At 41.9% G+C, this 72,089-nt stretch overlaps 1 pseudogene; it reads right to left on the minus strand.

Annotated features, from left to right (window-relative positions):
• Positions 1-3,091: 3,091 nt before the first annotated feature.
• Positions 3,092-28,216, minus strand: LOC146894722 (protein FAM229B pseudogene; annotated as a pseudogene).
• Between the last annotated feature and the right edge of the window lie 43,873 nt (positions 28,217-72,089).

Here is a 72,089-nt window from a genome sequence, read left to right on the forward strand (position 1 = left end):
GCCTAACACTATTTGTAAGAATATAATCAGGAAAATGACCAGACTATAGACATTTCCAGCACAATTGTGGAGAGTCCTGTGAGCACTGAGTGTCTCCTGAACTCCAGGCGATGTTGGGGAAGTGTTTGCTTTAGTAACACAGAGCCAGGTCACAAGAGGACTCCTAGACAGAACAAGCTCATTGGTCCCTCCCACTTCTTTTGACATTTGCAATAACAAGCAAGGCCCTTCAGCATAATTTAATGAGCATTCCGATCGCATTCCTTTCAATCCTTCATGTTTTCTTTCTATCAAATAAAGAGAATGATAAATGAAAACTATCTCCTTTCCAAAAGGGGCAGCAAGATGTTTCTTTCTGAAATATCATGACTGGTGGAAAAGGATATCAAATTAACTATCATGAGACCAAACTGTCATATTATAATAAATTTACACACACACACGCGCGCACACACACACACACACACACACACACACACACACACACACACACAATCTATTTAGATTTCCCAAGTGTAACCGACATAGAGAATCAGCCAGAAAAACCTGAGGCACCGTGGGCATAGGTATTAACTTGAGAACATACTCATATGGTGGCTGAAAATTTCAGAACTGTAACCAATACTCTACTAAGTAGAATTTTACACACAGCATTTTATTTTACCCTAAGCAATGTTGCAAGGTAGTTTTTATTCAGAGGAAATCTGAAACCAAAGGCATTCAAAGATACATAGATGTCAAGTAGGAACAAAACCCAGATTTGTCTGACATTCAAGCCCATACTTAGGCATGGCACTAAGAAGAGGCAGCATTTGCATGTGTGTTGAATGCATTTTTTTTTTGTCCTGCTCTTCCCTTGCTCTGTGTTACCACTGGACCAGAAGCTTGGTGAAACCAGGCGGTACGTCTTTAAATTTTTAGCACATAGCGATGCTCAACAAGTACACTGTCTCCCTTGAAGACTTAATTGAAACTGTTTTGGAAATAATGAACTCACCATGTAGAAGGCTTTTGCAGCACTTCAGCCAATTAAGTTCATGTGTAGTTTCCTGTTATACACGCATAAGAGTGATATCTGAAAACCTATTAAATTAACTTTTTTAACAAGAAAATAGATAAGACACTGCTTTTGTGATTTAGTTGTTTCTTATTTCTTAGTAGTAAAATGGTATCTCTTCTAACTGATTTCTATTGAGCAACTCCGAAAGCCATGCAAACCCAGGTTTCCTCCTGTTCATCCCCTATAAGTGGCCTCTTGTTTCACTGAGGGTGAACTGCGTTTGTCCAGGGGATTACCATGTGATTTGTTGTGTCTGATGTTGGTTTCCTTCTCATTCACCTCAGTTTCTTCCTAATTCTCCTGGCTGATTGGTTTGGTCCTTCAACATGTCAGATATGATTTTGTTTCAGTCCTCTTTCTTTTTTTCCAATTTCCCTTGACCTATAATTAATTGCCTTTTTCATAACTGTTCTTGGGACTGATGCCATTCTTATGTCTGCTCAACTGTCAGTTTCTTCAGAGTCTGTTTCCGTCAGACACTCACCCCTACACTCCACCGCTCTCACCTCCTCATGTTTCTCTCTTCAATTCCTTGCAGGACTCATTATTTTGTGACCTTCTCTGTGGCCCTGGCTGGTGTATTGTCTGCCTCTGCTGCCTCTTCCCACCGAAGTAGAAACACACAGAGCAGACCCACAGTCTTTTTTCTCACTGCTATGACGAGCATTAAGAATCATGTGTGTCACAAGTGTCACAAGCCATCGTTGAATGAATCTTTGGAGTGATAGGCAGGTGGATGAATAGCTTTCTCTATGATGTAAGTTATGTGGGATTGGGCAATACAAAGATGGGCTACTATTTGCCCTTTCATTGTTGGAGAGAAGTATCATTTATAGGCCACAGTGCTAGCATACAACATAAACACTTTTTTTTTGCACCAGAGAAAATTCCCAGGGTTAATATTAAGAAGTCAAAACTCATGGGGTTCCCTGGAGACTCAGAACAGGAAAGGACTTAGGGGTTACTGGGAATGGCACACCAGCTACAAAGTGGGACAAGCATGGCACAGGAAGGTGAGGCTCTCTCAGCATCAGAAAACTGGGAGGGAACATTAGGGTAATGCCTGCCTCTCCACCTCACGGGCTTTATCCCAAGCCTCTTCTCTTCCTTGGTCCCAGGTCCTTCTCACTCATAGGTGCAGACTGAGAGTTCAAGTATTTTCGGGTGCTCCTGACAGTTGTGGGCTGACAGAGAGCGTTTTGCTGATGTCTCCTAGGTTAAATCACTTCTCTATTACCAGCTCTGACTCCAAGCCAAGGTGTCTGCTGACCTTATTTTCCTCTCATCAGGGATTCACACGAGCTGAACCACTAGAAGGGAATGGAAGAAAGCTACCAGGTGGAAAAGGGAGACAGGACTTCCTCTTGGCATCCTTCTCCCTATTGTTTCAAATTTAGCTCAGCAGTGATTTTCACCCTGCTAAAGACAGTATGTAATCAGTTTGGTTAAAACTAGCTTCATGGTGTCTAAGGGACAACTGTGACAGCAGAGTTGTCCTGTGCCTGAGAGCCTGCTCTCCAAGCTGTCTCTTGTGAATCCCCAAAGATAAGGTTATACACTGAACCATCAAGCAGTGGGTGCCATGTTTTAAAAGGGTTCTTCTCTGTTCCTGACGACCCTGTCTTTAAGCACCTAATGATCCCAGCCATTTCTCTTTGTCCTCTCAACTGGGGGAAACCACTTCTCCTTGTGATGGCAACCTCTGAACATCAGCAACCTGCAGTCCAGATGCTCCTTTCTTAAGAACAGAAATGCAATTATTCTTTAATTTTTAATGCAATTATTGATTCGTTGGAAATGCCACATCATGCACCCCAATCCTGCTGCCCTCCCAGACCCTCCATATCTGCCCCTCACCTCTGCAGCATGCCCATTTTCTCCTGCCTAGCTATTGGCCATTTGGCTCTTTATAAATCAATCACAAGGTGCCTTAGGCGGAGATATATTTTTACAGCATACAAAAAGTTTATCCCACAACACTGGCTCAGACCCTAGACCCAGTCAACCATTGATACAGAAGACTTAACGATGCTATTTGGGATGTCTTTCCTTGCTGCTTTATGCAGGTGGCTTCTGCATCGTTGCATAGACCATAATGGGAACTTGAGTTATTATCAGCTAATACTTCCAGGGCATCTTCGGAGTTGCCTGCTAGGTGCCATCTCGTCCCCATTCTAGGCAGCACTGGAACTCAGCCCAATTCTAGCCTAGTTGAAGAATCTCCTCCTTGCACTGGAAACCTCCTTGACTGAATCCCAAACTGAAAAGGCAGAATCCACCGAATCAGAACAGGCTGTCTGATTGCTGTGAAGATAAATAAATCAATTGCTTCTACTAATTTCCACAGAAGGCTGGTCTTGCCAATGGAATGCCAATCAAATGCTCCTGTGACACCCAAAAATTATGTCACCAGGAGATTCTCTCCCATAGCTTACTGCCTGCTCTGTCTTCTTTCTCTTACAAGTCCACTATTAGACTTCATTCATTAGCACAATATTTTTTTTCTAGAGAGTCTATCACTGTCCATTCTTCTAATGTGTGAAAATACACATAATGAAAAGATGACTAGGGGAATTGTTCAGTGGTATTAGGTGTGTTCCTGATGTGCAGCCACCACCCATGAAAGAGGACTTTCCCATGTCACTACGCCTCAGCTCTCATGAGAACATTTCACTTTTGTCTTTATGTCTTCACTTCCCCAAGTCCATACTTAGAACTTCTACCTAGCAGTGACTATTGGGTTGAGCATTGTGATGTAGGATATTAAGATTTCTTTCCTTTTAAAAATGCTGACAACTAGTCCATTGAACAACTACATTAAATTTTAATTATTACTATGTGGACAGATACACGATTTCCTTACAGATTTGAAACATAATGGATGATACATTATAAACATGGGTATATGGGTGTGTTCTTAAGATCTATTTTCTATTTATTTAAGTAGGAATACCGAAGTGCCTTGCAGATCTAAATGGCAATTTTGTTTATAATTTTGTGAGAAACTACCACATTGCTTTTCATGATAAATGTGTCCAAGTGCTATTTACAGATCACACAGGATGGCAATTTCTCCAGATCTTCACCACTCTTTGTTATGTCTGTTTTGTGCTGATTTTACAGTAGACATCCTAAAGGGCATGAGATGGTATTACATGGTTATTGTTAGTGATGCTGAAGTATATTTTTATGTGCTTATCAACAATTTTTGCATTGTCTTTGGAAATAGCCTATGTGGATCCCTTTCCCAGTATTTAATCCAGTTGTTAAACTATGAGTGACTTCAGAGGTTCTCTGTGCATTCTGGATTATTTATACTTTATCCAAATATATTACTTAATTGTCTTCTGCCATCTCTTTGCTGCCCTTTTAACCCAGCTGATATCAGATTCTAACGAATACAAGTTCTAATTATCATGAAGTGTTAATGTTTATTTTGTAGCTGGGGCCATTGGTGTCACATCCAAGGAGTCTTTTCCAAATCTGATGTAGAATGTTGCCCTGGTTTTTATTCTGAGTTTTGTTGTGTCAGATATGGGATCTGTTTTGCTGACCGTGAACAAAGGGCCATCCCCAGGCACACAGATCTCCTTCCCAGCACTATTGTTGGAAAGAGAGTTCTTTTCTTGTTGAATAGTCTTGGCAACCTTTTTAAAAATATCTTTTGATCAAAGAGAAGAGAACTTATTTCTGGGAATTATTCCATTGTCTGTATGTCTGTTTTCATGCCAGCCTAACACAGTTTGCATTATTGCTATTTTTCTTAAGTGTTGAGATCAGAAAGCATGCGTCTTCTGGCTTTGTGTTGCTTTCTCAAGACTGTCTTGGCACAGGCTTCCTCTTCTGCTGCTTCACTGTGTCTCTGGGCTTTGACGTATTGTCTTCTCATGGTCATTCATCTCTAACTGTTTTCTGATTTGCTTTGTGATTTATTCTTTGAGACATGGCTCTTTAGGAGCATGTAATTTAACATCCAAAACTTTTAAATTTATAGTTTTACTTTTATTATCTATTTCTATAGTCATTGTGTTGTGTTTGGGAGAGGCACTTTAATTTGTGACCTAACAGCTGTTGTACCCTAAAAAATGTCCTGTTCATTTGAGAAAATAAATATACTGTTAAAGTTTATATAATATTTTTGGGTATCATGTAGCATGAATAATAAAATCCAGGGACAGATAATGGGATTCAAGCTGAAAGATCAGAAAAGTAAAGCAACCAACCACTTGACAGCTCTTATCTCTACAAAATCTTCAGACGGAGAAGAGAGCAAGTTCCTGTCTCATGGAGTCTTCTGTTCCTCTCTAGTGCTGGTATTAAAGGCATGCACCACCACCACCTGGCCTCTACAGGTAACTAGTGTGACTGCTGGGATAAAGATGTGTGCCACCACTGCCAGGCCTGTATGACTGACTAGTGTGGTTAGGTTTGAACTCTGATTTTCAGGTAAGCTTTATTTATTAAAACAAATAAAATATCCCTATAGCAGAATTCAGAGAATATCTGTCAGGTCTTGTTGACACACTTTTTTTTTTTAGTTTTTTAAATAAAATACGATTGAATAATTTTCCTTTATTTTCTTTACTTCTTCAACACTTCCCTTGCCTCCCCTAGCTCTCATGCAAGTAACATAGGAACAGATTCAGCAGGTTGTGTCTGTACATACAGAACAATCAAAGAAGGGACATCATTATGTTGTTTATTTCATTTATTCCTGTATGGACAGACATGTGGATACATGTTTGAACTGTAGTAAGAGGCTGCTAGTGTGTTCCTGGCTGCCCTGACTCCCAAAATAACCACACAGAAACTGTATCAATTAAATCACTGCTTGGCCCATTAGTTCTAACTTCTTATTGGCTAACTCTAACATATTAACTTAACCCATTTCTATTAAACTGTGTCTTGCCACATGGTTATGACTTACTGGATAAAGTTCCATCTGGTGTCTGTCTCTGACGTGGATACATGGCTTCTCCTGACTCTGCCTCCTTTCTCCCAGAATTCAGTTTAGCTTTCCCCGCCTAGTTCTACTCTGCCCTATCAACAGGCCAAGACAGTTTCTTTATTAACCAATGGTATTCACAGCATACAGAGGGGAATCCCACATCACCTCTCCTTTTCTGTTTAAATAAAAATGAAGGTTTTTACTGTCTTTGAAATTTCCTGTTTCATGGAAAAGTCTGCTAGATACTATGGGCCTGCAGGCTTAAAATGGATGCTCCAAAGGTAGAAAAGAACTTTAGGTGACTGTCCAGGCAGCGAGATGTCTCTGTCAATTCTAGAATTTTGGAAATTGCTTACAATACACTTCCTGTTTACTTAGGTAACATCATATCCTTCTGGAGTCTTTGATGGACTTAAAGAATTGATAGTTATAGTTTTCCTTAGTTATTATAAAAAATAAAGTAGATAGTATATTGTAACTATAATTCTTGCTTGATACCTTTTTTGTTATATGTAATTTTACTATGTTAAAACTGAAGTCTTCCCTTTTGTTTAAACAGAAACAGAAAAGGGGAAATAGTGTGGGAGGTCCTTCTGTCTATGTGTTGCTTTTATTGGTTAATGAATAAAGAAACTGTCTTGGCCTGTGATTGGGCAAAAGAATAGAGGTAGTCAGGAAAAACTAAACTGAATGCTGGGAGAAGAAAGATGGAGTCCAAGATAGCCATAGAGTCATCAGAGACAGATGCCAAACCTTGCTGGTAAGCCACAATCACAGGACAATACATAGATTAATGGAAATGGGTTAAATTAAGATGTAAAACTTAGCCAATAAAAATTTAGAGCTAATAGACCAAGCAGTGATTTAATTAATACAGTTTTTGTGTGGTTATTTCAGGAGTCTGGGTGGCCAGGAAACAAACAAGTGACCTCCTACAACACTGAACCATCATGAATGATTTGTTATAAACACATTATGAATACTTAAGTGTCTTCTCAAGACCTTATTTCTACTCATTTGGGTATAAATCCAGTGCCTTGAAGCCGTGAATGATTTCCTCCAAGAATATGATGGTAACACCTTGTTACTTGAGACACTACACATTTATTTCAGACATAGAATTGAAGGAATTGAATTGGAACTCATTTAGAAGCATCCTTTTTGAGGACTATCTCACTTATATACAAGCTGACTAGGGAGAAAAGCAATTAATACTCATACTTACCTGTAATGCCTATAGCATATAACAATTATCAGTTTACCAGAATATCCCTAAAGGTGTTAGAGTGCCACTTACAGCTTGGTAGCTAACACCTGTCTAATTGGACTTGGGATCCACACAACAGGAAGGAATTCATATCTGGTAGTACTAGCTAACTACCACAACCAGTGGTTGATGAAGTCATGAACCCTAGAAAAGAAACTACAACTGTCACTGACTTAAGCCAGTATAATGTCTCTTTATCCTAACTACTTATATTTATACCCACAGATAAATGGAACTCTCACATTTTATCAAAGAAGCGTCTTTTTCCAGTAGGCAGAAACTATTAGAGACATCTGTAATTAGCTAAAACACAGATAAGAAAAGTGTGTGGTTCCCAACCTTGAATGGAGCATTACAACACAAGTCCTATTCCTAAGGGAGCACTGTGAAAGAAGGGGCAGGAAGACCATAGGACAGAGGGTCAGGACATCTGTGGAAAAACAGCTTCTTCTGTCTAAGATCAGGCAGTGACTCAGGAAATCTAAAGCCCACATTGTCCTCTTGAAAATAACCTTGTCTCTTTAGCTGTCTTCATTTTTCTTTGATTTCTTCCTGTTTATTTTAGTTTTCTCTATCTTCTCTTCAAGTTTAAAGATTCTTCTGTTTTTAAATCATTCTATAACTTAAAAAAATTTCAATTATTGCATCTTTTGACTCTGAGGTGGCTGTTTTCATCTCAAGTTTATTATTTTATCGATGGCTCCGGTTTGGTCCTGAATGACTTTTCTGTTTTCTGCACTGCTTCCGTTAGTTCTTTGCATAGTTGAAACAGCTGTTCTACAATCTTCCCCTCGTAGATTGTTCATAAAGCCTGTGTCAGGAACTGTTTCTCCTTGTTGACTTTTTATGTTGAGTGCTGCACACTTTGAGAGTCCATGTCTTTGCGTACCTTATCTGCTTTTAAACTGGGTTCCCAAAATCTAATAATTCTATGACTCCAGAAATCATGTTCTTCCCCTTTCTATTTGCTTTATTTTAACTTTTGCTTTGGGTTTTGTTAATTACACTTTCAACTATTTTTGAGGGCTGTCTTAAAGATTAGCCTTAAGTGCAAACTAAAGTCTTCTGAAATCTTTTCTGGGAATGAATGATCACTTTCTACTTTTTTTCCTTATAAACTTGTGATTTTTATAATATCTAAATATTTGATGTCTGGTTTCCAAGAAAGGAAAAAACTGGAGAGATTACAAAAAATAGGGCATTGGATCTTCCAGTCCCCTATAAATTGCTTTAATCTGGAGAGAAGGGGCCTGGACTGACTGAGGGGGCACAGCAATGGTCTCTCATATACTTCTCTGCACATCTAGGGAAAGCATCAGTCAGTAGATCTCTCATACTTAGAGTACTTACGTTCCAACCTGATGCTACAGGCATTATGTAAACTACTGCAGGGTTGTGTATTGAGCCGCCTGTCATGGCGTCCGGGACGAGGGAGCATATAACTGCTAGTGTGCAAAGAACTGAAGTTGATCAAAATTCAGCACACTACAGATCAAGCCACTCTCTAAAGTTGCAAGATTTCAGAGACTCCCAAGTCTCGAGGGAAAAATGTCAGACAGAAGCCAGCAGGACAGTTTCCGATGTGGACGAAGAGAGGCCTACAGACTCCTGTTTCAGTCTTTCCCAAATCGCTCTCATCAGCTGTACACTCTTCCTGATTCTTTCTTCCTCCCTGGTAGGAACAATGTCTTAATGCTTTTGTTTATTTGCAAATTGAACAAAATTACAAATTCCAGTGTAAAAACATGTAAAAACAGTGTAACCTTCTGTAACCACAATTACATTTCAAGGTCATTCTGCCCATCTTCGGTAGACAACTGCTCTTCATGCGTTTTTTTTTTTCTTTCTCATAAAAACAAGTTTCCCTGGATTCTGAGCATTGCAAACACAGTTGTCACCATCTATCATCCACAGACTTCCATTTTTGTGGAATTTTTAAATTTGATTTCTCTTGGGAAATTTTGCTAGTTTTCATTGGCTTTATAAATTTAATTCTCGTGATGCCCTTGTGTTTATTTTCCCTGTGGAGCAGACACAGCTAAGTATGTTTCAATATTTGCCCAAATATGCTGTCCCAAACAAAGGGAAAATACAATATTCATGCTGTATCCGTGAGGGCAGGAGCCGTGTTGCTGGTGGATGGTGAGGAATCTCTGCAGGGGAGCTTTTATAGGCACTGAGAGCTTCTTTGCTCGCCGTCTTTCCCTTGTGTATACTGCAGCCAGGAGTTATTTGTGGCTGGCTGTTTAGTCCTCCTCTAAGAGGCGGCAGGAATAGCCGAGAGTAGGCTCTCGGGTGCTCCTCCTATGTGCTCAGAATGTTCATTTCCAGACCGCTCACAGCTTCGAACTTGACCTAATGTTTGCTCGCTGGGCTTCTTCAGTCTAAGCTCCTGTTACTCTGCTGATCCCAGAGCCTATGATGAAACTTCTAGACTAAATCTCCTACCTAAGGCTGGCAGATCTCCTCCCTAGGGCTATAAATGCTCTTTATTTCCCTTAACTTTAAAGTCCCACACTTTTCCTCCTAGTCACATTGCAACTGTTCAATAAATGTAGTTCAGTTATCTTGCAGAATGTTTCCCATAGTTCTGTATTAGTCCGGTTATTTTCTTACAGAGTTATTTCTGCACTTACATGTCCTTTCAATTGGAAACTCACTTTAGAAGGTTGACTGACTATGTTAGACAATTCTAGGAAGGACTGGTTCATGGCTAATGCTAAACATATAATAGAGAATTGCATCAGGAGTCCTGTACTCTCAGGATGATAAATGGTTCTATCTAACTTTAAGCATTTTAAGAGAAGGGCAAGTACACCTCTCTATTACAATGGTGGCTCTTCCTCTTTCAATCAGTAAAGGCAATCATGCCACATGTTAGCAAGAAACACTTCCTATGACCCAGACTCTTCTTATATTTTTGCATTCATTCAGAAAACCTGTTTCATTGATTTTATACTGCGTGGTGAAAAGCAGAGACTGACGGCACCATCCCATCTCCGTTTCTTCTTGATAACCTTGTGGATGGAGGAATGTCTGTGTCTTTCCTTTCTACTTCTATCGGTTCTCATGAGGCGGCTCTGGGAAGGTGACATCACTACGAACAGGATGCCCTTGTTTCCAGGCCCTGCTGATGTCACAGGGAGAAAATAAGCATCATAACTAGCTACTGTTTCCATCACAAGTTTTTATATAAATATTTACTAGTATAGCTTTTATACTTAAATTCTGTTCTCTAAAAGCACCAATGTGTGTTTTTCTTTGAGCCCATGATGTTTTGGAGGTTTCTGTCCATGGTCAGTTGGTCCTGTTGCTTTGACTTGTAATAGGACAACACATCCTGACAGGGGCATGGGACAGTCACGTCACTCACTGCACGCTGGAAGAAAAATGGGCTTATTATTTGTAGGTCAGAATATGAGAAAACACATTATCAAATTATCTCTAAAAATAGCCATTTTCTGTTTCAAGTTCATCATTTCTGTGTTTTATTTGGCAAATAACACAGATATTTAATTTTTTCTTAAAATCATCAGTTTATTTATTCTTATTCTTTCCTGTACAAAATTTAATGTAACAAACACCTTTCTGTAACTTTTCCCTTTAAAGCATATCCTAAAAACTTTTGTGCTGGTTCTCGGAAATCACCTCCTATTTTATAGATGCATCCTAGACCTCTTTATGGTTATGCTTCAGCCTCTCTCTGATGAAAATTTACTTTTCATGTAACACTACAGCTCATAACCAATATAATTTTCCAAAATTTTAAGTTGATCTTCATAGTAGATTCCTTGAAGTGGGATAGGTGAGTTCTAAGGTCAAATTAAATATTCCTCAAATCTCTCTACCACGTGGACTTTCTGACGCTGGTTGGTTTCAAACATCCTGAAGTTCTTTCTTTTCTATGAATTTTATTTTCATATTATCATCAGAATAATTCCCCTCTTGGGCATAGCCCTCGGGGTTGACTTGATCACTTTTAACACAAGGAGCTAATGTTTGAGGCAGATAATCTGACACAGTCCCTGTTTCTAGGATCCCACGGTATAATAAGGAGAGTTGCTCACAGCTGGTGACAAGTGATGCATTAATGATGCTTGAATGAGACATCATAGGGTTCTGTAGAAGATTCAGTCTGGGAGCATTGGGTAATCTTGGAAGAAGAATGATCTCAGAGATGCTTTGCATAGGTTGCAGGGGTGAGACCAGACTGATGAACAAATTTATACAGCAGGATATCACAGGAGAACCTGGTGCATGGAGAGATGAGAGATGTCCGTGAAGTAGATGCCCTTGGAGTGACATATGGCAAGATGTGAGGATAGCAAGGGCATCACAGAAGCTCACGAGAGACATGGCACCTGAAAGGGAGAATATTGAATTTCATTTGACACAGCAAGAAAAAATAGAATGCAATTTATATCAAAGTATTACCTTTGGGCCTTATGCAAGGTACCATAATAGGTAGCAACTGAAGGTAAGAAGACAAAGTTAGAAGCTTATGAATGCAGTTGGGACAATTAGGCCCTGTTTGGATGCGCCAAGAACCAAAGACTCACAACAGAAAGATATGAAACTCTCAGTCCTCTCTGTATGTACTTCTCCTTCTCGATTCTCTACTCTTAGATATGGTGTGAGCCACGAATTGGAGTTTCCTTCACATCTCTGTATTGATCCTCACATCGAATGCATTCTTGCATCCTATGGATTTAACCGTCAAGATGGATCTCAAAATAGCCCCTTTCTATTGTCCTTGTAACCAGGCCCTACTTAGTCTTGCTCTCTGGAAACTTCCTACCCCTCCCTCCTATGCGCAGAAACTGGGCGAGCATCTTCTTCCCAAGCATTGCCACAGTGTTCATTCTCTGAACTGCACCTCATCCCACTGCATTTTAGGGTGAAGTCGGAACCCCTTACATATCTGTAGGCACAAGGGACCTGGTTCCGCTCCACCGTTCTGTTTCAATTTCAGCACCTTTTCCTCCTTATCACCTTCGCTGGGTTTCTCGCTGTTTCTGGAGCAGGCGATCCTCTTGTCTACCCTCCAGGCTCATGCCGCAACTCTTCCCTCTGTGCGGATCATCTTTCCTCCACATCTGATAGCCGTCCCTTCCTCATCTCTCAAACCTGCAGTAAGTATTATTTCATGAGGATCCTCTCAATCCCCAGTCTCTTTGACTCTCATTTTTGTTTTCTTGGGGCAGCGTGGACTTTTCCTACCTGCCTAACAGAGACCTTTACTGCCCCTCCTCCGCCCATATCTACGGAATGAAGCAAGTCACCCCTCTGCTGTTTTCTCAACAACATACTCTGCAGGACCAAGTTCCCATGTGCAAACAGGAGCTTGTTTAGCTTGGAGAATAGGGAAAGGACTTCGTTTCTCGGCGATCTATGGTCACGTGATTCCTGTTGAGCAATGTTCTGTCGCGGGTGGCTCTTCACCAAGGGCAGGTTCAAGAATGGGCTGCGGCTATGTCCTTCGTCACCTGAGATTCAGCTACCAGTGTCCTGCTATCAAGTCCTTGGAGACTGCTGTTTATACCGCAGAGTTGCCACACTGTAATCACATACTTCAAGAACAATACTTTTAGAGAACAATACTTTTAGAGAAAAAGACAGCCCACCCACATAGAGTGCTTTGACTATAGAATAGACTTGAAAAACTTATTAAGAAAAAATATAACTGTAAAAAAATTCCTTAAGGCTTTCACATTATTCATCTTAATATTTTAGAGTCTCGGGTAAGTGAATTTATTACTGACATTAACTGCATGTATTTCTCTTTGTTTCAGTTGATTATTTTAATATTTAAGGCATTTACTTAACATGCTGTGTGTTTCTTTCATCTGGTATTTCTGTAGATCTTTTAAAACATAGGACAGGACTCAGTCTCATTGTGAAGCTCAAACTTTAGGATGATGGGAGACCCCTCATATAGAACATGGCGATACTTTCTATGAGGCAGTGAGGGGGGAATTCCCTGTATATCACCTCCCTTAGCAAGTCTGCGGTCTGATGAATGATAAAGTGACACAGGGAAACTCCTTTATTACATCACCAACACAGCAGTATCCAGGCACAGTCTGTCACCGCTTGTGAGTAAGAGTACATTGATCGTTTGGATAGCGTCTTCTCCATGGCAAGTATGAGATTCATGAAGACAGACAACAGTTAATGTTGGTGCCCTTTAGTATCAATCCTGAAGTCGCTCTGGCATACACCGGAGAGCCTTGGAATGTGTCCCTCATGATAAGGAAGTATTCTGTGACACTAGGTACATAGCACAAGTCTTGTTAGGTCAACTACATCCTGCATACAACACAGAATGCTGGCTGAGTTCCACCAGATGACACGCCTCCTCCTTAGCTGCTTCTTGCTTCATCGCTGGTATCCAAGCCTCACAGTTCTCTAGGCTGCAGCCATCAGCACTGTGAAAGGTACTGTCAATGTCTGAGCCCCATGAATCCTGTGTGGCTCCAGCTAACGGTTCTGGAGGGTGCTGCTTGCTTTGCTTATTTCTGTGCCGTTGAAACGAAAATAACCACCAGAAACAACTGGAGAGAAGGAAGCGTAGCTTTGGCTAAGAGCGTCAGAGGACTGCAGTTTGCAGCGGTGGGGAACGTGTGGCCAAGGCCACATCAAGGAAATGTGAGGCAGTTACTGTTCACACAGTGGAGGATCAGAAGCAGAGAGAGCAACTAGCCACAGAAGGATGGAATTTTCAAAAGTCTACCCTTGGGCGACCCACTTTTGCCATCGAGGATCCACTTCTTAAAGGTTCCGCAGCCTCCCAAGACAGCACACCAGTTAGGGAACAAATGCTTTTCCATGGGTGACATTTCATATTCAAGCCAGAGCACCTCTGGTGTCATGGGTCTTATCCCATCACAGACTTGGAGGGACATTTGATGGAGATTTGGAATCTGCATTTCCTGGAGAGTTGTTTCCTACTGAGACCCAATCCAGGATACAACCCTGTGTTCACTTCTTGTTGCTGTAGGAACAAACTGCCACAGGTGTGGCCATCCTGAAATAACTCAATGGATTATCCCTTCCTTGTGTGGGTCAGTGGGCTGGGCATAGTGTTCTCTGCTCTGAGTACACAAGGCTGGTTATGCATGCTGTGTCTTTTCCAGAGTCTGGAATAAGCCTACCCCAATGATAAACCAGATTCTTAGACATATTCTCTTCCTAGCCGCTGTAGAACTCAGTCCCCACTCTCTCGCTGCTGTCACTAGGAACAGGGTCAGTAGCTCACGGCTGTTCTCTTGCACATACTCTCCACGTGGTCCTGCCAGTCTTAACTTCATCAAGATTTTGTTTTTAAGGTGTCATGTGATCAGACTGAACCCTCCTAAAAGTTAACAAATTCTGCATTTGAATGATGTCTGCAATGACAATCACACTCTTTAAAAAAAAAAAAACCTTTGTCATAAATAACTTCATATTAACATCACCCAGATCACCCAGGAATAAGGTGTGAAAACCTGTGCAGGCCTTTCTACCACAGGCTCTAGGTTCCTGTTGTCCTCATTGATTGAAGGAATCCCTTTATAAAGATAAAGTCTTTGGGCTTGGGCAAAAATTTTACATTTAGCATGCTTCATGACTCTTACAACAATTCCAGAAAATAGATTTGCTTATCTCCTTACTACCCAGAAGGAAGTGGGACCAATACCCAAAAAGGATAGGTTAGTAATAAAGACAATACATCATGCTGTGGAATCCTCTGTTCAGGTCGCCTCGGTCTGTAGGAGGCTCATCTAAGCCTGTGTGCAAAGTGTTGCTGGTGGAAAGCACAGCCAGAGGAAGGTGACTGTACCAGACAGAGAAGCCAAGTGACATAGGAGAGTGAGATCTGAAGAGGCAATCTGAAGGCAAGTGGAGGGGGTACGGCTAAGGGCTGCTAGAGACATCGCAGCACTGTGCCAGGGAACAGAGAAGGTGTGCTGGAGGAAGCCCTTAGCACAGGGTCTTATAGAGAAGAGAGTGAGATGAAATCCATGCCTAAATTTCTCTGTCTCTCTCTCTCTGTCTCTCTCTGTCTCTCTCTCTCTCTGTATGCATGTATCTGTCTCCGTCTCCATCTCCGTCTCTCTGTGTGTGTGTGTGTGTGTGTGCCTGTCTCTCTGTATGTGTGTGTGTCTGTCTCTCTGTCCCTGTCTCTCTCTGTGTATGTATATGTGCGTGTTTCTCTCTCTCTCTTTCTCTCTCTCTGGTGCAGGTGACTTACTGGGCTAGCCAACTGATACAGAACCACTCAAATGATAGCCCTCTCCACTTCCCTTCCTGTCGAATGTGTAGGTAGTTCCCAGACACAGACAGCAGCCATGCAAATACTTAGCCCTGGCCGGCCCTTTGTAAGATGTGCTCCAGTGTAAACATTAATGAGAATACAAATATCTGTGGCCTGACTCCGTTCTGGAACTGTCCTCACACCAAATATTCCAAATTTATCATTTCATGATATCTACAGTGACTATTTTGTTCATGGTATATCTAGAAAAGAAATATACATCATATTCATTTGCCCACTAGTTACATCTCATCAATGTAGTGTATGTTTGTTTTGTGATGTTTCCTTAGCTCTTTGAGGATAATAAAAGCCATGAATGAAAAACTGTGGGCATGGAGGTATTCTATTAAAATTCTAGCACTCAGGAGGCTGAGATGGGCAGTCACAAGTTTGAGGCTAACTCTAGACACATAGTGAGACCTTGTTTAAATAACTAAGACCAAAAAAACAGTATATTTTTTAAAAATAAAAAAAATATTATTGTATGTTAGTTCTAGAGTCATTGGAGCATACTGGATACCAATTCCTACCTCATGCTGACACTTGTAAGACAACAGCTGAAGCTTAGAATGGTGAGGGTGTCCCACCACCATCACTGAGTGACAAATATCAGCTATTGCCACCTAGCATGGTGAGGCTGTCCCACCACCCCAAGCGCACAGTGTTTCTAAGGCAGACTCAGTGAACACTCCATCACTGAGTGACTGATAGCAACTCTTGTTACCTTTTCTAAAACTTTTTAATGCCCCACTGTGGGCTGAGTGCAGCACCCTGAGACCTACTGGTTTAGCAGATGTGAACCGCTGCGCTACCAACCCAAACTATATCGACTCATTTCATCTTTGCGGCCCTGCAATTTGTGAAAAAATTGCTATTACTTCTCTCCAACTTGGAGATGAAGACACCGAGCTGAACACAAGGACTATGTCAGAGGTACAGAGTTAGTGGAGTTAGGCTGTGAACTCGACTTCCTGCCTCTGAAGTCTGCATCCTGCCCCAGTAAGCAGTTTGGAAGAAGGGAGTCTTGGAACTGCTTCTAAGATCTGCCTGGCCTCAGGTTAGCCAGCTGACCTCTATGGGTTCTATTGTCCTTTTCTGAGATAGGAGGATAATAAGATACATTATGCCCAGACCTGGGACTATATAACTATGCATAAAGTTCTCGCTTGAAACTAGTGCAATTTTGCAGAGGGATTTGCTTTCCCTGTGTGCCCCTTTATCACATGGTACCCAGGAGAATGCTGTGAGTCACAAACCAGCTTGAAGAAGCGGAGTGCAGAGATAATTCAGAGGACATTGTAGCGCGGCTGTGAATAATGGCTGGAACCACCCACCCTTGGTGGCTGAGTCTCCCTGGGATGCAGGCCTTTGATGCCTGATTGCTCTCCCCGGCCTTCAGAAAACCTGAAGCTGTGGGTCTAGGAGAAAGGGTTTCCCTGGAAAAACATGATATGATTCTGAGGAAGTGATAAGAACATAACAAGCATTGTAATACAAAACTATATTTTTCTTACTAATCCTAAAATTCAGATGGAAGCACAAAAGACCCCAAGTAGCGGAAGCAATCTGGAACAAAAAGGATCAAAGCAGAGGAACCACAATAGCTGATTTAAAGGAATCCCATGGAGCCAGGGTAGCCACAGAGCGGGCTCGGGCAGAAACCAACAGAACAGATCAAAGATCTCAGAAATGGAAGCGCACCTCGGCCAGCTAATTTTGGGAAAGGCACCAGAAACACGCTGAACAAAGGACAGCCTCCTGAATAGAACGTGCTCCAAGAGCTAGACAGCCACATGCAGGAGATTAAAAATCAGTCCCCTATTTATGACCTGACTCTCTACAAAACCTACTCAAATCTGTCAGAGATCTTAATGAGAACTAAGACTGTGAGACCATGGGAAGGAAACATGGAAACAATGTTTCAAAACATTGACTCTGCATAGCGTCAGGAAACAAGACACTTGGTCAAGGCAACAAATCTATAGGTTTCCTAATTCTTGCTCTTCAGGCCAATTAAGGCACTAGATCATCCACCTGTAACACACATTCTCAAGTTATGTTATGAAAAAGAGAGGCAATGCAGAGGGCTGTCCTGTGACATCCCTATTTTGTCAAGTAAGGAAGAGTCTAGAAAAAAAAACTTTAAAATTCTTTATCACCATATAGCAATTGTCCACATAAATGAGTTTACTGTGATATTTCATTACTGTGTTTGCAGGGTGCAACCGTGAAATCGCTCTCCTCCCTCTGCCTCTCCTATTGTCTGTCTCCTGCCTAACCTACTATTCATAACTTGCATGTATATCATTCGGTGTCTGTCTTATTTCACGTAACGTAGCATGTTGTCATGCTGTTGGGGTAGCTAGAAAAGGCAATAAACAGTGAAAGCAGAAAAAGAGCCATATCACAGGACCTGCCTTCAGCCGTGGAAAGCAACCACAGAGCGTAAAGATGGCTATAAGACAGAAAAACGGGGACCACACAGTCAGCCGAGGACCGAAGCCAACCATAGGGTGAAATCCACCATGAGATGGAGAAACAGGGACCACACATTCATTAGCAGGAGTATATTCAGGATATATGGGGATCTAAGAAAAGGGTAACAGCAAAAACTAAGTAATGCAACTTTAAAATTGCCAAAAGCTGTGAATAGATCTCAAAAGAAATAAACATGGCCAACAAATATAAAAAATATTTCACATGTGCTATTAGGAAAATGTAAATTAAAACTACAATGAAATGTACACTTATCCTAGTAAGCAAGGCCATTATGGAAACAAACACACAATTGGCATCCCATAAAACTCGCAAAAATGAACAATGCTACTAAGGATGTGGAGGCAGAGCTCCAACACGCTGCTGGCAAAAATGTAAGTTAGAACAGGCACTATGGAAACTCCTCCAACAAACTAAAAACACACCCACCATAGTATATAACTACCTGTCTGTAGTGTATACAAAGTAGCGATAATCAGTAGACTAAGGAGATACTAGAGTGTCCTTGTTTATTAGAGCATTAATTGCAGTAGCCAAGATGTGTAATCAGCCTAGGTGCCATCAACAGAATAGAGAATGTGTACAAATGCCCAGGGGGAGACTATTCCTCATCCAGAAAGAGCAAAGGCCTACCATTGGGAGAAAATGGAATGGTATAGTAACATGTTATGTTACATGAAATAAGGCAGACACAGAATGACATACATGCAAGCTATGAATAGTAGGTCAGGCAGGAGACAGACAAGACGAGAGGCAAAGGGAGGAGGGATTTTATTATTGCACACATGTAATGAAATACCAAGAAGAACCCATTTACATGGACAATTGCTATATGATATTCTAGAAAATTAAAACTTTGTTTTTCTTGTGACAATAAGAGAAAGTAAATTTTAAAAAAATCTAGAGTCTTCCTTACCTGACAAAATAGGAATGTCACAGTGTAGCCCTCTGCATTACCTCTCTTTTTCATAATAAGTTAAGAAGATAAAAAAGAATCTTCCAATTATACCACAGAGGCCTATGGGAAAACCCTTCCGACACATTCTTTCTGTTCCAAAGTCGCAAACACTTTCATTAGTAACATCCAGGTGAGTAAAATCCATTTCTGCCACGGCTGCCCATCTCTTCAGGCAGCCAGAGTCAGAGCATGTGCAATAAACTCTGCCCTCGGAGACCCCCGCCTCCCCCCTCCCACACACACAGTCCTGGGCTCTGCTCCTGCACGGAGCACATTGTGCTGCTTCAGCTCCTTTGCTGGTCTTGGGCTTTTTCTCTCTGCTGGAAGATGGACAGGGAAGTGAAGTGAATTAAGGCAGGCGTCAAACCCTGCAATCCTGCCACTCAGCTGTGAGTGCTCCCCAGTGCTCCCCTTCCCAGAACTCTAACAAGGGGAGGACCTTGTCATTGGAAGGATGAGTTAGGTGGCAGATGTAATGTCGATGTCTCTGTTGACATGCTTCTGATTTTTTTCAATGTCAGAGCAGTGTTCCTACTCTCTCCTCCCCTCGAAATTCTTAGCTCAGGTATTCCTGTATCCACTATCAGTGAACAAAAACCAGTTACCTGTTGGTCTTGGAGGGAACAGGCAAGCTTTATAAGGCAAATCAAAAAAAGCATCATGGGCAAAGCAAGTGCAGGCATTCTCTGCTTTCTTCAGAAGGTTCATCTTTCCTGCCATGAACACTGATTTCACATTTGTGCATCTACTGGTGTAACCCAACAGTGATATGGAAATTGGCTTTAGAAAGTTTATCTTGGCATGCTTGTGCATGAGTCATACAAAATACATGCTGTTTTAGTGCTGTGGAAATCTAAGCAACACAAGGACGCTTAGAGGATTAACATCAGCCAAATCAATGACTAAACCCAAATCATCCCTCTGAACAATGGGCTACAGAGTGGATTGTCCCCAGCCATCCTTTGCAAAAGTGTTCTCCTACAATATTGTTTCAGTTGCTTCCCTTTTCTGGGAAATGCAGCTTGAAGCCTAAATAAAGTCCAAATCGTTTAATACCTGGAAACAACTAGAAGGAGCGCTAGGCCTTGATAGTCAACACTAACAGAAGGAAAGATGGTTGGAGTGTTGTAAAACTGCCATTCTGTTTTGCAATAAGTTTGATTAGGAAAAATGGATTGTCCAGGTTCAGGTATTTAAAGAGTCTGAACCTTGCAGCTAGGATATTTGACCCAGGAGTGGCAGCCCTGGCTTCCAGGGTAGCGGGACAGTGTTATGGAAAACTGCAACAAGGTTCTTGTAAGCACTACACAGCTTCTTATAATAATGTTTCATTGAGTTTTTACATGGTCACAGGAGGAAGCCACGAGAATCACTCTTTTTACAGATCAAACTTTTCAATCATAAGAACCTTCAGCTTTGCTGATGGTCACAGAGCTGGGAAATCGCACAAGGCTGGATAGTTCTCAACTCTAATTTCACAATCATCTTCCAGATACTTAGAGACCAAACAACAAACAAAACATTCTGTGTTTATTTTTAGAAAACAATTGGATTGGTTGAAACCCAATCTGAGAATTGTGTTACCAGTGGGTGACTATTGGGTGCCTTGAGTACCAGCCTCAGTACCCCTCAGGGCTCAGAATTGGATGTCTATAGCAGACAAGGATCTGAGGGTAAATATTTAACTCAAATGAGTTACCTCAGCATGTTCTTTACTTTTTGTGAAAGGGAGAAAGTGAAGTGAAAGGTACAAAGAAGAAGGAGAAGAAGAAAAGGAAGAGGAAAGAAAGTAAGGGAAAGAAGTAGAAGAAGTAGTAAGGAGAAGAGTAAGAGTAAGGACTGAACTCCACGAGGTTTCTAGGTTTTACAGACTTAGTTGGAAAATTCCATAGGCAAGGACAAGGATAATATACATATCAAAATCACAAAGATGGCACATCAAGCCTGACAAAGCAGTACTCCGGAACAGGTGGCCCAGAAAAGAGCCAGCATTCAAGGGGAAGTACCTGACCAAACCATTAGATGAAGTTCATAAACATCCCTGAATCCTGGATTCACCCATTCTCCTCATCTAATCTCTTCTGTGATAACCAGCTTTGGAGACACCCAGATTTGTTTGTTAGCAAAGGTGGGGCGTGCTGCCTTCCTGCTCAGTGCCTGTCTTCTATAGAAATTTCTATGTGGTCTGTTAGCAGGTAATTTTGTGTACCTGCTGGTGCAGAGGTTGCACTGCTGAGGTGTTCTGGGAATGAACCCCATTTCTAAGGGAACGGTTATGGCTTCACAAGGTTTCCACAAATATGGCAGCGACTTTTCCAAAAGACAAGAGTTCCCAAAGCCCTGCAAAACGTGTGCTCCTTGTGGACGTGTAGATATACACTTCCCGTGGATCTGCCTGTTGGTCTGTCAGCTGTGGATTCACTGGGCTCCAACAGGTGACAAACAGCTATCATTTGCTTGAGGAGCAAGGCCTAGGAAAACTATAGATTTGTTGCCCCAACTAAGCTTCCTGTTTCCTAATGCTATAGTTATGGTTTAAAAAACTCAGCAGCGTGGTTCCCTGAGGGTAGGTGGAGGTCCACAAGGGGCGGCTGGTCCCAGGAGGGGGAAAGCCAGTCCCATGAGGAACCTTGGTGGGTGACCCAAGGCCTAGGCGACTGGGGGAGGAGAGACAGGAGCCACAGTGACAGAAAGAGCCAGGGCAGGCTGGAGGAAGTGGATGAGCAACTTGCCTCAGCAGAATGGAGAGTGGGTGGGGCTTGTCTCTTAAAGGGACAGGATACCCAGGTGACAGAACAGACTATTACAGCTACCTAATTTCAACTGACTTATATTTCCATTAGATGTGTGCATTGCTAGCTTTTCCTTTATGCTATTGGGCAATGTTAAATTCCTCACTGTATTTATTTCACAAATAGCAATTAGGTAGGTGCAGTATATCTTGACTACTGAGATTTGGAAAGCATCCTCATTCTAAGCAACCATCCAGGTTACTAGGGAAAACTTGAAAGGTGGGGGAAGTGATATACTGAAATATAGAACAGGGTTACTTTCTTTCAATTAAAAAAAAAAAGTGGAGCAAAGAAATTGTTCCATCCATGGGCAAGCACTGGGGAAATGGGCGAGAATGTGACAGTCACTACATGTTCCACCTAGCTGGCAAGATGACCTATTATTATATGTCAAAATGTCACATAAATCCTGCAATCGTTGTGCATGAAAGTGCTGCTGGCAGGATGAGGGGCAGCCCGCAGCAATTGCATGAGAGGCAGCCCGCAGCAATTGCAAGGACAGTGGTTTCAGGAGAGCCGACCCTCAAAGCCTGGCCTTAGCTAGGCACTTCCAAGGCACCTAATGGGAAGAGGCAAGAAAAAGCATACTCACTGAAGGAAACGTGTGGGCAGAAACGTGGATGCATAGACTAGTCATAGATGTCAAAAGCCCTCCACATGGTGAAGGTTTTACTGGTGCTACGGTTTAGACGGGGCTTCCATTACTAATGTAGAAGGTAAAGCAAAGCAATCATGGGCGAGATGGACCCAAGCAGACTCAACCCATGGAAACCATCTTTAGTTGACCCAACTATAAATTTATCTGAATTGAAAAAGCTGGTGCTAATCTCTTATTCAGCTAGGGGTAGGAGAGGTTGGACCGGGAGGTCCTCAGCAGGCTCAGTTTGGGCCTAAAATGGTCACTGTACTCAGGTTTGTACAGGGTATACTCTGACCTGAAATTCAATTTAGGAATAAATCTGGATAACAATCCCTGAGCTTTGAACAGTTACAGCAAATAAACCCATTAAAATCACAAAAGCCAACTGTTCAAGCCAGGATACACCATACTTTAACAAACTGGTACTTCTATGTGTCACACTTCCATTCTTTTGTACACCACCTCCCTCTTCCATGTGCACATGCTATTTGACCAACGAGCAGTCCTGAGTCTGTCTGGACTTATCCTCATTCTGGAGGCTTCAAATTCACAAAGTGGTCTTTGTTCTGGGTTATTAAAGTTTTAGACAGAATTTTGTCAGTGTGGCAAGTACCTGACATAAACAACTTCTGTGGAAAAAAGATTTATTTCAGCTAGTGCTTAGAGCCTCAGTTTGTCCTCGGGAAGGGGAGAGTGAGCAGCTCATGTCAAGGTGGCCAGCAGGCACACAAAAGTAGTGTTGACTACTCTCTTTTCTGTCTTTAGTCTATACAGGTTACACCTTCAGAGTAGGTCTTCCTACCTTTCTTTCTGGACAGTCCCACAGAGATATACCCAACAGCAGGATGAACCAATGTCCTAAGTGTTCTCCAATGGTGGGATATACTAATGTCTCAAGTACTTTCCAATGGTGGGATAGACCAATGTCCCAAGTGCTCCCTAATTGTGGGATGGATCAATGTCCCAAGTGCTTCCCAACTTAACCAAGTTGAGAAGACTAGCCAGCACACTCTTGACCTTAATCTTTCTGTAATGTTCCTCTTTTATTTCACACTCTGATGGACAGTAGTGACTAGCAGGTAGTCTTTAGAAGGTAGTCTTTTAGCAGGTAGTTTTTAGAAGGTAGTCTTTAGTATGTGTATTCTGTGGTTTGAACATTGCTATCCTAGCAACTCTGTGAGGTTGGTACCATTCTTATCTCACCTTACCAAAGTGGCAACTGAAGTGTCCAAAATCAAGTAACCTATTAAATATCATGTGGAGAAGGAAAGCCAAGGCTGTGTGACTTCAGAGGGCATGTGTGTGCAAGCACTACTGACGCTTTTGTCGCTGGTTTTTTATTTGCAGGCCTGAGATACCATTTTGTTGGTTATCAGGAATGTGACAATAACTCTCTAAAAATGGTCTATTTCTTAGTCATATAGTGTAACATCATCACCTTGATTTTACTCAAAAGAACCCCAAGGTCTGAGATCACACAGTGGTAAGTAGGGTAGCTATAGCAGGAACTGTTGGGAATCAATGTGCCCAGATCTACACTTTTCCCAGTGGAGAGTTACTTAGGGATCTGCATTTAGCTGAGTCTCTGTATAAGTTTTGGGTTTTACTGTAGATATAGAATAATCTCACACTTCAGGTTTTAGTGAAGTTGGGGGGAGAGACAATTATTCTTTATCTTGCATTAATTGAATTTTCTATAGGAACAGAGTTGGGGGAGGATGAAGAAGGAAGAAAGAAGAGGAAAGAAAAATGGAAGGTGTGGTGGTTTGGATGAGAATGGTCCCATAAGTTTTAATGCTTGGTCACCAGGGAGGGGCAGTATTTGAAAGGATTAGGAGATGTGTCCTGGGGTGAGCTTTGAGGCTTCAAAAGCCCAAGCCAGGCCCAGTATCTCTCTCTTTCTGCTGCCCTGCGGATCCTGATGTAGACTCTCAGCTACTTCTCAAGCACCATGTCAGCCTGTGTGCCTCCTTGCTCCCATCATGATAAAATGAGCCAAACCTCCAAAACTGTAAGCAAACCCCAATTAAATGCTTCTTTTTATAACAGTTTCTGTGATTACGGAGTCTCTTCTCAGCAGTAAAACCCTGGCTAGACAGAAGGACATTCAGTTTTCTTCTCTGGGGATGTATCTCTTACAGCAAATCTACCCACCTTTCCTACACTTCTTCCTAGTTGAAACTGATGATGAAGAGATATGGAAATAACAGATGAAAAGATGAAATTGCCCTTTTTTGTTCAGAGGTAGTCGGTCTCCTCTGAGGATGCCTCTACAACTAGGGCAGATTTGTTTAGGGGTTATTGGAATATATATTAACTTTCAGATTCCCAGTCTCCACACAGCCACGGAGGAGTTTTGAAATTAATTTTGAGAATGGCTCTTGAAACCCTAGTTCTGAAGCTCACAAACACATCTTCAGTTAGAGGCAGAAATATAGATTAAAGACCACTCTGTGGTTAGCTTAGAACTTTGAGTGGGGGAGAAAGAGCTAAGCTGACTATGAATTCATCTGGAACTACAACACTCCCACGTCTGTCCTTCCCAGATGAGTCCCACAGTCAGCCAGTCTTATTCATATTGAAATCATTAGAATGAAGCATTCACCTTCTTCATTATTTCTTTCAAATGACACATTTTGTGTCATTTGAAGCTCACATTTACTGCTTCTGTGACTAAAGAACTCTTAGGATTTGTATGACTGATAGTTTTTTGAAGCGGGGAGGCCTTCATGTATTGGGGCTGTATCCTGGGGGTCTATATCATACATGTCAACACCATGACACATGGCCGAGGAGAAAATGCTGAGCACAGGTTCAGGTGAAGCTCAGTGATGACGGCCTTGTACAACATGTGTGGATGCTGCTTCAACAGCTAGGCCTGGCAAAAAAGGAAAGAGAAAAATCTGGAAATGTTGAGAACTTGACCTTAGAGGCACCTTGTGCATCGACACCACAGGCGTGGTCCATTTGCTTAGTTGGGTTCTGCCTGGGAGTGGCCAGGCCTCCTGCCATCAGCAGTCACAGCAATCAGAAGCATGGTGGTTCCCATTTCTGCTGGCCCTGATGACCCTGATACACGCTCCAGCCTTATTCTTCCACGGCTCCTTTCTAGGGAGCATTGTGGTACCTGTTTTCTAAAATCCACCTGGAGCCCACGACCCCAGTATCCCAGGCACACTAGCCCAGGTGTGGCCACTGCTCCAATCCTCTTGGCTTCTCTCGACGATAATATCCTGTCACCAACCTTACTAACCCCAGATGCGTATCACCAAAGACTTATTGGTTTTTTTTAATATTTTATCATTTCCAAATTCTTTTTATTTTAATTAATATTTTATATTCATTCTTTGAAAATCCACACGTGTATTCAGCACGTTTGGAACATATCCATCCCCTCATTGCCCGCATTCCCTAGGCCCTGTAACACATCTCCTTCCTGATTTCATGCCCCTCACTGCCAGAGTTCGCATGAACTGCCAACTTGAAACAGCCTAGAACCATCTGAAAAGGGAGTCTGGATTAAGCAATTGGCTTCATCAGTTTGCTCTCTGAGCAGGTTCCTGAGGAACTGCGCTGTTTTAACTGATGTAGGAATGCACTGTGGTACACTATGAGCGTCACCATTTTCTGGGAAGATGGTCCTAATTGTTTAAGACAGTTGAATAAACACGAATGACCGAGGATGTCCGCCTGAACCAAGGTTGAGTCACGGTTTTGGCTTCAGGTTCCTAGCTTGAGTTCCTGCTCTGATCCCCGTCAATGATGGACTGTTACCTGGAAGTCTAAATAAACACACCCTTTCCTGCCCAAACTAGTTTTTGTCAAAGTGGAAACAAGGACACATAGACCTTCTGTGCCCCATTAGCGCTGCTGTGCGCATATGGGTATAGTGCCATTCACTCGGGTATGGGGAGTATTCCAGTGGTTACACACCCAAAGAAATGTGGTTTTTTATCCCCCAGCAGGCATCAGCTGCCAATGGCCTTGGGACACCCCCACACCGTCTGTGCTGGAATTTTGATTGGCTTGAGACCATGCAAGCTTTGTGCAGGCAGCCATAGCCACAGTGCAGCTCTGAGTATATTGAGAGCATTTTACAGCACCCCCCCCACCATGCTCCAACTCTTAGTTTCTTTCTATCCTCTCTTTCATGATGCTCCTGAGTCTTAGGGGCAGGGAGGTTGCTATAGATGTCCTATCTGTGGCCTTTGAAGAGTTACATCTGCAGTAATCACTTCTTACTGCCAAGAGAAGCCTCACTGGCCAAGAGCAGTGTAAATTGATGACCATAGACACACATCGTTATAAGGCAGATTGACAGCATGGTACTTCAACAGAGCAATAAGAGGTTCTCCCTACAGTCTGTGACATCCTGTGGCCTCCTCAGTGTTTTTGACCATGTTTACAACATCAGTGATGAATTCTATCCTGCTGTTAATAAATATTAAATTCGCAAATAGTGATAGCAATAAATTATTTAAAGGACCATAATCAATTCTTATCAATGACATAAAACATAGTCTAGTCTTACTGCAGTTAACTTTTCTTCTAAGTTTACTTTTGATGACCTCGAGAACATTAGTTCCAGGAGTCTGTTTTCACTTAGAATGAAGGCTTTTGTTTTGCCTCCTGCCAAAGAGAAGCAAGGCTGAAAATTCCTGGCTGATGCTTTGTGTCAACCTGTCCATTTCTGGGGGAGTCTGGAGCATCCATTAACTCTCTTCAAAGGGCAAAGATTCAACCGAACTCTGTTTCTCACTTACACCCAAGTGCAATCCCATGAACAGCCACATATCTATACAATGACTACAGAGGATCTTCTGTTTCATGATTCTGGAAAACAGTGGCTCTTGGCTTTGGGCTTGTTTTCCAAAATGTCACTTCAGTATCACCAGAATGTGGAGCTCAAAGAAGGCTCACTAAGTAAGTTCCTACCTTGGTTTTCTGATTTCTATTCTTTTCAGCCAAAGTGATGGTTTGATGTACCTTATAAAACATTTAGTTTCTGTAGTTTAAAAGGTATTTCCATTATTATATAAAAGGAATTAGTCTTTACATAACAGCAACGCTGCTTGGTTATGTAATGGAACGTCTGAGCTCTGGCTTGCTCCCTTCATCTTTGCATCCCATATAACATGTGTTCGAGGTTTCCCGCTGACCTTATTTTTTTTATGGCAAATCCTCTTTATTTTCTCAGTTACTTACAAAAAATACAAAAATGCATATTGCTTAGAGTTGATTAGGAACTTTTGGGCAAAGGTCATTTAATTTACAGGGAACAAGAGCCTGCCCCACAACCTGCCAGCATGTACTGTTTGATGAAAGACCAAAGGTGAGGAAATGGCATATGAACGTGGTCAGTACTGTAAGGTCAGCCAGGGAAGAGAACAATCTCTATGGTAGGAAGCGTCGCGGAAGGGGGTGGTATGAAAGTAAAGCACTCTAGTACCTCAGTAAAAGGCGGGAAGGGGCCTGTAGGAAAACCTAGTTTGGAGAGATAGGCTGTAGAAGTTCGGTGAAGAGGGCATTATAGGGGCTGTTCAGTCTCAAATCCCATGGTCAGGCTTCCTTACCCATGCAACCTCCTAAACTTTTGCCTTGGATGCTTATCTATTTGAATACCTTGAGGCTGAGCCTACCTCTTTCTTGGTACATTTCTTCCACAGCTCTCTGAACCCACCTGCAGCCAGTTTCTTGCCTTCACTGCCCAGGAGCTTTTCAAAGACATGAGGACACATGCCTCCACCTTCACGAAGCATCTCTTTTCCCGCTATGTGACAGTACTTTGGTACCCCACTCTTGTAGGTGTTCTCTGAACGTGCTTCAGTTCTTCTGTTCCCCTTGGTTCTGACTTGTATCAAGAATAGAACCTTTTCATGTGGCTAAACTCTGGGAGATGCTCAACTCACATTAGGGTTGGTACCTTACATTCCTCTAACATCAACTATATCCATGCAGAGCCTTGCTGATTTTAAATGAACCTGCCACCAAATACACTACATTAAGACAATACATCCCAACTAGGATCCCAAATAGGCATATCACTGAATGATAGGATGGCTCTCATCCTGGTAGTATTGGACCACAGTTCAACCTCTGAAATGGTAGTTTATGGTTTTTTGGTTTTTGTTTGTTTGTTTGTTTGTTTTGGCTTGGTAAGAGAAGTCTATCTTCTCAGTGTCTTCTATCTGAAGTTATTTGGGAAATACATCATTGCTGCATGCATGCTCTTCCTCAAACTATTGATCACAGCAAAAAGGGGACGGGGTAAACATTAAGAATGTTTTCTTTAAGAACCTGTTCTCGAGGACATAATAAAAATTGTCAGGTTGAACAGAGAAAACAGACTTGATCAGGTTCTTTCTGTGAACTGTGACCCTGTGATAGAAAAGCCCATGTCATCTTTCAGAAGAATTCATTTTGATCTGCACTTTCATTTAGCTACTGTTTCAGGTTCAATTGCAAATAAATAAAGGAAATACAGATCTGACAATTGGGATTTTTCACAGCTAATGACTTATTAAGAGAATCTCTAGCTGACTTTCACATGCAGCTTTCTTAATATAGTACTGTCTGCAGTAATACTTCAATAGATAGATAATAAATTCCTGGCAGACTTTAGTACTTTGTTTCCTAATGAGAACAAAGAATGATTTTTTTTAAGTTACATTGAAAATCTATTTCTATCCTCTTATAAGAATACATAAGAATAGATTGTTTTTATCAGACTAAATTTTTCAACAAAAACTTGGGAACTAAAATATTCATTTTTCTATTGTGGAAGAAATAGAAATATTAATTTTTCCAGTCTGATTTTCTAGACTATTTAAGCACCCAAGGGAAAAGGAGCCATGTGGTCTCCCACACATTTTTACACTTGGGGGGAACACAGCCTACTCAAGAACTTTGTAACAAAAAGTGGGTCTGCACAGCTTTCTGCTTACGTAACTGGGACCCTGAACTGAAATGTGAAAGGCAAGCATGGGAAAGATGAGGAATCCCCACAGCCCAGTGGCACATGGGCCTCCATTCTTCTAGTGGGAAAGCTATCTTGCTATATATGGTTAGTGTTAATTGTCAACTTGATAAAACCTAACATCACTTCAGAGATGGGCCTATAGTCATTCTGATGGGGAATTACCTTGATCGTATCCGTTAATGTATGAACAATCATTTTAGCTGTGTCCAGAGCCATTCCCACACAAGGGTTTCTGGACCTTGTGAAACAGAAAGTGAACCAAAGTTTCGTTCATCCTGCTCTATGCTTTACTACAGGTACAGGTGCCCTGCTCCTGGAAGTTCCTGACACTATGACTTCCTGGCTATGAAGATTGCAACTTTGAACTATGAGCCAGAATAGACCCTTTCTTTCGTAAGCTGTTTTTTATTAAAATTATTTTATCACAGAAATAGAAAAAAGACAAAGATTGATATTGAGAAGTGAGACCATTGACACAGTAAACCCGACTATGGGATTCTTAGAAATTTGGCCCCAATTTGCTGGAGGAATGTAGAAGAATTGGAATTTGGAGTTAGAAATGTCCTTGAATACTGCAGCCAGAGTTTATGGGTCATAGCTTTAACTTGAAAGAATCTAAAATCACCTGCAAGACAGGACTTTGGGAACAGCTACCTGCCAAAGATTGTCTAGATTAGGTCTGGCCTCTGGGAACTTGGAAGACAGGACTTTGGGAACAGCTACCTGCCAGGGATTGTCTAGATTAGGTCTGGCCTCTGGGAACTTGGGAGAAAAGGATGCTGACAAAAAAATGCTGTCAGTGGAGGCCTGGTTTGTAAGGGTTCAGAGGGGAACATGGATTATGGAGGAAACGGGGATATGTACCATTTTTGAGAAATTTTGGCCTAGAATCTAGCTTCATTCTGCCTATATATTAAGAATTTAAAGAAAATGGGATAATTTTTTGACAGAGTAAATTTCAAGACCGTATACAGGCTGGTGTTAAGAAGGCATCTGTAGTTTTGATAGGATCAGCATTACAGTGAAGAATCCTTCTACACTAAGAAGAGTGTAGAAGAAAATGAGAGAACATTACTGAAAGAAAATGCTCGGAGAAAATCAACTTCAGAGAGAAAGGGTTTGTTTTAGTCGAAGTCACAATCGGTCTGATGGCACGGGGCCTGGAGCATCTCAGCACATTGGGTCCATAACTAGAAGGACAGAGCAATGGATACAATAATGCTTAGTTCTCTTTCCCCACTTTATACACTCCTGGGACCCTACCTAAGAAATGATTCTACCCATTGTTAAAATGAGTCTTCTCAGATCAATTAAAGCAATGAAGACAACCCTAACAGACATCTTCGGTAGCTAGCCCTGATACAGGTAACACCTGACAGGTAAGCCCAAAGTCCTCCCGCTGGGGTGGCTTTTAGACACTAACATCAATTCTTTACCTCTCATCAGCTTGACACCCAAACATATCACTCACGAACTATAACCTCCCATCAGCTCATGGCCATTGCATAACATAAAATGTATTCACTGTGGTAGCAAAGGTCCCCAAAGTCAGTGACAGTTTCAATATTTGTAACTTCCAAAGTCTGTTAAGCATGAGCTCCTAAGAAATAATAAGTGACACACTTCCAGCAGTGAAAGTACAGAGGAAACATTCCTTTTCCTATTCTAAAATGAAAGCATCAGCTCCGTAGGAAGGAGCTCTACAAAAGCAGAAGCCGGCAGGGAAGACATCAGACACTACAGCTCTGTCTCCAACATCTGCGATAAAATTGCCTGGCTCCCAAGTGCCCAGATAGCTTCACCCCTCCAGCTCTGCCATGTGCAGCACACACAGATTCTAGGCTCAAATCTCTCCTTGGTGGACATCCCATGGTTCTGGCAGATCCCATCTTCTTGATTATCCATTATAACTTGGGCTTTACATTCATCGATTCACACAATTGTCTCTCAGGAATTTGCAGGGATTTCAACTTTGCCTTATGGTGCCCAAGCACCTTATGGTGCTCCAACGATGGAGCAAGACTCTGTGACTCCTTCAACCACGCATCTTTCACACCTTTAAGCCCAGAACTACCTAAACAACAGTGTCAAGTTCTTCATGCTGAGCTAATAACTGAGGAAGCCTCCAATGGGACTTGGGATACTTCAAGTATTTTTTAATGTAGAAGAAAAGAAGCTGCATTTACTAGGAGATTTTATCATTACTTGACATTAGGACTAGTCAAATACTACTGCATTTACCGATATGATTATACAAATTAAATTTCTATGATAATGCATATTTTCATATCGATTTCAGATATTAAGCCAAGATGCATATTTTTCTGGAGTAAATTTCATTTTATGATAATTCTATTTAAATACTAAAAAAGCAGTGATAATGTATTTTTTAAAGATTTAAGAATAAGTTTAAAATTGTGTGTCTGCGTCTGTGATTATGAATATGGGTGCCCTAGTGCATCTTTTTGGGTCTGGGTTATCTCACTCAGGATAGTGTTTTCTATTTCCATACATTTGCATGCAAAATTCAAGATGTCATTGTTTTTTACCGCTGAGTAGTGCTCTAATGTGTATATATTCCACACTTTCTTTATTCATTCTTCCTTTGAGAGGCATCTAGGTTGTTTCCACGTTCTTGCTATTACAAATAATGCTGCTATGAACATAGTTGAACAAATGCTTTTGTAGTATGGGTCCAGTTGAAAGGCAGAAGGAGGGAGAAGATGAGCAAGGAAGTCAGGACCGTGAGGGGTTGGTATCAGATTCCCTGCAGTGTGTGAGCCACCCAGTATGACTGCTGAGAATTGAACTCTGGTCATCTTCAAGAATAGTGAATGTCCTTTACTGTATTAATGAAAGAGATTAATGTTGTATTTTTTCTATTTATATACTTGTGAAAAATATTTTGCAGTAAAGGTCATTATAGGTTTTTTATGCTATATATTTAAAATTACCCCTCTCCATTGTTCAGAATACATGATATAATATTTGTGTTGTCACCTTAAAGTTATTTTGAAGACTATGTTTATAAAATTGTGATTATGATTATTTTATATAAGATAATAGATAATAATTTTGGGGATCACTAAAATACTTATTTTCCATTATGAAAAAAATAGGAATATTAAGCTTTTCTGTCTAATTTTCTAGACTATTTAAGCACCAAAGGAAAAGGAGCCATGTGGTTTTCCAAACAGTTTTACATTTGGAGAGAATTCAGACTACTCAAGAACTAGTTTAATAATGGAATAGTTTCCTTAAGTCGATATAAGAAATATTTCATATGTGTACATTAAAACAATTTATAATAAAATGTTATCTACATTGTAGTAAGTTTACTGTTTTGTGTACTTAGAGTCTATGATAATGTCATAACATTGGCCATTTGCTTTTCTCACACTTTTCTCTTTATATATATATTTTTTAATATAGCACTTAGCTCTAGTGGCACTTTTTCAATGTATCATTTTATTGATGTTGTTTTTTAACTTTTTGTTATTTTTTTATTTTTCCATTCAAAAATTTACACTTCCTACCCTCCTCCCATTCCTCCATCACTCCCCTACTCATCCTCCTCCCTCCCTCTTCCTCCTTAAGAGAGAGCAGGGAACCCAGCCCTGTGGGAAGTCCAAGGCCCTTCCCCCTTCATTCAGGCCTAGGAAGATGTGCATCCAAATAGAGTAGGGTCCCAAAAAGTCAGTACATGCAGTAGAAACAAGTCCCAGTGCCTTTATCAATGGCTTCTCAGTCAGCCCCCATTGTCAGTCACATTCAGAGAGTCCGGTTTGATCACATGCTTGTTCAGGTCCAGCTGGATTTGGTGAGCTCCCATTAGATCTGGCACACTGTCTCAGTGGGTGGACCAACCCCTCATGGTCATGACTTCCTTGCTCATCTTCTCCCTCCTTCTGCCTTTCAACTAGACCCATACTACAAAAGCATTTGTTCAACTATGTTCATAGCGGCATTATTTGTAATAGCAAGAACGTGGAAACAACCTAGATGCCTCTCAAAGGAAGAATGGATAAAGAAAGTGTGGAATATATACACATTAGAGTACTACTCAGCGGTAAAAAACAATGACATCTTGAATTTTGCATGCAAATGGATGGAAATAGAAAATACTATCCTGAGTGAGATAACCCAGACCCAAAAAGATGAATTTGGTATATACCCACTCATTTGTGGACTCTAGCCATAAACCAAGAACATTAAGCCCATAGTTCACAATCCCAGAGAAGTCAAATAACAAGGTGAACCCAAAGAAAACCATATATAGATCCTCCTGGAAATTGGAAGCAAACAAGATTGCAGGGCAAAAGCTGTGAGCATGGGGGAGGGGGCAGGGGTGGGGGTGAGTTTGGGGGAAGGGGAGAAGGGGAGAGGGAAGGGAGAAGGGAGAAGGGAAGGACTGGCAAGAGCTTGGGGGAGTGGGAGGGTGGAGATGGAGGAAGGGAGGATATAGGAGCAAGGAAGAAGATACCTACAGTAAGGGATCCATTTTAGGGTTGCAAGAGACTTGGCTCTAGAGGAGATCCCAGGTGTTCACGAGATGTCCCCAGCTAGATCCTTGGGAAGCAGAGCAGAAGGAGCCTGAACTGTCCTTGCCCCACTATCATGCTGATGATTATCTCGAATATCACCATAGAATCTTCATCTGGCTACGGATGGAGATAGAGACAGAGACCCTCTTCAAAGCAACGGACTGAGCTCCCAAGGTCCAGTGTATTGATGTTCTTAAATAATGATTTGTGTCTCTGTTTTATTTTTTGTTTTGGATTTAATTAATTTCTGTCTTCTTTTCATTATTATATTTTAAGTTTAATTTGTTAAGTTTCTTTTTATAAATGAGAGCACAGTAAAGAAACCACTGAAATGGCAGTTCCATAGTTGGGAGGGAGGTTTTTTTTGTTTGTTTGTTTGTTTTTGTTTTGTTTTGTTTTGTTTTGTAGGTAAGAGTGGGAAAACAGCCAAGGGCATCTGGAAAGGTCCAGAGCAGAGAAAACAGCCAAGGGCATCTGGAAAGGTCCAGAGCAGATTGACCATGGCCAGGTCTCACAAAGCAGGATATGGGAACATCACGTGGGTTGTAAGCAGCTGAGGGGAGGGAGACCTGTAAGCAGCATGGGTTTATAGTTGAGGAGGAGAGGAGAAGGTAAGAAGGACCAGGAGTCTCCTGTGGGCTTTGAAATGTATAACAGGTAGAAGTGAATAGAGACCAAGAAAGCTGGAGGCTAACAAGCTTTGATATAAACCCAACTATAAGCCCAGTGAAGTGGATTCTTTTGGCAGGCAGAACCCCTCTCACGGGTTCCTAAGGAATTCTTGGACTGATACTTTTGCATTTCGTTTTTGCTTTAGCTTGTGATGAAAACTTGATGTCTACCTGTTGTGGAGTATTTGTTTACACTGTGAAGATGTATCTCTGCCTAAGGCACTTTCTGATTGGTTTAATAAAGAGCTGAATGTCCAATAGCTAGACAGACAATAATAAGCAGAAATTCAGGCAAAGAGAGAAAGAACAAGGAGGAGGAGTCTAGGCACGCTTTAGGCGGCAGACTCAGAGCAAGTCCGATGTGCTTTACTATAAAGAGGTAACTCGGCAACGTGCCAGAAAGTAGATTTTAAAAACATGGATTAATTAAGTTATAAGAGCTGATTGTGAAAAAGCCTACGCTAAGGCCAAGCTTTCATAATTAATAGGAAATCTCTGGGTCACTATTTGTGGGCTGGCAGTCCAAGGGTAGTCCAACCAAAAAGCTTGCTACATCTGCCTTTTCTGCCTTTTTCTGTGTCAGTTTCTAAAGATAGGAAGTCCCTGTATACTCGGCATTGTGCAATAGATCCTCGTTATGATCATTCTGTTCTAGATTTTCTAATTTCTTCTTTGATAACTTCTTTGACTTACATATATATTTGAAGTACATTATTCCCTTTTATTTATTTGTTTGTTTATTTATTCATCTATTTATTTATTTTTTGAGACAGGGCTTCTCTATAGCTTTGGAGCCTGTCGTGGAAACTAGCTCTGTTGGACCAGGCTGGTCTCAAACTCTCAGAGATCTGCCTGCCTCTGCCTCCTGAGTGCAGGGATTAAAGGTGTGCTTTTATTTTTATTTTACCACCTGACTTTTATTTTTATATTTAATTTTATGTTTACTTTTTATTTTAGCCATTTTATTTATTATATTTTTTTTATTTTTATAATTAAAACGTTAGCCTGTAGTGTTCAGAATGTAAAATGTCCCTCCTAGACATCTGTGTGTAAGCACTTGGCCCCCACAGGTTGGCACTGTCTGGGTGCGTGGTGAGAGTTTTGGAACCATAGCCTAGCTAACAGCAGCAGGACAATGGAGATAGGCCTTGATGATAGCTCCGCGCATACAGTTTTGCTAGTCACTGAATGAAGCAGTACTTTCAAGGACTGACTCCATGTCAATACTTGTTCCAAGTAATCTTTCCTTTATTCCCAGCTCGAACTTTAGAGTACATGTGAGCATGCCCAGAAGACTTCCTGCTATCACTGTAGTCCCCATGGCTTTAACCTGAGCCTGCTTGGGAATGGATCACTCACTACAGAATTGTGGATAGACTCCTGGATCAAACTCTGGAGCTTCCTTGTTTGCAAAAGCATTGCTTTAGAAACAGCATCCCTGTTCTCCTTGCCTGTTGCAGGGAATAGCTTTTCCTACTCTTTTATGTCTTGGATATGCTTATTTGGACTTGGTGCTAACCAATATGCAAACCTCTCATGCTAAGCTAAAGTTGTGGCCCCAGTTTTCCCTGCCTTCTGATCGTCTAATATGTGAGAAGCAATGGGCATACGGTCCCGCCAGCTAGGAACAAGACAGTCTGCAGTGTCTACCCCACCATGGTAAATTGATTCCCTGAAAACCATGAACAAAAACGACCCTTCTTCCTTCAAGTTGTTTCTCTCAAGCTTTTGACATAACAGAAAATCAGCTAGTCCAGTTGGCGTCTTTTATGGTTGGAGGACTAAGGATGAACTATTCCAATCCTTTCAATAGGATTGTTGATATGTGGTTTATACCCAGCCTATGATCATTTTTCTTACATTTAAAATAAGAAGAATCTGTCATTGTTGGGTATAATATTCTATGCAAATCATTTACATTAATTTTCAATTTTTACCTTTCATGATTTCTATTTCTTTATTATATTTTTAAAGTTCTGATATTATATCTTAGCTTCTGATATTTGGTTCCATACTTTGAAATTCTCAAATAGTATTTTTAGAGAATATAAAAGACAATGAAGTCTAAATCTGCCAGATAATAAATTTTAAAATAAAAGGGCAATATCATTTTTAAAAGAATGTTACTAATGTAGGTACAATTTGATGAGCAAGACTCGATGGAGTAGGAGCCAGAAAACCAGGAAAACTTTATGTAAGATGAACCACACCAATGGAAGACAAGATATGTCACTAATAGAAGCTAACTGTATGAAAATTATAGGTCCTCCTAGCACAAGGCTGCTTCCAATATATTATAATGCTGAAGACCAAGTATAAAAGCAATAGAAAAAAACCATAAAGGTTGTCTTTATACTTCAGAACAGATGGGGATTCTTAGAAGAGGCCTTAAAATATGACTCACCACATGAGAATCTGATGTTTGAAATACCAACACTGGTCTTTCTACTAAAAGAAAAACAAGTATAGACAAAATTAACAAATAGGAAATGAACTGGAAGGAGGTACTTGTTTAATTTAAAATAGACAGAAATTGAATTCTAGTTTCTTCTAAATCACTAAGAAAAATCAAGACACCAAGAAGGAAAAGTGGAACAAAATCATGTATGCTCACATCTCAGAAGTGGATGATCAAATGACCACTAAGCATGAAGTAGTACTCAGATAAGAGCAGTATGTAACAGGGTGGCTGTCCTGGCTTGCTCATTGTTGCTGTGATAAAACACTGTCATAGTCACTGTTCTGCTGCTCTGAAGAGACACAATGACCAAGACAATTCTTAAAAGGGAGCATTTAACTGGGGACCAGCTTCCAGATTCAGAGGTTTAGCTCATTTTCATCACAGTGAGACGCATGGCAACATGCAGACGAACCAGGTGCTGGAGAAGTAGCTGAGAGCTTCAGCCTGATCTGCAGGCCAAAGGAGAGTGACACTGAGCCTGTCAAGGGCTTTTGGAACCTTAAATCCCACCCTCAGTGACACACTCCCTCCAACAAGGCCACACCTACTCCAATAAGGTCACTCCTCCCAATTCTTCCCAAATAGTGCCACTCCCTGATGACTAAGCATTCAACTATATGAGCCTCTGGTGGCTATTTTTATCCAAACCACCACAGAGATGCACGGGAAGAAATTAACCTCATGAGCTAGAGGTGCATGTTTAGATTCATTGGCTTGTATTCTGCTCTAAGTTACTGCATATTATGTAGAACCTATTTTCCAGGCTGTGCCTGCGATCTTATAGATACTGCATTTGTAAACAGGATTGGAATCTGCTCTGAGTACAAACCCTATCATTTGTTGTAAAATGTTAAAGTTATAAAATATTAAATGTGTTACATTTGTTTACCTTGTGGAATATTTGTTTAATGATGCAAAGATGTGTTGCATTCTTTTATGTTGTATTTGTTTAACTCTGTGAAGTTGTGTTACTTTGCCTGTCTAAAACACCTAATAGTCTAATAAAGAGCTGAACGGTCAATAACAAGGCAGGGAAAAGGACAGACAGGGCTGACAGGCAGAAAGAATAAACTGGAAGAGAAATCTGAGGAGAGAAGATCAGTGAGCAAGGAGAAAAGAAGGAGAGGAGGACTCCAGGGGCGAGCCACACAGCCACCAGCAAATCATGGAGTAAGAAGTAAAGAAAGGTATATAGAATAGAGAAAGATAAAAGCCCAGAGGCAAAGAATAGGCAGAATAATTTAAGGCAAGCTAACTAGAAACAAGCCAAGCTAAGGCCAGGCATTCATAAGTAAGAAAAGGTCTCACTGTGATTTATTTGGGAGCTGGGTGGTGGGCCCCCAAAGAGCAAAGAGTAAGAGAAAAAAAACTAACTACAATCATTTGTTTGATACCACCTATGAGGCATTGGCTGATAAATAGCTTATTCTTAAATGTAAAAAGTCTGCTTACTCAATTAATTCATCAGAGTAAAACAGTACCATATTGTGGAAGTTTCAGTAAGAATGGTTGAATACTTGGTCATTAGCAAGTAGCCTACTTGACAGGGATTAGGAGGTATGGCAATGTTGGAGTAGGTGTGGGTTTATTAGAGGAAATGTGCCATGGTGGGAGGTGGGCTTTGGGCTTTCAAATGCCCAAGCCAGACCCAGTGTTTCTCTCTTCCTGCTGCCTGCCTATGTGGATGTAGACCTCTTGGCTACCTCTCCAGCACTAAGTCTGCCTGCGTGCTGCCCAGCTTCCTGCCATGATCTCTGAAACTGTAGGCGAGCTCTAATTTAATGTTTTCCGTTATAAGAGTTGCTGTGGTCATGGTGTCTCTATAACTGTAGGAAATATTAAACTTACATCAAGTAATTTAGACCCAAGAAGGCATTGAACACCAGACTAAAAAAGGTACCACATCCGCCTCTGGACCTCACAAACAGCAGGATGCCTAAAATGCAACAACTATGCATTTAGTCTATCATGTCTTTTAACATTCAGTGTGTGTTAGGAGAATCAACAGGGAAAGGACTCCCAGCTGATCAGGGCCTTTAGTTTGTTCAGTCCCTACTACTGATGAAGCCTACTGGAAGAGCTATCCAAAAACAAACAAACAAACAAACAAACAAAAAGCAAAAAAAAAAAAACTGTACCTAGTTCTGCACTTTGCCACTATGACCTCTCCAGTCCTGCATCCCATTTAAGTAGTTCAGTTCTGCCCTGAGACTTGACTCTGAAGCTGTGCCTCTAACCAGGGCTATTCTCTACCTCCTTGGCAGAGATTCTCATATTTACATCCCTATGATCTTTCCAGCTCTGCAATCAGTAAAGTTTCTTTGGAATTATGTCCATCTTCAGTGACCTCTTTAACTTTTTTTGCAGCCATGATGTAACATACACATGCACACACACACACACACACACACACAAACACACACACACTTATGTGTGTATGCAGAGACATTCGCCACACAATGTGTAATGTGCAATGTGTGATCTGAGCATGATTAGCAGTGGCTGAGAGACAGAGGAAGGAATCTGTCTTCCAATGGTAACCATCCGGAGAAACGGATGGCAGAATGCAGCCGTTGATGTAGCCGTGAATTTACTGTTTGTCACAGTTATTTTTCTCAACACTGACAAAATGCTTCATGATCCATTGGCTAAGTTTTAGGCCGTGTGTTTCTAGGATCTTAGCCTCTTATTTAAGAAATTGAAATAAAGATGTACACCAATTTGTAAAGCTGTAGGAAATTCTTTCAAAAGCAAGGTGAAGATGCAGGTCAGAGGGTGCTGTCAGAGCGACAGTGGGCCACAGAGTGAAGGTACTCAAGGGTCCCAACTACTGTGTGGGGCTTTCCTGTAGTGAGGTTCCAGAGAATTGGGGGTTTGGTTACTAAAAGATGTAATAAAGATGACTTTGAGATTTGATCAAGAAATTTGGATACTGAAAGTCATTGCTCACTGTCCTCTCTAATAAACCATCTGCTTTTAGGCATATGTGCGCCCAACTGTGCACAGGCACAAGACAATAAAGATGAGATTTTTTCCGACCAACTACAGGGAACAGTTTGCGTTATTGCACTTGCACCCCAAACCAGTTTAGGTCAGATCAACCCATTGCCCACAGCTTCTAAATGTGCTCCAGAGTGTATTTGGGTAGAAATGGGATGTTATCAAAAGGTTACTAATGGGACAAAATGTTCCTTTTTATGATTCCTTTTTTTAAGCAGGTATATGTGCAGACTGATTCATGTTGGGGACCCAGGTTGCTATCATGTTGCAAGGTACATTGTTTGTAAAGTGGTACATGTATAACCCAAGCCAAGTGGAGTCCCAGGTTGCTATAATACCAGTGTGCCATGGGACTTGACCTCAGCAGATCAGGAGCTGAAGAGGAGGTGTGGAGTTGGTGCTAATGCATACATACACAGGATACTTTTCTGAGGATCAGTTCTTCATTTCATTTTTCTCTTTCTGCTGTTTCTACTCTGTTCTGTTTTGTTTTCCTTATACCTCTTCCATGGATCTTTTCTTCTACCTCTCTTATTTTTCACTTATCCCTTTTAGACCTCCTAAGACAACAGTTTCTACACAAGAAAAGATTGCCTCACAGCCACAAGTTAATTGTCCAAAAACAAATTAAAACCTTCCCACAGGAAGAAGTCACATTATGATCACAAGTTACATGTTTTTCTTAGAAGACCACAAGTAGCAGTTCAACATTTTCTTTTGTATTAATTTTTCCACCATAATACCTTCACCCCAAAGCATGATTCTTTCATAATTGATTCACATAGTTTTAAGCAATCCAAATATATTTTAGCACATCCCCTTCGTACCAGCAGACAGCTGTTTGCAGTTACAAAGAAGGGATTGATCATTTTATTATTTATTTCAGAAGATTTAAAAAAAAAACTTAAAATAGTTATAAATTATATATATATATATATATATATATATATATAAAGTTATTTCTCCTTTAAGTCCTCAGAGTGCACACCTATTCATCAACATTTTTGTTTATTAAAACACACCCAGGAGCCAAGGGCAAGAGGGGTACAAGGGGTTTGACCACCAACCCATTTCAACAAGAAAGGCCCACCAGGTAGTAATAGCCAAGCTACCTTTGTTTCTTGACCTCAGGGAGTCCCTAGCTCAACTAATCAAGTGTACCTTTTTAAACTTTAAATTGTTCCTCAAGATTTCATACCTCAAGGTCATTAGCGAAAGCATCTAAACCTAATTTTATCAGCAATCTACATATCTAGATTCTTTTTCAGGGTGGTGGTGGAATCATTAACCTGCTCCAGCAGCAATGCTTGGGAAAAGTCAATCACTATTATTGTAAGTACTAGGGACAACTGTCCAGTGAGGGGCTAGAGACTCCCTGAGAGCTTTTATATAGCTCGTAGATTGTGAGGAGTGTGGTAACCACGTGGGCAATAGGCAGTGCTATGTTCTATAGCAGCATGAGGCCCTCAGGACACATGGTCTTTGGACTCTGCCTCTCTAAGCCACACCCACTGTGTCTATGCTGACTTGTGAGCTCTATTCCTTGAGTTCCAAAGCTGGTTGTTGCTCTTCTCTCATGGCTCCAACACCAATGGTGTCTACCTCAATAAGAAACAACTTACGGAAAAAAGGTTTATTGCAGCTAAATTTTGATATCTCATGGTGGTTAGGAAGTAGAGCCCAGGAGATAGAGGCAGCTGTTCACATTGGCATCCACCCCCCTAAATCAGAAATCAAGGGGTGAGGGACACATGCTGCTGTTCAGCTGCATGGCGTTTTTAAAGACAGTTTAAGACCCACGCCCAAGGAAAGATGCCTTTCTCCTTCAGGGTAGTACTTCCTACCTCAATTATATCCCCTCCCAGGCATGCCCAGAGGCTAACCCTACTTAAATAATCCCGCAGTGTGCCGGGAGGTTTATCGTCCTCGGTGATCCTAGATCCAGTCACGGTGGCAATGGAAGCGAAGTATCACATTACTGCTGAGGAAGGGCTGACACTGTGGAAAGACACAGGTCTGTCTGCCTATGTTTCCAACAAACTGTGGTCTTGACAAAGAGGACAAAAAGTGGTGGACACAATATCGAGGGAAATTGTACAGGATTTCTAAATGTATAAGATACAGATGTATGGATTTTCATCAATATTAACCTGTATTCTAACTGGATGTTCATAGATGTCTATAAAGGGAAGTTGAAGGGCGTGTTGGTTTCTTTTATGGAGACTATGTCACTACACTGTGATAAAATGGCACAGAAAGCAATGCAGGTGTCATATATAAAAATCAAATAACATGAAAATCTACTAATGTGGAAGTCTCTTAAAATAGATATATACATTAAAGAAATTTAAATGGAGTCACCAAATAACAGTGGAAATATTGCTCCGCCTATATGCATACATCTTTCTCCACCAAGTAAAGCTTCCGGTGCCACAAATGAATTCCATCTGACTGAGTTGCTAGCCAAAGAGGATCTATGGCATTCCCAAACAACTCAGACTATTGCCAAGGTTATTTGTGACCCTTTACAAGCAGATGTAAACCTCTATTGCTGAAGATAGCAAGAACATATCTCACTGAACACGGAAATCAGTCTGGTATCCACCTAGAGTCTTTGCTACTAATGACTAGTGTTCATGATTCTGGAAAGTACTTTGCATACGACAGAAAAGAGAAAGGTAACCACCATCTCAACTTTAAGCTATGTTGGCTTTCCAACATAGGATTGGAATCTCCATATAAGACCTAAAAAAATACTTGATAAAAGATTCTAAGCACTGGTTGTGGTAGCACATGCATGAAGGATTTGCTAACGGAAGGAGGGTCAGGAAGATCATGAATTCGAGGACAGCCTGGGGTACACATTTCAAAACAGAAGAAGAAAAGATGGAGCCAAATGCGGCTTCCTGATAACCATCTTTTCTTGGATAGGCTCGATGCTAGCAGCAAGCAGAGGCGCTGCTCCTTTAAGAGGTGACTGACTCAATACTAGCAGTTAGCACCGCCGTGGATCTTTGAAGAGGTCAAGCTACCAAACACTTAAATTGGGTTTATGAAAAATAACAGATGATTGTGTTGTATGTGAGTTGAAGCTAACATGAAAACTGAGAACTTGAAGGAAGCACAGAAAGTCCTCAGGTGGTCCTCCCATTCCAGGATGATGGCAGCGGGACGTTCTGTGAACCGAGAAATTGTCCCGAATTTTACACATTATATGTAGAATTGGGCAACAAAACACTACTCCAAAGATACCTTTGTGTGTTTTACAGTTACATTGGAAGGAGACTTGGTTAATTCTGTGCATTAGGAATTATCTGGTAGTTGGTGAAGTAGCCTCTGGGTGTGTCTGAGAATATTTCCAGATCATGAGGGCTCTGACATCACCCATGAATTCACCTCACAGTAGATGCATAGTATAATACAGGGGCTCTGACATTACCAAGGGATTCATCTCACAGTAGATTTCCTGTATAATAGCATTGCTGAGAGATGGTGGGAGGTAGGACTTGAGGAATTCAGTCACTCAGCATGTGTTTTGTGGGCTGTCTTGCCCTAGCTCTTTCCAAATTTCTTGTCTCTTCTGTTTCCTAATAGCCATGCAGTAAACTTTCTGATCCCCCACACCCTCCCAACCGAGATGTACTGAACTCTCTGACCAAAAGCAAGTGTCCACCTGCTTTAACTGTTCTGGGAGATTTTTGTCAGAGAGATACAGAAATAGCACAAGGATACAGCATTCTTCCTCCATGTTGTGTGATTAGGTCAGAGAACATCTTCAATATGGTTTTACATGCCTGTTCTTTCTTAGAAAAAAATTTAATGTTCCTATACGGTCTCATCAATTTACACATTAAGCTGAATGTAGAGTGAATTAATCAAGTTCTACAAGAAAGCCACTGGGATTTATGTTAAAATTGACTCCTAATAAGGAATTGCAATTTAGAATTATATTAAGTGAATAACTTAATGTGAATAACTGACCTAGTTTCAATCCAAGGAGATATGTTATGAGCATAAAAATGCAAGAACCCACAAGCGAGACCATTAAAATATTAACTGCCTTTTTTCTTGTACTCTTGGATACAATATTCTGGTCTCTTTGTCTACGCCTCTGAGTTACCCAGTTTTCTTTAGTATTCATTCTACATTTTTACAGTAAAAGGATTCATTTAAATAATGAACCACTTAGAGATAGAGCTAGGAAGGACACTTATTTCCAGCACTCCTTTTTACCTTTTAATGAGAAAGGAGAGTTGAAAGTGATACTTTCCATGTCAGAAATTATTTATCAAAGTTAGCTGCAATGGTTGCAGAGGCAGAAAAATTGAAACCATAGTTTTCTGTAAGTAGCGCTGCTTTCCTTCTGGAAACAGTGTCTCTAAATCATATATCCTTCCTTAAATTTCCCACTGTATCCAAGGACAGCGCTACCAAAGCTTTCTTAGGGAAGCATGGTGCAAAACGGGCTGCGTAGAAATGACAGCGCACAGAAGCACCCAGAGGCCAGGTGCTTCAGACTAGTGACAGCGTTTCTTCCTGGTAGAAGGATGAATCCCAAAAGGGGAAAGAGAAACTTTGGGTTTACTCTTTTCTTAAAAAGCCAAACCAGCACATTGACAGTTCGATTTGTGGCTCCTTTTTAAAGAATGACTTCTATCTAACGAAGCCTGTGACTTACTTTAAGCTGAACATGAGGCAACATTATATTTCTGTGTCAACGCTATCCTCCCTTTCCTTTCCCTGTGGATGAAGAGAGAGGGAGATTGGGGAGTAGGAGGCATCACAAGGAGGTGAGAAGGAGCAAGACAGACGCAGACCATAGGAAGGCTACAGACAGGGGCAGGTGTGGGGGTGGGTATTCCCGAGTGATAGCATTCTGGTTGCTTGTTGGGCCTCTGAGATGAGGAAACAGAGACAGTTGTGCCAGTGTTGTCTCCAAAAGACCGTGCCAGAGAGTTCTACAGGAAACCATTACGGGTGAATGGAAGACTCAAGAGGAATCCCTTTACCTAAAACAAGGAACCATGAAATCAGAATTTGGAGATTCTGGATCTTAGCAGTCCTTGCTGCCTAATATTTCAGAAATTTGATTAAGGAAGCGGTGTGTGTGTGTGTGTGTGTGTGTGTGTGTGTGTGTGTGTGTGTGTCTGTGTCTGTGTCTGTGTCTGTGTTTGTTTGTATATGTGTGTATATATGTGTCTCTGTGTGTGTATGTGTGGTATGGTATGTGAGTGTGTGTGTGTATGTGTGTGTGTGTGTGTGTGCAGGAACATATATTAGGAGACCCAAGCTCAATGTAAGAGTGTAGCGGGCGTGGTCGATCGATAGAATAAACAGACCAATACTATATAAATGATTTAGCTTTTAATAAAAAAGGGAAAACTTACACCAGAGTCCAACGGTCCGTCCAGAACACAGGGGCCAAGAGAGAGAGCGGGGAAGCGCACCCGCCAGGTTTATAGGTAAATTTTTGCCTTAGGGCAACACACCCCACGAACAGAATGTGATTGACTGAACTCCTTATCATAAGAGGTCTTCCTCTATTGTGTCCACATTATTATGGGGGACAAGATCTGTCACTGGACCTGGAGCTAACCTAGATGGCCAGCAAGTCCCCAGGATCCTGCTGTCCTTCCCTCCTCATTTCCAGTTGTGAGCTTACAGATTGGTGTCATCACTGACTCTTTTTTCCTTAATAAGCTATGACCCATTTTCTCCTCCCTAATGTAAAGCAAACACGACCATAGCCGGAGATGCTTTTACAGAGAAGCAGCTGACTCACTTTAGGGTATTTAAACCCACACGGAACCTGAAGGCATGACAGCAAACAGCATTATTATATAATGCTTGCATGTTGTCTAAGTCATTAAACAGGGACGCCCTCCGTGGAAAGATTTCCTTGACTGTACATCAGCTGAGACAATGGTCTAAGATTTGAGACTTCAGGACAACATGTCAGAAAGGGACCGTTTCCTATAGCATTAGCAATGAAAGCAAACAGGTCATCTAAATCTCAGTGGTCTGTTTCAGCTGTCAGTCCCCTTCCAAAAACAAAACCAAAGCAAAGCAAAACAAAACAAATACCACAGAAAAGGACCACCTCTAAGCAGCAGCAAATTCAGCCTTATGTCTATGAGTTTGAATGCAGTTTCTACTCAGTCAGGCTCAGTGATGTTGGTGGAAGCCAACTGGAAGGGGGCTTTATGGTAGCCCCAAACATACTCATCCACTCCTATGCTAATCCAGAGTTCAATTAAAATACAACTTTGCCTGTAAAGCCCACTTGGGTTTATCCCCAAGAATTTCCAGGAGGCACCCACTTGCTGAAGATTAAGGCTCAGCATGAAGAGGATTAAGTGCTTAGACAATTCCACAGTCAAGAGGAGATTAGAGAAATCACGCTAACTCTTGCTAGTTGGCTCCCAAGTACCCCCAGTTCTGTAAAGAAACTGTAAAAATAACTATTTAATTTTCAATGGGTCAAAATAGGAACTTTGAAGTAAGGTGACTTAGCTGGGATTTTTAACTCTGACACTTACCAGCTGTGTGACCTTGAGCAACTTACTGACCTTCAGGTATCTCACTTTTCTTGTAAGGATGTGTCCATCCCCCTTTCCTAAGAGTACAAAGGGCTGGGACTTTCACAGTTTCATCACTGCCCAAAGTGTCCATCTCTACTGCTCTTGGGTTCCAAAATGAACATTTTGGAGGGGCATGACACCCAAGAGGAAGTGAGATGTCCCCACTGACGACAAAGTGTAGCTAAGAGGGTGAGCATGACAGGGTAGGAGGCAGGAAGTGCTCCCTAAGAGGTGACTGGACTGTCCAGTGTATTTGTCCTCCTTCGGAAGTTCTGTTCCCTTCCTGTATTTCTTTTTCCTACGAAGAAGTAGAATTTTAGTGAGTGAAAAATCATATCGATTGAATCTTTTGGTTCTTTCTATCTGTCAAATGCTAGAGAGGGATTTTTGTCTTGGGATTTGTGTATCACATGACTGCTTCTCTGACCGACATCTATAACAAGTATTTTTTCCATCACTGTATTAATTTTCAGAACCAAGTCCACTTGTAGAAGCATATATTTCATTTTCCCCCAAATGCCTGCCATTTCTCACGGCTTACTGACACTTCTTGCTTTCCCACTCTGCACCATTTTGAGGAAGCTTTTATTCTTCACATGGGGTTTATTCTGCTTGAAGTTTCTTGTCTCAGCCAAAAGCATTAATTTTAGCTGTGTGTTTTTATGAAGTTTCTTTCAGAAGTCAATAATAAAGTTAATCAGCGACTATATATGAGAATTCATTAGACAATGCTGCATACTCCTATTTCTAGAACTTTCTAGATGACGAAAAGCTGAATTTTGGAAATATTTCCACCTTAAGTGCAGGAGTTCATGAATTAGTATGTGACCAAGGCAGTGCAGGCATCCAGACAGTGTGCATTTATGTAGTCTCCAGTTGTTAACAAGGAACTTCTTTTTTTCCAATTATTTTTTTAATTCATAAAAATTATTTGCAATTGTAAATTAAAACCTCATTATAAGTAACTTGCAAATAAAAAAAAAACCCTGTGCAAGATTAGCCATACCCAAAGTTTGTACACCTCAGGGTGCATCTAACTGGAACTTCCAGTGAGAAGGTGTGGAGGGTCATGGTAGATTTCACTTGCTCACTATAAACTATATTTTATGCTCTTAAGCAACATTGTACACACACACACACACACAGAGAGAGAGAGAGAGAGAGAAAGATATATATATATATATAGAGAGAGAGAGAGATCTATAACAAAGTTAAAACTATAAAATTAATTTGCAATTTTTTGCTATGTTAAAAAATAAAATCATATGTAGAACAATATATAATAATGTTATCATTATAGCCATCTTCATGTGTATTTATTGTTCATGGATCAGCGCATTAATGCACAACCCTTACAAGCACTGCCCATTCTCAGAACTCTTTCCATGTTGTTTTTATTGAGATCCTATTAACTTATTTCTTTTCCTTTTTTTCTCTTATCTCTTCCTTCCATCCTCCCTTCCTCCCTCTCTCTCACTCTATAGAAAAGTTTGATATATATCCCAGAAGAGTCTTAAACTCATGATCCTTCCGCCTCAGCTTGCTGACTCAGGGATGATAGGCAAGAGCCACAAATGCTACTTGCTCCCTTCCCTCTGCCCCAAACAATCATCATGCCTCTTTGTATCTCTAATGCTTTGACTATTTTATGTACCTCACATGAGTAAAATTATTTAGTATTTTTCATTTTTGATTGGTTTACTTTACCTAAGATCATGTCCTTGGGGCTGGTTAGATAGTGAAGATTTTGACACCAATTCTGGTGACCTGGGTTTGATCTTCAAGATCCATATGACTTCTGTATAAGTATATATATACACATACATACATGTGTGTGTATGTATGTGTCCTGCATGCCTACATTGTGTGTGCATGTCTATATGTGTGTGTGTGTGTTCATGCTATGGTATTCATGTGACCAGCCAAATATTAATGTAATAGAGAATATCATGGAAAGAATTTGGCAAAGTTAAAGGAAGTTCCTCTTTTCCCTCTTGGACTCTGGGACCCACGTGGTGCCGACCTGGGAGCGGAGAATGCAGTAACTTCCCTTCCCGCAGAGCAGTGGCGGGAATCGCAGCCCGGCGGCCCTGGAACCTCCCAGGGTTTGTTAACATTGAGTGCTGTGAATGTGAACTTCTTGTAGGAGTGGGAATGCCTAGATCCTGACCTCCTGGGTTTTAGCTGAGATCTCTTATTGGAGAACTGCAGCAGTCGGGCTTCTGAGGTTCCTGGTGCTTTCTGCAGAATCTCTTTCCCTGTGAATCAAAACAAAGAGCTCTGAATGGTGGAGAGGAGGCAGTAGCAAAGGATCCAGGTACAGCTTGAAGCCTGTGGTGGTTAAGACTTCTACCTGAGGCAAGGAACTCCACCTTTGGCAACAAATTCCACAGGAGTGGGACTGAACCAGCTACCTAGGACAGAGTGGGTCTGAGGAAGCAAGCTCCACAAGAGCAGAAGCTGGGAGCCAATCCAGTCCCAGGAGCCACTCCTGTCCTAGCATGAGTCTGGGACATTTGAGGGCGTAAGCCTGAGCCAGGTCTTCTGTGGTTCTGGGCATATCCGATCCTGGGAACTGGGAACTCTAAGGAAGTAGACCAGAGCCAGAAACCTTTGCAAGACCAACTCTAAGCCAAGGACTTCTGCAGGAGGGGACCCAGACCAGTATTTACAGAAACAGGTCAAAACTGGTAACCTAGGCCAAAGTAGCCTTGACAGCAATCTCCAATAGAACAGAGCAAAGCACGGGAGCACAGAGCTATCTCCAGGAACACAGAGTAAGCAGCTGGGTAATTAGAACTGTGGCACTCACTGTGCCACGAGGAAGAACCATCTGAACTTTGGATTCACTGACACCTAGAAGATTAATCAACAGAATCTCAGGCAGCCCCAACCATACCTATTAGAGTAAGAGATGGATAGAAAACATAAGAACACACGGAACACCACAAAGAACAACATGACAACAGTAAAAACTAGTGACCCTACAACAGCAAGACCTGAACAACAAAATAGAGATGAAGCAGAAGAAAATGACCTAATAAATAACGTCAAGAGAGTGGCTGAAACTTGTCAAGAAGAAGTTAGAAATTCTTTTAAAGAAATGGCGGAAAGGATATGCAAAAATTTGGAAGACATCAGCATATTTATTGAAAACCAAAAAAAGTAGAAAGAAAAATCAAACATATAAAAAAATTATTCAAGACGTGAAAACTGAAATAGAGACAATAAAGAAAATACAAGCTGAGAGAATTACAGAAACAGAAATCATGAGAAAACAATCAGGAACCATAAATCCAAGCATGAACAGAACACAAAAGAATGAATAGAAAAAGAAAAATACAAAAGAAGGAATAGAGAATCTCATATGCTGAAGATATAATAGAGGAAATAGACTCATGAGTTAAAGAAAATGCTAAATCTAACAAAAGCTTAATGCAAAATATCCAGGAGTTATGGGACACCATGAAAAGGCCAAATCTAAGAATAATAGGTATAGAAGAAAAAGTTCAACTCAAAAGCACAGAAAATATATTTAGCAAAATCATATAAAAAAATTTTCCCAATCTAAACAAAGAATCTTACAGTACAGCAATTAGACTAGATCCTCCCCCCAAAAAAAGTCCTCTCACCACATAATAATCAAAACACTAAACATACAGAGTAAAGAAAGAATATTAAGAGCTGCAAAAGAAAAAGGCCAAGTAACATATCAGAATTAAACCTGACTTCTCAATGGAGACAATGAAAGCCAGAAGGTTGTGGTCAAGTGTTATGCAGACATTAAGAGACCAAGGATGCCAGCCCAGACTACTATACCCAGCAAAACTTTCAATCACCATAGAAGGACAAAACACATATTCCACGACAAATCTAGATTTCACCAATACCTAGCCACAAACCCACAAAAGAACACATAATCCAATTTGAAAAAAAAATGGAGTACAGACCTAAAAAAATAACTCTCAACAGAGGAACCTAATATGGCTGAAAGACACTTAAGGAAATATTTAACATCCTTAGTCACCAGAGAAATGAAAATCAAAATAATTCTGATACTCCTTCTTACACCTGTAAGAGCGGCCAAGACTAAAAACACAGATGACGATCTATGCTGGAGAGGTTGTGGGGGGGAAAGTCAGCACTCCTGCATTGCTGGTGGGAATGCAAGTTGGTACAACAACCCCTTTGGATGTCAGTGTGGTGATTTCTCAGAAAATTAGGAAACAACTTCCTCCAGATCCAGTAATACCACTTTTGGGTGTATGTCCAAGTCTGCTTAATCCTGCCACAAGGACACATGCTCAACTTCATCATAGCAGCATTGTTTGTCATGGCCAGAACCTGGAAACAACCTTAATGTCCCTCAATCAAAGAATGGATAAGAAAAATGTGGTACATTTACACAATGGAGTACTACACAACAGCAAAAATATCGACATCTTTAATTTTGCAGGCAAATGGATGGAGCTAGAAAACATCATTTTGAGGGAAGTAACCCAGATACAGAAAGACAATCATTACATGTACTCACTCATAGGTGGTTTTTAAGCAGAATGCAAAGAAAACCAGCCTACAAACAATTCCAGAGGACTTAGACAACAATGAGGAAACTAAGAGAGACTTACATAGATCTAATCTACATGGAATGTGGAAAAGACAAGTTTTCCCTAATAAATTGAGAGCATGAGTCCTTGGGGGAGGGCAGAGGAGAGGCAAAGAAGGAAGCAGAGAAAAATGTAAAGCTCAATAAAAATCAATAGTTAAAAGAGAGAGAGAGAGAGAGAGAGAGAGAGAATATCATGTCCATAGATACAGTAGTATGTGACATATTCCAGAATTCCCTTCTTTTGCTTTAAAAGCTGAATCTTCTTTCATTTACAGTATACCATTTTTAATTATTCTTTTGCTTGCTTGCATGATAATGTTGTAGATAATGTGTGACTGACAGGGGTGCATTGCTCTCCCTTCAGGAGACTGTTTCTAGTCGTGTGAATGTACACACACAAACAGAATGGCCTGGCTGCATAACTATTTCTAAAGTCAAAAACACCAATGATAGAGTGAGTGGCTCTGATCCTGTAGCAGAAGATACAATGGAGGGATCCTTCATCTGGCGATGGATGGAGATGGAGACCGAGACCCACATTGGAACACTGGACTTAACTCCCTAGGTCCAAACAAGAAGCAGAAGGAAAGAGAATGTGAGCAAGGAAGGCAAGATCAGAGGGAACCTTCATCCGACGATGGATGGCGATACAGACGGAGAACCACATTGGAACACCGGACTGAGTCCCCCAAGGTCCAAATGAGGAGCAGAAGGAGGAAGAACATGAAAAAGGAAATCAGGACCGCGAGGGGTGCGATCACCCACTGATACAAGGGGGCTGATCTAATGAGAGTTCACCAAGGCCAGTTGGATTGGGACTGAACGAGCACGTGATCCAGCCAGATTCTCTGAATGTGGCCGGATTCTCTGAATGTGGCTGGCCCGGAGTCTTTCTGAAAAGCCATTGACAATGACACTGGGGCTTGTTTCTTCTGCATATACTGGATTTTTGGGATCCAGTCTGTTTGGATGCTCACCTTCCTGGACCTGGAGGGAGGGGGGAGGAGCTTGAGCTACCCAAGGGGCAGGAGACCCTGACTGCTCTTGGGGATGGAGAGGGAGGAGGGGAGGGAGTGGGGGGGAGTGAGAGGGTGTTGGGAGGAGGGGCAGAAATGGAGACTTTTGTATTTTAATAAACTTTGAGAAAAAAAAAACACCAATGATAGCCTATGCTGGAGAGGATGTGGAGAGATGGGAACTCTCATCCATTGTTGGTGGGAATGCAAACTTGTGCAGCCACTGTGGAAATCAGTGTGGCGGTTTCTCAGGAAACTGTGAGTCAACCTTCCTCAGGACCCAGCAATTCCACTCTTGGGAATATACCCAAGAGATGCCCTATCATACTACAAAAGCATTTGTTCAACTATGTTCATAACAGCACTATTTGTAATAGCCAGAACCTGGAAACAACCTAGGTGCCCCTCAATAGAAGAATGGTTAAAAAAGGTGTGGAACATATACACATTAGAGTTTTACTCAGCGGTAAAAAACAATGACATCTTGAATTTTGCATGCAAATGGATGGACATAGAAAACGCTTTACTGAGTGAGGTAACCCAGACCCAAAAAGAGGAATATGGTATATACGCACTCATAAGTGGATTCTAGCCATAGTTAAAGGTCTTTGAGCCTATAATTCATGATCCTAGAGAAACTAAATAAGAAGGTGAACCTGAAGAAAATCATATAGTTATCCTCCTGGATATTGGAAGTAGACAAGATTGCAAGGCAAACTTGGGTGCATGGCGGGGAGGGGGTGGAAGTAAGGGGAGATGGTTAGAGAGAAGGGAGAGGGGGAGGATTGGGGATGGCATGGGGGAATGAAATGGGGGAAGGAAGGATGGATATGGGAGCAGGTAAGTATATATCTCCACTAAGGGAGCCATTTTAGGGTTGGCAAGAGATTTGTTTCTGGAGGGGTTCTCAGGCCCAAGGAGAGGTCCTCAGATTCTTCCCTGGGCAGCAGAGGAGAGGGTGCCTGAACTGGCCTTGACCCATAACCATACTGATGAATATTTTGCATATCACCATAGAACCTTCATCTGGCGATGGATGGAGATAAAGACAGAGAAACATATTGAAACACTGGACTTAACTCCCTAGATCCAAATGAGAAGCAGAAGGAGGGAAAATGTGAGCAAGATAGGCAGGACCACAGGGAACCTTCATCCGACAATGGATGGTGATACAGACGGATACCCACATTGGAGCACCGGACTGAGCCCCCCCAGGTCCAAATGAAGAGCAGAAGGAGGGAGAATATGAAAAAGGAAATCAGGACCGCGAGGGGTGCGTTCACCCACTGATATAAGGGGACTGATGGAATGAGAGCTCACCAAGACCAGCTGGACTGGGATTGAATGAGCATGTGATCAAACCAGATTCTCTGAATGTGGCTGACATGGGGGCTGACTGAGAAGCCACTGACAATGGCACTGGGTCTTGTTTCGCCTGCATGTACTGGATTTTTGGGATCCTAGTCAGTGTGGATGCTTACCTTCCTAGGCCTGGAGGGAGGGGAGAGGAACTTGAACTTCCCACAGGGCAGAAAACCATGACTGCTCTTTGGACTGGAGAGGGAGGAGGAGGGGGGGGAGAGGGAGTGGGGGGAATGGGAGGGTATGGGGAGGAGGGGAGAAAGTGGAAATTTTTATAAACAAACAAATAAAAAAAAAGATGTAAAGCTCTGAGCTACTGCTCCTGTCTGCTCCTGCTGTGCCTGTTTCCTGCCCTGATGACGACAGACTCTGAAACTGTAAGCAAGTCCAAAGCTAAATGCTTTCTATTATAAGAGTTGCTTTGGCCATGGTGTCTCTTCACAGCAATAGAACACTAAGACCATACTTTCTTGTTTGCTGGAAGGGACAATTTCAGAGTTCCAGAGAATAAATGAAGCATCAGCTTTTAAAAATTATTATAATTTTTGTTGTTGTTTTGGTATTTTTTGAGACAATGTCTCATGTGGCTCAGGCTAGCCCCCAACTCATTATAGCCAAGGATGACCTCCGTGCTTCCGTCTCCCAAGCACCAGCATGCCTGACCCACTGTGAACTTTTAAACTTTCAAAAGCCAATTAAATATGTAAAATAAGATGTCCTCCTATCATTGAGGTAATATATACATTATTAAAGGAGACTGACACCAAATTCACCTGGGTCAAGCATAGCAATATCTATCGGTCTTTGTAAAGGCATTCGTCAGGGGTCTATAGACATTTAGGTGAGGGAACCACACTGGCCAAGGAAGGTTTTCAGGACCTCACAGGCTTGGAGCAAACACTAGGAGATTGTGCGATTCAGTCCTTTCTTCTCATCTGAGTGCATGTGAAAGTCTCTTCACACTGTGCACTAAACTCCTTGACTTCACTTCCATGGAGAGATTATTTTTCTTTATTTTTTTTGGCTAAAAACTGACTGCTGAAGAACTTCTGTAGCTCCACGGCCATGAAGACAGTCCTCAGAGAGCCGGGAGCAGGTGTGGGTAAATGGCACGCCGCTGACTCACAGTCCACGCCCCATTTCTTCCTGTAAAGGGCCTCGGGTGAGCCATTCCTTTATTTCATTTAGCACAACGAGAGAAGAGGGACTTTGACATAAGTGCTCTGCGCTCCTCGATGATTTTGTCAGGCTGGCTTTCCATTCACAAGGAGCTGCACAGGGAGGGAAGGCCAGACTCAGACTCCCGGAAGCAGTGCACCCGGCACAGGAGGCACACTGCACGGCAGGAAACGCGTAGGTCAGCGGCTCCTTCACCAAGCTGGGTCACCTGTGACTCTGTTCAGCGTTTTATTCAGAGACGTTTCTCTTTGCTCCGGGAAGTCAGAAATGCAGAGGGCGGAATGGTGACCTGCAGCTTGGAAGATGGCGGTTTCTATAGCTAACTGAACCTCGCAGACATGGGGATGAGCGACTTCCTCGTTTGTATCACAAAGCTCTGTGAATGTTTGGATGGAATAATGTTGGCACAGAATACTGAACTTTAAGGATTACGAGCAGATGTCTTAAGGAAAAGCTCCACCCTCTTCTCTTCACCCACCCTTAGAAGAGGACTTGTAATGGGAAGGGAAGGAATGAGAAGCCCTTGCTGCTCCATTACACAGACCCCCATTGCCTCATGGCAGCTCGGGTCTCCCTGTGGTTTCCTAGCTTGACTTGGTGGGGACTGAACTCCAGGGGAGCCAGCTGGTCCTTTGGATATGTCCTTCGCACAGGCTTGGGTATGACTTAGACTACAAGCCAAGACAATTTCATGTAGAATTTGAATACAGTGTTTTCTTCCAAACATCTGGATTTTCACAGTGTGTTTACACGGTACGAATGTATGCTGTCTTATGGGGCCCTCACATCAAGTAGCAAGGGGATTAGATGTTCAGAGTATGGCATTTAGGGGTGAAAATTTCAATCCAAACCACTTTCTGGAGCAAAATTGATGTTCTTGCAGTGCAACGAATTTCAGCAAAATATTAACTGACTTCATGCTGCAGGAATCAAAAACCCTGTCATGTGACACTGTTCAAGATGGTCAGAGTTCTACGGTGCCATAGAGCAAGGGTTTAAAGAACTGTGGTGAACAGGGCAGAGCTCCGACCATGGACCTTGGCTGATCACCGCAGGTAATTACTTTGGGCAGCTTATCCTGCCAGTGCTGCCAGACATCCCCTTGCATGTCTCCAGGCAACTAATAGAGGCCTTCTACTGCATGAAGGTGCTCACTGTATGCAGGAGTGCCCTGCAGCCACCTACCACAGTGTAGAATGGCAGGAATCGTTGCCGCCAATAAATATAGAATCTAAGCAGTGGGTCTAACAGGGTATAATGTATGATTCACTAAGTTCACCCTGAACTTCTGAATGTTTGGAAGTCCTTCCTTCCTTCTTTCCTTCCTTCCTTCTTTCCTTCCTTCCTTCTCTCCTTCCTTCCTTCCTTCCCTCCTTCCGTCCTTTCTTCTTTTCTTTCTTCCTTTCTTTTCTTCTGTGTGTACATGGTCTCCCCACCACCAAACACATACTATAACTCACATGTGGAGGTCAGAAGGCAATCTGTGTGAATCATTTCTCACCTTCTCTTTCATACAAGTCACTCTACCTAGTGGACTGGCTAGTTGGCTCTGAAAATTGGTTTAATGACATCTTAGATAAGATAAAGTTACAGGAGGGAAACTTGAGAAAAAAATCACAATATATTGTTCTATAAAGTAAATGTTAAAAAATTCTGAGGACATTTCATAATCATATATTTGAATGTATGTATGTGTTTATAGTGAATCTGTTTGTGTGCATGTGTCTCATTCATGGAAGAATGAGAAAGAGAGATGCCTTTACTATTTTCAGTCCTGCTTGTATCATATGAATATTGATACAAGTAAACATAAAACTCATACCCATTGCTGACTATAGATAGTCACCACATGCAAGAAAATCTTCAATTGATATCACTTTGGATTTTCTAGATTCACTTACACAGCAAGATAAAAATTAGTATTTGCTGATTATGTTTTGAATTGTGTTTAGTAACAAGGAAGACAAAAATATTCATATGGTTGCTTTATGGCTCTATACAATGTTATAAACCTGTGTGCCTTTCACTGTTTGCATCGAGGGGAGCGGGTGAAAACTCTCAGAAGGTAAGACACACTGGTAACGACAACTGTCTCATAGGAAAAATTAGGTCATAAACCTTTTAGTTTCTCTATATTTTCTACAAGAATGTATGTTATCACTACCTCAATCAAAATGTTAATTTAAAGAGAGAAGGCTGGGACTTGCATTCAAGGCTATAACTTTCCGTATATGCTATTTTGGGATCAAAATGAGTTGAATAGAAAGGCTTGGGAACAACCCTCTCAAGTATAGAGATGGAAATTACAGCATATATTAGGGTCATTTTCCTACAGGCTTGCAAACTGAAGGGGCTATTTTAAGCATTAGGAGCGCAAGGTTCTTGCTACAATCTTCCAGCTTTGGCAATTCGCTCATGAGGCTCTCTTTTCACTGACTAGAGCAGCAAGTTCCTTGTATTATTACCCAAGGTGAAGAGCAGCAGGACTCTGGAGCCGGAAGAGGCCCATTATTCTCTGCAGGCCACTTTGTTCCCTGCTCTGAGCTCAGAGCAACACTTCTTACCAGAAGCAAGGGGAATGTGTCCCTGGGCTTGAAACTGGCAGCAGAGCCATGGCCACACCCCTGGTCTTCCTTAATGTCCTGCCTTCGCTATGCTGTGGCTTGATGTAATGTCATCTAAAAACTCAACTCTTGTGGATTTTCCTATCTGCATGATTTAAAAAAAGTAGCCAAGATGAGTTTCAACTCATCAGATCTTCAGTTAGTGATTTTTTGTCCTCAATGCAGACAGCCATCTCCATTGCAAGCCCTCTGGCCCTGCACGGTGAGCAAAGTGACCTGATGCACCTGACCCCTGCCAGAAAAGTGTGAGTGTTCAGTGCAGCCAGTGAGCCGAGCTTGGTGTACTGATGTCGGAACTGTATGACAATTGGCGGAGAACACCAGCCTTAAGCTGGGAGCATCAACAATGAGCTTTGGTGATAATCCACTGTAGGTAATTTCAGTTTCCGTCACTAAGTGATTCACTTCCAAATATTCCTGGGGCTGGAGTGTCTAGTAAAGCGACACTGCTAGGAACTTGACGCTGGTTATGATACTCGATATGAGCAAGGGGTAGAAACTGGGTAGCCTGAAGGCGTAAGTCACAGACAATCCCACACCAATTTGGAATTATGATTAATAGAATGGCTATATATTCAAAGGGGAAAAAACTTACAGATTACCGTCCTAGACAACAGCCACTCCGCGCGAACAGGAAAGGAGTCCAGGAGCCGGAAACGGAGCCAGAAGCCAAAAAGAGAGTGGAGAACAGCCGCTGCTTTTTTTAAAGAGAGAGAGACCATGCCCCAGTGGGCTGGTAACTCAGCGGCGATTGGCTGAAGGAGCGGAAGGAACTCCCACAGCATCTCCCCCTTTTGTTTAAGTAAGAGAGTTTTAAGCCTACTATGAAATTACATACAATAAGTACAAACCTACGAAATTATATACAATAAATACAAATATCCTATTCTAACTAGCTTAAGTCTTGTATAACAAATAACTTGGTCAAGTCATGAAAGGAAAGTAACTACATTTAAATTATCTTTAATCCCATCGAAGATCTGAGAAGGGAAATAATGTTACCTGAGTAATTAGGAAGTGCAATCAAACAATTTCCAGAACATGTAACAAATCGCAGAGACAACTGGCTACCTGGACAAACACCCAAAGTCACGTTTGCAGCGTTGAAGCAACCAACTTTGGCTAAGGCCTGATGTAACTGACATACCATTTTCAAAGGTAAGAAACTTCAAAACTATCTTACCCTGTCTTGGCAGGATATGACAGTCCTGTTTTATCCATTTACTGATATTTTGTAACTCTGTCAGTAATTGAGGTATGAGCATTTCTTTACCCAAAGGCCAGTTCTGCCAAGAAGAAAGGCTCCAGGTGGAGTGTCTTTGGTGCTCAACATTCTCTTGGGAATAGATCAGTGTTGCCAGGAGCGATTGTGTCTCCCTACCATAGAACTCTGAATTAGATTAAAGGCCATTTTCTACAGCTCTTTGAAGAGGTTGAAGATTATCTATCTATACTGAATATAATCTCTATATATCTAAAGAACCTGATTAGTCTAATTATAAATGACAAACTTAGATGACTGTTGATCTATATAATTCTCAATATCTATCTAACTTAAAGACTGAGATAATAAACAGCTGTGCAATAAATGAGGACAATGTGACCTCCAAATATAAACAATGTGCAAGTATACATTGCAATATGGTAAATATATATATCAATACATAAACAATATATAAGTATCTTAATCAGAGGCAGAAGTGTACAATGCAATATGGTAAATATACATATATCAATACAATATATATATACCAACACATAAAAATGTTTTAAACAGAGGTAGAAGCATGAAGCATGCATGCATAAAATAGTCAACATAATTTAACTTTGTATCAATATATAAGAATCGATACCAATATGTTTGTCTAAAAACAATAACTCACAAGTACAAATCTATTATCCCATAATCCAATTATCCCTCTTTTTTTTTTTAAGATTCCTGCGCTTATAAAATTCCTCCCCCAACCCTCAACCGTATAATAATTATGACCAACCCCTAAATGATGTCCCTAAACCCAAGGACAAACTTTACTGGGAGAGGGGACGTCGTTCTCTAGAATTACTTCCAGCTGTCATGGGGGCGACGTTCTTTCTGGGGGATCCTGTGAAAGTAAAATGATGGTTAAATTTCAAGATCAATGTCTTTTAAAATTGCAAATAGTCTCTGAGTATTTTGTGGAGGTCTGGCCAGAATGTTGTACAAGATGTGTACCATTTCAGCACGCTGGAACTGTCTTGTGCAACTGGTACCCAAAACAGGTCTTGTAGTAGCGCTATCAGTATCATGATGTCATATCAACCAGGTGGAGTTGTTGTTATTGGGCCCCATCTTCTTCCTGGAAGGCCGCAGCTGAGGGAGGTCTTTTGACTAGCCGAGCTGGTAGCAAGCAGTTGAGTGGGGGCCAGGATGTCGCCTTGGCGCCTTGGCGAGATAGTGCCAGCAGTCCTACAGCCTGGAGGTATACAAATCCTTTGATGTTGCCACACAGGCCAGTGTGCTTGGAGCCTTGTTTTGCATTTCAGAGACTTGGTTTCCTGACCTGTCCTGTGGCCTTGGGCCCTAGCAGAATGGCATCAACCAATCAGCATTCGAGCCTCTCACCCTAGAAAAGCGGCTGTCTTTGGGTTTTTCGCTCTCTCTAAGCTCTCTCTAATCTCTCTCTCTCGTCCCTGCACTATCTCTCGTCCCTGTGCTCTCTCATCTCTCTCTCATCTCTCTCCTGCTCTCTCTCTCTGAGTCTTTTCTCCCCAATTTTCCTCAACCGAGTACTCCGAATAAAGACGTGATAGGGAAGGAATCTCGTTTTCGTGGCTGTTCATTCCTGCTGGTCAGGAAGCGTGCCGCAATATCAACCAGGTGGAGTTGTTGTTATGGGGCCCCATCTTCTTCCTGGAAGGCCACAGCTGAGGGAGGTCTCGTGACTAGCCGAGCTGGTAGCAAGCAGTTGAGTGGGGGGAAAGGGGGGGTTCTACAACCAAACGTGGGGCGCCAGATAAAGGCGTAAGTCACAGACAATCCCACACCAGTTTGGAATTATGATTAATAGAATGGTTATATATTCAAAGGGGAAAAAACTTACAGATTACCGTCCCAGACAACAGCCCCTCTGCTTGAACAGGAAAGGAGTCCAGGAGCTGGAAACAGAGCCGGAAGCCAAAAAGAGAATGGAGGACAGCCGCTGCTTTTTTTAAAGAGAGAGAGAGACCACGCCCCAATGGGCTGGTAACTCAGCGGCAATTGACTGAAGGAGCGGAAGGAACTCCCACAGCAGTAGTCAGTTTGGGATAACCCACCCCCTCCCCCTCACACACACACAAAAGACCAGTTTATTTTCTGTCCAAAAGCCAGAAATGTCTTGAGCAGTATCAGAGCCATGTCCTTGCTGGAGGCAGTGACACCAGAAGGATCCAAGCTGAAGCCGTCTCTGTTTTCACTTTGTCCGAGGCTGGAGACATCAGGAAGGGGTCTGAGGTTCCTTTTTTCTTCTCCCTAAAAGCATCGCCCTGTCCTAGAAATGATACTAAGGACACAACCAAAGATGAGAGGACATGGATGCCTTTGAAGAAAGCTGGGCTGACCAGCTCATCCCCTAATGCCCAGGAGTGCCCTACTGCTGGAGACTCCCCCTGCTGGCTAGGAGCTCTGCCTTCCACTCTTAAGCTCCTGATAACAGGTACTTTCTTTTTTCTAAAACTCTCCCTAATTGGTTCATGAATTTCATTCTTTGAGTCTATGAGACTAGAACCTGAAAGTTTCTGGCATAGGGTGGCTTTCATCCCTGATGAGTTTCTGGGACCCTGGCTTCTCAAGTCAAGCACAAAAGAGTCAAGTAAGGCTGTGCTACTCTCAAAGATGCTGATATTCTTACATCATGGTGTCACTGGTCTTTGCTAAGCAGCAACAGTCATATTTTGTTTCTTAATCCCCCCCTTTGGTCCGTGAAAATCATAAATAACAATTAAAATGTATCTAAGAATCAGAATCATTAAGGATTTGGAAATTTAAAAACCGCATAAGCAGTACTATGTGTCACATGCCTCTGAGCTGACAGCTACCAGCCAGCCTTCGCAGTAAAGCTGTGAAAATGCAGGATAGCAGAAGCGCATGGCCTCAGAGGTGACAGCGACAACGTGTGCAAAACTGATACAGGAGCCGGAGAGTGTCAAAGGCATACACGCACGTGAAAGCTGATAGAGGAGCCAGAGGGCAGCTGTGTGGTTTGATTGCAGCCTCTTTCCCTTATTCCCTTCTTTCCACACTATCACAGAAAAGAGCTCCTACTGAAACCTGCTTTCTCCCAAGTCCCGAGGGGTACTGCCCTCTTCACCCCTCCAGCTCCACCTGAAGCCCCTGAATTGTCACCCTTGAGACAGGAAGGCATGCCAGGATGATGCTGAAGCCTTCTGAAGACTAATGCTTACCACACCCTGTACCTACATCTGGAGCTCTGAAGTAGTCTTGCAGACTAGGTACAGCCACACAGCTCTGTGATGTGGGATTCCCCTCTGTATGCTGTGAATACCATTGGCTAAAAAAGAAACTGTCTTAGGTCTGTGATAGGGTAGAGTAGAGCTGGGTGGGAAAAACTAAAATGAATCCTGGACGAAAGGAGGCAGAGTCAGGGAGAAGCCATGGAGCCTCTGTAGGAGACACATAACAAAACCTTGCCGGTAGGTCATGAGCCTCATGGTAAAATATAAAATAATTGAAATAGGTTAAATTAAGATGTAAAAGTTAGCCAGTACAAAGTTAGAGCTAATAGGGCAAGCAGTGATTTAATTAATACAGTTTCTGTGGGGTTATTTCAAGTCAGAGTGCTGGGTGGCCAGGAAGCAAACAAATGGCTCTCCTACTGCTGCTCTGGTACAGGGAAAGTGGAACAACCACACAGCTACAGCACAGGAGAACTGGACAACCACACAGCTAGAGTACAGGAAAACTGGACAACAACACAGCTGTAGCACAGGAGAACTGGACAGTCACACAGCTACAGCACAGGAGAACTGGACAGTCACACAGCTACAGCACAGGAGAACTGGACAGTCACACAGCTACAGCACAGGAGAACTGGACAGTCACACAGCTGTAGCACAGGAGAAGTGGACAACCACACAGCTGTAGCACAGGAGAACTGGACAACCACACAGCTGTAGCACAGGAGAACTGGACAGTCACACAGCTACAGCACAGGAGAACTGGACAACCACACAGCTAGAGTACAGGAAAACTGAACAATCACATAGCTACAGCAAAGGAGAACTGGACAGTCACACAGCTAGAGCACAGGAGAACTGGACAGTCACACAGCTACAGCACAGGAGAACTGGACAACCACACAGCTAGAGTACAGGAAAACTGAACAATCACACAGCTACAGCACAGGAGAACTGGACAGTCACACAGCTACAGCACAGGAGAACTGGACAACCACACAGCTGTAGCAAGGAGAACTGGACAACCACACAGCTGTAGCACAGGAGAACTGGACAGTCACACAGCTACAGCACAGGAGAACTGGACAGTCACACAGCTACAGCACAGGAGAACTGGACAGTCACACAGCTACAGCACAGGAGAACTGGACAGTCACACAGCTGTAGCACAGGAGAACTGGACAACCACACAGCTGTAGCACAGGAGAACTGGAAAATTAAGCTTTCCTCTTCTTCTCCAAAGCCTGTGCTGTGACCCACTAGATTTCATAATTGAGCAATTTCTTGATGTTTTACTCTGGATCCTGCTTAGACTGTTTCCTGTGTAGGGCTCCTCTGAATCACACTTAGCAAGAGTAATTTTGCTCCCTTTGACTAGCAGGAATGGTAGCACCACGCTGGAGAGATGCTTCTGCTCTTCTTTTCACAGATGATAGAAGTGCTCTGGCTCACATTATCTGTCCACATAACCTGCCAAACATGAAGTACTTCTGGTCATTCTTTCTCTTTTCTCTTCTGATGTTGGCTAATTTCTCCACCACTGCTGCATGGGTTACCCTGGACAGCATCTTCATGGGTCACTTGCTCTGAAATTCTCTCTGCTCACTTCATGTTCCTTCTTAATGGAACTGGCACGATTTCTTTATGTTAAAAGAACAAAACACATAAAAGCAAACAGAACATTCCTTCAACCTCCATTTTCCTTCCTTCACATGCTTGTTTGTTGCAGCTGAAGGTCCTGAAGGAGCTGTCTGGCAAGCTTTGTCCCCACATCCTCATGCTGTAGCCGTTCCTTAGCCTAAAGCCGCTTACGTTCCTGTTCCTGCCCTTTGCACTGCCTACAGCCATGGTTTTTATCAGCTGAATACCAGGGCATCCCTTCCTTTTCCCTTCAGGTCTTTTAGACTCTGTTTACAACCCACTCCTTACAACCTCACTTTTTGCACCACCACCACCACCCCCTTTTTGACTGTTTTTCTCTCCTTCCCCAAGATATATCTCTGTGACAGTATGAATGAGAAATATCTCCCATAGTCTACAGCATTTGAACACTTGGTTCCCAATGGACTGTACTATTTAGGAGGCTTAGGAGGTTTGTTGGAGGAGGTTGTACTATTTAGGAGGTTTGTTGGAGAAAGTGCACCATTAGAGGTGGCTGTTTAAATTAAACATTCACATTATTTTGAGTTCACTTTCTGTTTCCTACTTGGCAGTTCAAGATGTCCTTAGCCACAGTGTCTGTTGCTCAGTTCCATGTGTCCCAGTCAGAATGGACCCTTACTGTTTTGGGACCATATGCCAAATAAACCCTTCCTATTAGCTGCATTCGTCATGGTGTCTTATCACAGTAACTAATTCACTCTGTGTGTATCTCTGGAGCAGGCTCCCTTTGCCTCCACTAATATCTTGTAAATATACACACTCTACTCCATCTTTTCTTTCCTTGAAGTATTTTGGGCACATCTGTCACACTCTGTCTATACCATCTCTCCCTTAGTTTCCTGCCCCAGTGTCTCTAGTTCCTAATTTGTACTACTGTCCGCTCTGAAAGCCTTCTCATATCACTTTCCTGCTTAAAACATTGGTCGTTTTCTTATGCATCTGCACTTAGGTCAAGTTCAAGCTGCTTCCCGTAGTTTAAACGTCTGAGCCAGACTAAGCTGCCACTGGCCTAGTGAGCTGTAGGTTAGAGATCCAACTGAGTGGAGATGTCCCTCTGTGAATAACCCATAAGCACTATTAATTCTATAGGCTGAGCCTAAAATGCACGTGACTGTTTGATGAGATTGAGGAGGCTGATTCTTTGTAACAAGCAGATTGTAATCTGTGACCTGAAGCTAATTTCTCCTTCATAGACTGATCTCTGCTAGATGTTGCTGTGTAGCAGTTTCCCCTGATATTTTAACAGTACATCATGCAGAAAAGTGCCTAACCTCCTTAAACCAGAAAGTAAGCAAGTTAAATAGTTTTAGGAAGTCACTGAAGCTGACAAGATTCACTAGGACCTTCCCTGCCAGAGTAAGCAATAAAGACTGCTGAGCATCATTCTTAGACAAGCCAAGCTGCAATGAAGACTCTGAGACCAGACCAGCTGCCTGGAAGAAGCAGGGGCCAGCGAGCTGCCTGGAAGAGGGTTAGACCAATAGTCACTTAGAAAAGACACTCTCCAACCTGTTGAATTTTCTGCAGGCTATGCAGTGTGTTCTAGGTTCTCAATTTTTGTGACCTGTCATCCCACGCTAGGGTGGGCTTTGGTGATGCATCTGTCTTTGAATAATTTCTGCTCTTTTCAGTAACCACCACCCATATTCCTGTAAGAAACACCAATAAACTGGGCAGTGTTGGTGCACGCCTTTAATCCCAGCACTCTGGAGGCAGAGGGGATCTCTGTGAGTTCGAGGCCAACCTGGTCTACAAGACCTAAGTTCCAGGACAGGCTCCAAAGCAACAGAGAAACTCTGTCTTAAAAAACCAAACCCCCCCTCAAAAAAAAAAGAAAAAGAAAGAAAGAAAGAAAGAAAGAAAGAAAGAAAGAAAGAAAGAAAGAAAAGAAAGAAACACCAATAAAACCCTTTGGTTCTCCAAGTTGAACGTTGGGTTGGTGGTATCGGTACTTAGGTCTGTTGTGAGCTCCCTGTCTTGGTTGAGTAGTCGTGTGTATAGTGTTTCCCCAAAAATAGTTTTGTCACCCAATGGGTGTCAGCATGACAGTCAACTCTCTTGTACTTGGAATTTAAGGCTTGTAAGGCCTCATCATTTTCTTATCCAGCTAACAGCAAGAGCCAGAGGGCATGGAGGGGGTAAATATGACTTCCTCTTCCTACTCTTCAGATAACCATTGCAAGGTGTCTTAGTTACATTTTTATTGTTGTGATCAGACCCATTGACAAAGGCAATTAATAGGATAAAGACCTTCTAAGTTAAGCCTCATAGTTTCAGAGGATTAGAATCCATGACTGTCATGGCTGGAGTATGGCAGCATGAAGGCAGGCAGCGCTGCTCAAGGTTATATCTTGATCCTCAAGCATAATACAGAGGAAGCTAACTGGGAGTACAGTGGGCTCTTGAAGCCTCAAAGCCTCCTCTAGTAAGGCCACAGTTCTTAGCCCCTTTCCACTAACTAGTGACCAAGTATTCTCCCACATGCGTTTATAGGACATATTCTCATTCAAGCCACCACCCAAGGCCATACCTCTTGGGATTAACTCTGAGCCTTCAAAGAGGCACCAGCTGACAACTGTCCTTCTGCTGAGTCCAGTATAGTTATTGAAAGCATAGTCACAATGGGCACATGTTCCTGCTTCACTGTGACACTGTGAACTTCAGAAGGAAGCTGAAGACAGGACTGCAGGATGTTCAGACAGGAAAGTGACTTTGTTGTAACAAGCATGCACAGCACTTCATTTTTCGGAGATCTCTGGGCAGGATGCTCCTAACACATGGGAAGCAGCATGGATTGCGCTGACATGAGCCTGACTGTTCATCATCTCTCTATCAAGTGAGATGCTCTTCAGCCTTTGCTGTCATACCAGGCTCCCCAGCAGATGATGTATTGGTTATCTTGCTGCCCTGTTTCCTATTCGGCAATTGTTAGATCAACCTTTTCTTTTTAAAAGAGAAGCATGTCATTCTCTAAAAGAGACCATTAAATGTTGTTGATTTCCTCTGTGGGAGCCTTGCACACTTGTGGCCTCTGAGGATTTCTTTGGAATTAGTCTGTGTTATGAAGCTCTCAATCCAGGATGAGACCAATTCTTAAGGGAATTTCTTCTTCTTCAAAGAAATTTCTTCAGATAAGCCATGAGAAAAACTTCCTTAGATATATTTGTCATCAAGAAATTGCTCCTGCAAATGTTTTCCTTGCAATATTTTATTCAAAGACAGCAGAATATTAGTATGTAATAGTTATCACTGACTACTAGGAAATAGAAATCTATTTAACAGGCTGGTAGGGTAGACCACTGAAGCTCGCACACTTGGTACAAAACCACTTCAAAATCTAGTTCTTTACAATTGCTGTGATCCCACTGCAACCAGTTTCAGGTCCTGAGACAGGGAAGGACATTAGCCCAAAGAATTGTCCAAAAACCTGAATGAGTTTCACACAAGGGGCCGGCCCTGAATAACTCAAGTCATCTTCATTTATACTTCAAAAACACGCATGTTTTCCCCATCCTCCAAGATTAACCTCAGTAAAAATGAACACATTTTTCCCCAACTTTTACATCAAAACAACCTTTAAACCAAAAACAACCCTCAGCATTTTAGTACCTTGGCTAAATATCAAGCAAGCCACATCCTGTCCTTACAGAACTTAAAGGTGACAAACACAGGCACACATTCACAAGAACAACATCATTAAAAACATAGCAAATATATTTATAGAAATAATGATGATTTGCCACAAATTCATGCATACAGTTTGTATATTTTTCCAAATGTTCCCTTGTTTCTACAAAAGGGTCCTTCATGCCTAAGCCTTTAAAGGGTGAACTTTGATAAGGCACCATTTTTTATGTTAATGTTTTTTCTCAGAATTAGGAGATTTAATTAATGTCCCCTGTGTTGGTTCCTTATATGTGCCCATTAACTTTTATTGCCTCTGATATTGTCAGTACTGAATCAGAAACATTCTCAGGGTCTTGGGTGACAACTAGTATTTCCAGATAAAAAATCTGAGCAGCATCAGTTTCCAACAAACTTTAGTGGGAAATAGTGGAGAAAAACATGGGGTTTCAGGAGATGATCACGTCTGTCCCCTGCATGACTGGCAACGTGACACTGAAAACAGCCAAAAGAATCAGCAGTATTATGAGAGAGAAGAGAACATGCAGACTGCATGGTCTCAGCAGGATTCTGTGCTGTCTCGAGGTCCACTGGCTCTTACCCAGTGAGAGACCATTGTGAGTCTTGTCTTATGGAGAAACGCTGGGCAAGCATTTATATGCTAATCTGAAACTAGACCACAGGGCTCCCAACACACAATCCTGTGTCCCTCCTTCCTCTCATTCTCAGCCCAGTCCTCTCAATCCCATGTGATCTCGCCTTTCTGAGAGTTCTTCTCTTCACACTCCTTGGCCTTGATGGCCTCCTACTTACACGTTATTTAATGTTTCCTGAAACTCTGTGCTCCCTTTCTGCAGCTGTTACCTTCAACTTTTGGTAGACTTTGGATTGATGAAGAATTTGCATAGAAGTGGAATGGAAACCTGAGCAAGCCTTCCTTGATGTTAGCCAATTGGCATGTGGACCAGGAGTTCCCAGTGTTAGTTTCCACTGAACAAACTGCATGGGATACCGACAGAATTCTTGACCTCACTCTCAAGTGATAAGACAGAGTCATCCTGAGATACACCCAATCTAGTAAGTCACCATGGAGAATTATGCAAGGCATCCAAGGTCCAGACATTTTCAGCACAGTAAAGGAACAGAGAATTTGAGAATGTTCTTGGATGGGGCTGGGCTTGATGGTATTCTACGTGGCCAGTGTAACATTAGTCCAGAGACAGATGATGACATTGGTGAGTGAGCTTTGATTCTGTTACCAACCAAAGTCAGGATTTGATTTATAATATAAAAAGCAGGGTGACTGGGTTGCTGCCACTCGATGCCTATGCCAATAACCCAGAGTAACTAGGACATGAAGACTTCCGGCTTGTCTGGGTTTGTGCTTTGGTGGCCACTCAGCTCTGGGCAGCAGTCTTTTGTGTTCTGGCTGCGGCAGCCTCTCTGCTGTACAGTTCTCATTTTTCTCCCTCTTGAGCCTCCCCTTTCAGGTCATCCGCTGGTGCTCTGCTGCTGGCTACCTGCTGTGCTGATATCGCGATCATTCATTTCTTTCCAGCTCCATTCTGGGGGAGATTTCTTACAGCCAAACAAACAAATACGGAACTGGTCGCACACATTCTACCACTGATGAGCGTCCAAACCCTCTAGTCCTCTAATGCATGCTGCACTGATAACTCGAGAATGATTGCCTTATGACCTCCCTGGAGAGTTGCGAAAGCATCCCTTGAGGTTCATTCCAATATCTTCAAGGAAGCAGGCCTGGTTTTTCTTGAGGAAGGCAACACTCATACATACAAGTCATCAGGGACAAATAATCCTCAAAGAAAATGACCCATGGCTGCCTCCTACCCAATTCCCACTCCTTTGGAGAAGAAGATGCCACTTCAGAACTGGAGTGAGGGATTCTGCCCTAGGATCTGGAGGTTAGCATCCTTCCTCCTGTCTGTGAGGACAAAGTTTGATGGACAGTGTGGTGGCTTGAATGAAAATGTTCCTCATAGGTTCGTAGAGTGTGGCATTATGTGAAAGCATTAGGACACGTGACCTTGTTGGAGTAGGTGTGGCCTTGTTGAAGGAAGTGTGTCACCAAGGGCAGGCTTTGAGGCTTCAGAAGTTCAAACCAGGTCCAGTGTGTGTGTGTGTGTGTGTGTGTGTGTGTGTGTGTGTGTGTGTGTTTCTGTTGCCTGCTGATCCAGATGTATCCAGATGTGAAACTCTTGGCTTTTTCTCCAGCATGATGTCTTCCATCATCCTTTCCAATAAGATGACAATGGATTAAACCTCTGAACTGAAAGCCAGACACACTTAAATGTGTTCCTTTGTAAGAGTGGTCATGGTCATGACTATAGAAACCCTAGCTAAAAAGAAGGGGCAGTGTTCCCCAGAAGGCAGTACATGCTTTGAATCAGCATCAAGTATATTGTGCAGTTTCTCCCATAGCCAGAATCCATGGGTCCAGGAATGAAGAGTGGGGACAGCTCCACTCACTATTACTCTTAGTGATCCACTAGGAAAGTTTTTGCTTCCTGATCTCACAATCTTAAGTTCTGTTGGTCTAGAAGTTTTGGTTCCAGGAGAGAAAGCACTCCTGCCAGGAGCCACAACAAACATTTCATCAAACTGGAAGCTCGGACTTCCCTCTGGGAACTTTGTCTTCCGATGCCCTTAAACCAGCAGGCTAAGAAAAGAATAACAGTGTCTGGAGGGGTGACTGATTCAGATTACTATGGGGAAAATGGATTGTCTCTCCACATGGAGGTAAGAAGGATTGTGTCTGAAGTATAGGAGATTCTTTAGGGCATCTCTTGGTGCCTCATGTCCTGTGATTAAAGTCAATGGGAAACTACAACAGCCTCATTCAGGCAGGATGACAAAGGGTACAGACCCATCAGGAATGAAGTTATGGGTCACTCCTGCAGGAAAAGAGCCACAGCCTGCTGAGGCTGTTGTCAAGGGTAAAAGAAATACAGAATGGGTAGTAGAAGAAGGAAGTTATACATACCAGCTAAGGCCACATGAGCAGTTGAAGAAATAAGAATTATAGCGGCAATGGGTGCTTCTGTTGTATTTTGTTAAGAATGCTTTTGTACAGATATTTATGTTTTCTTTCAATTTCTTTATCCTGTGTTGTAAAATCTATTAATAGGATACCATAGATTATTATTTAAATTTGAAGTACTAAAAGACTGTCCTCCAAGGGACATTGCCACCTATTCTAAATTTATAATGTGTTTGTACTTGTATGAGGGAGTTAAATCATGTTTGGCATAATTATTGCCTGAGTAAATATATAATGTGCTTGTGCTTGTATAGGGGATAGTTATGTTTAGCTGCTGTTATGACCTGGTTATTGTTTTCACTGAGAAATTAATCATGACATAAGGACATGTGATTATATGTCAAATTGACAAGGGATGTACTGGTGTTGACTCTTCTTGGTTATCAACTTAACTACATCTGGAATGAATTACAATCCAGAAGTGGAGGGCACACCTGTGCTTTAAAGTAGGTTAAATTTACTTTTAATCCAGACCTTTCATCTGGGCATTGAGGTGAGAAAATATACCTTTTATCTGGGCCAAATCTTCTCCTGGAAATCTATGTAGGGACATCAAAGAAGGAAGCTTTTGATCTTTGTCTGCTTGCCCTCACCATCCTAGAAATTTATTCTTCACTGGCCGACTTCTTTGTGATTCCAGCATACACAGAATACCAACTGAGACATCCAAACTTGTGGATTGAGCAACTACTGAATATCGACTTTCTTAATTCACAGCTAACCATTGTTAGATTAGCTGGACTGCAGCCTCTAAGTCATTTCAACAAATACATGTGTGTATATACAAATATATACAATTCATATATATATATATGAATTCATATATATAATATATATATATATATATATATATTATATATATGATTCCTTCTATGAGTTCTGTTATTCTAGGATCCCTGGGTAATACAGACAACAAGCAAGAGGTAGAGCAAAATGGAAAACAAATGCAAAAACAACATCTGTTTTCCTGACACATGAAATACAGCTGTTCAAACATCTGAGAGGGGCCAAAAGTATCCAAGACATTAAAAATAATGCATCCTTTAAGGATTGAGCATCCCTAACTCATGGAAACCATTATCTCTGAAGTAAGCAATGCCAGCCTTTGGCTGCATTCTGAGACCAGGGCTGGTACAGCATGGCACGGGAGGAGCCTCAGCCAGGCTTCTGGCTGCTCAGGAGCCTGCCATCCATCCTCCCCTTTCTCTCTAGCCTCTCAAGAGTCTGCCATCCTCCCTTTTCTCTCTTATCCACCTGCTGTTTCCAGGTTGTTCCAAAAGAGAAAGAATCTAAGAAAAGAAAACAGATGGAACCATTAGCAACTGTGTTCATTTTATAACAAATCACCAGAAATTAGACGGCACAAAACAGTATATTTGCATCTTCTCCCAGTATAGGGTACAGAAGTCTGCAATGAAAGTACCCAGGCAAGCGCTCCTTCTCACTGCCGATTCCTGAGGCTCCAAGCTTTGTGTGGCTTTGATCTTCATGACTCTTTTCTGTGCTCTCTTCTATGGATATTTGACCTTGACTTTGAGATCTTCATTGATTCATGATGACCTAATGTTGTAATTGTTAAGTAAATCACACTTGAAAAGACCCATTTCCCAAATAAGGCCACAGTTGCAGACTCCTTTGAGACCTTTTGGTAAGACCTGGCAATTTGTCTCCAGCCATTTTTTTTCCAGAGGACACTCACTTATTCTCTCCCACTGCCCAGCCATACTGACCTTGGTTGGGACCCCAAGTTCATCATACTACTTCCCACACTGGGTGGCTACACTTTCCATGATGAATTACCAGGTAATGCCTTTTCCCAGGGTGG

This window comes from Myodes glareolus, chromosome 4 (assembly GCF_982192425.1).
Source record: "Myodes glareolus chromosome 4, mMyoGla1.1, whole genome shotgun sequence".
NCBI classification, from domain to species: Eukaryota; Metazoa; Chordata; class Mammalia; order Rodentia; family Cricetidae; genus Myodes; species Myodes glareolus.